Raw genomic sequence first — 52,587 nt, forward strand, 5'->3', positions numbered from 1 at the left:
GCACGAAAGAATTCTTGGAAAATAATGGACAGAAAAATAAAACTTGGCTAGAGCCCAGAGCTGAGGAGGAAGAGAGCGGTAGTAGAGATGACCTGAGAAAAGCTCCCCCTCATTTTCCCCCAGTGCAGGCTGGAATTACCAAGCTATAGAGTAAGCATTGCTTAGCCTTTGCCCTCAGTGTAGGTGTGTCTGTCACCATCTGACATCATCACCCAGCATGGCCGTCTCAGGTGAGGAACCTGATCCCCAATTCCTCTCTTAGTATTCTGGGACAGCTGTATCTCCACCAGAGGGCAAGCAAGGTATAGAAGGCTGTGAGGGAAAGGCACTGCCCAGGTCCTGGCCATGGTCAGAGTGGGAGGTAACATAGAAGTGTGGTGAGACCAACCCTCCCGGTGGGGGGAGTTCCAGCACAGATTTGGCAGCAACCAACCCCAACATCCTGCACTTCCTATGTGCTTTTTTTAAGCTTGGGTTTTCATTCTCATTTAACGGAGTTGAGCCCAAGACTAAGGCACAGAAATCAGTACTTTTTCCCATGGACCACCGTGGATGTGAAAACAGCTGTATCTCCCAACACAGAAGCGATGCTAAACCTAGGGATGAACAACAGCATCGGCGGCAAACAGCCTGAGAGCGCTGTGAGTGAACACGGAGGATGGAGGTGTACGTACAGCTCTGGCGCTACTGATGGTGCGATCAGAGCGCTCAATGGAACCAGGGAGAAACAGCAGTGATTTTGGCAGACCACAGAAGTAGTCGGGACAGGGAGGAGACTCTTCTCTTGGAGCGGCAGAACACAAGAAACAAAGTAGCAGGCGCCTTGTCTTCCACTCCTGAGAACTCACCACCATTCATATTGGCCTGTTTTCCCTCCGAACAACCTACCTACAAGCAGAGTAAACACAACATACTTTAAAACAACTCACAGTTACCAGAATGGGCCACCAGCTGGTGCTGCCATCTTCTTCCTGCAAGGTCAGGACACATAGAAAGTGTGTGTGTGTGTGTGTGTGTGTGTGTGTGTGTGTGTGTGTGTGTGCATACGTGCTTGTGTGAGAGTGTGTGTACACACATGCACGTATGTAATGTGTGTAAAAAGCCCAGGAGAATCCTGTGCTGGTGTTTCACCAAGGCTGGATTATTAGTGAGAGAAGGTGTGCAGTGTTTTTATTGGTCTTTGTTGACAGCTTGGCTGGATTGGTAAGACATCCCTATCCCGTGCCAGTGCGTGCATTTCTAGAAAAGGGGCATGAGAGACAGTGATGGGGGGGAGAGAAAGGTGAGACCTAGGGAGCCATGACCTCGGTCCCCCTGAACCCTCAGTGTGGCAACAGGTCACAGAGAATCCCTGGTAGAGTGGTCCCTGAAGGGAGCCATTGTGGCCACAGCCAGTGCTCCCTCATGCTGTGCTCATGCCTGGCATCATGGAGGTGTCCTCAGGCTGGAGGGGGGGGAGCACTCACCTGCACTCCTCTCCTTCCAGCAGCTTCCTGTAGGTGGCGATCTCCACATCAAAGGCCAGCTTGACATTCATGAGCTCCTGGTACTCCTTCAGCAGCCTGGCCATGTTCTGCTTGGCCTTCTGCAGGGCGTCCTCCAGCCCTTCCAGTTTGTTCTTCTCTAGACCTTGCAGGAAGCTGGGCACAGTAGCACTGCCATTGCAAATGTGTGCCGCTGTGCCCAGCTTCCCATGAATTCTGGGGATCCAAATTCAAATCCTCACACTTCTGTGACACATTCGCTGTCCCCTGTGCTGTCTCTCTAGTCCCAAAGGACTGCTTCTGATGATCACACATGGATTCTGCACTTTCTTATACCATAGCATCCCCGTACTGAGAGAGTGAAGGGCACTCAGAAGATTGCCAGGCCCGTGACTTCCTCCCTTCCAGATACCCTCTGCTCTCAGTTCCCCTGGAATCTCCATCGGTTCTGGCTCATTTCTTCCTTTCCAATCTGTTACCGTGTGAAACTGCAGTCCCTGGTTCTCCCGTCACCAAGTTCAGTCTTATGATCAAAGAGCTCTGAGCAACGGGATTGGCTCTGTTGGGTGATGGGTCCATTGATTATGTTGGAGCTATCTTCCCTAAGTGTGGGGATCACATGGCTTCTTCTCCCCAGTGCTTCCCCCCCACAGCAAGTATTTCCAAGTCAGTTGTAGATACATGCTTAGGACGAGCGGTATTTCCTTCCATATCGCCCTCAACATGTTGCTTCTTGACTTGTTTGATCTCAGATCTCATCTCCTGTGTAATGTGTGTTCTCAGAACTACCTTTCCTGATTCCATACAGGTTACCCCTGTGTCTGTTTTCTGTGAAGGCAAAGGTTCATGCTGTGGTCTACAAAAGAGACAATATGTGGATTTTAGCCGTGGATGTTTTCACTTCTGAATCTAGTATATACTAACCTATGGTTTCTCCTCAAGATTTAGGCAGTTTGGTGTTTTGGATTCTTAACATTCTTAATTAGGAAATAACAGATTGGGTAACTCTTAGAACGTGTCTGTACTGTATCCACAAAGTCAGTGTTGAGAGATGATTAAAGTCAGCCCTGGTCCTCTGTGTTTATTACGGCTTCCAGTTAGTGTTTCTCTGTGTTTTCTGCGTGTGTGAATGAGTGGGTTTCTGATTCTGTGCCATCACTTGGGCTCCTTTCCTTCTGTTATTTGTCTTGTCCAACTCTCATGTGATAGTCTCTGCTTTAGCTTGTTATATTTTATTCTAATATCATAGAACCCTGTTTGTTGTCCAATCAGAGACAGAAAGGGAAGACAGGAGAGTGGAGGAGGGAGTATTTGGGGTTGAGGGAGGGGAAACTGTGATCAGGGCATATTATGTGAGAAAACAATCTATTTTCAGTAAAGGATAAAATATGCTGGGGGGGGGGAGAGAGAGAGAGAGAGGGAGAGAGAGACTTAAGCAAGAGTGTCTACATTCCTATCTGTTGCACTTTTCTTCCTGCCTCTGGGCTCTTGGTGGCTTAGAGCAGGGTCTAGCTCCCAAGTGCAAGTACAGTGCAATTTGCTGCGAGAGAACCCAAGCTTCTTTTCAGAGATTTCTAATTCCCAACGAAGTCAGAAGTCTTCCGCAGTTCAGGGGATGGCTCACTACTCACCCTGGTCTGATATCAGCACTCAGCTCAGCTTGAATCTCCTCTGAGTGACATCATCTTTCCACCTTCATATTTACAAAAAGAAGGGCACAGCTGATTGATCCAGCAAGTGGATGACACGTTCCATAAATTACACACACACATATATATATATATATATTCGTATGTATGTGTGTGTATGTATGTATGTATGTAGTATGTATGTATATGTATATATGGTATAGACGTGTCACTTCTTTCACAAAAGTGTGAAACACAACATTCACCATTACTGAATAGTTCACTTAAAAACAAACCAAAACTCTCTTAGAACCCCCATAACTCTTTCTGGTCTTCTGCTTTTTGTTTGTTTGTTTGTTTTGCCTTCTGGTAACAATTTGTGTTTTATTTGCCAAGGATTAGTGCCCATTTCTCAACCCGGTCCCCAGGCATTCTGAGGTGAGGTTTGAGATGTGGCCATTCTTTTCCTTGGCTCACTCCTTTCTGTAGTCTCCCACCGCATCCTGCAAGGTCCTCAGATGCAAGTCAAGCTGCCCTCTGTGTCCTCTGGGGAGTGCTGGTGCAGCCTGGGCAGCCGACTGTTCTGCTCCTGCAGCAGGGTCCATCTGATGTCTAGATTCTTGTTCTATTGCTCCGGGAACCACACCTGGAGGAGAGACACAGTGGTCCAGTATAGAACAGAGGCAGGGACACATCTGTGTGCCAGGTTCTCAGTGGGTCTGGCTTCCATACTGCACAGCCTGGCACGTACTGAGGCGGAGAGAGCTGCCATTCAAACCCTTCTCTGTGCCATTCTAATCCTCTAGAGGAAGTGCGACAGACCATGATGGCGCTTCCACCCTCTAGGTCGCAACTCTCTAAACCGTGACCCTAGCCCTATCTGTGGCCATGTGACTGCATTTGGGGATTATGAGATATTTGGCAACAGTGAAAGAGTCTGTATGTACTGACTGAAAATTAACTCAAAATTCAAATACATCAAGAATCCTGGGTATTTCTGGCAGTACTCGGTGTTGAATTGTGCGGCTTCAATGCAGCCTTGGCTCTGGACACACGCACACACACAAACGTGCACAGCTCGTGCGTTTTTATCAGGAACACCACCACACAGCACCAAGCAGCCTGCCTGAAGCAGCCTAAGATTGCAGACTGCTGTTTGTTATGGATGTCAGTGTCTCACCATGACTACAAAGCTTTCTGCTCTTACGAAAACGGTTTAATTATGGACAACAGAGACTTGAGCCCTTTCCCACCACCATCCTTCAGCACTGGAGTATCAAATTAGTATATCTTTGGATTATATTGTGAGAGTGTCTGATTTTAAAAGTGGGTGTCTGAGTCACTGGCTTAAATTCTATTAAGAAAATTCAATTATATTTGAGATTAGGACAGAATCTCTAACAATTTCATAAAGTCCCTAAACATGCTTGTGTCATTTTATATATAAATAAACAGTCACGATTTCATTCATGTCAAAGTAAACAAGTACATTTGTCTCACTACACCAATTTGGTTTGTCTTTAATAAATGGTAAAACAATGTGTATGCCACAGAAATGGTTCAGCCTTCCCCCATAACCAGACCGGTGAACACCCAACTGTCAGCATAGAGCCTTCAGCCAGTACCTGCTGGAAGCAGATGCAGATCGACAACCAAGCGCCAGGTCAAGCTCCGGGACTCCCGTTGAAGAGAGCGAAGGGGGAACACATGAGTAAAATAGATTTCTTTATGACTTGATTTCAAATGTTTGACTTGTGTTATGTGTTTTATATATGTTTATACTCAGGGTCATGTAAAACTTTCTTGGGCAAAACATGATCACCATCAGGAAAAATTTATGTCCTGGTTTTCTGTCTTCGTCTCGCTTTCTGATGCCAGCAGAGCCCCGTCCAGGTTTGGGGTCTCAGCTGCCCAACAGCTTTCCCTGAGAACAGCTGACACCTCCATCGGCTTCACAGTGAGCTTGACTGGAAGCACCCACAATGTGCACAGAGGCGCAGGGGCAGGGCTGCTTCCTGACACCCGCCGATGCCCTCTTCCAGGAACAAGCCGTGTGCTTTCCCAGGACGACTAATGAGCAAAGTGCCAGAGAAGCACAGGCAGGCGTGGCTTAGGCTTAAGCTGAACCCTGTTGCCAAAGAGGCTGCAGATGTGGAGGTGAAAAGCTGGGAGCTGTGAGGGTGAAAAGGGTCGGCTCTGAGAACAAATGACTGCCTCTGCGGGGGCCACATCTGGAGACAGACACTGCCGCCTTTGTCCCACTTCCTGACTCCAACTCTCTCCTTCCTTACTTTTTCCTCCTCCTCCTCTCTCTTCTAAAGAGTGTGTGCATGTGTGTGTGTGTGAATGCATGTGTGCGTGCATGTGTGTGTGCCTCTGTATGTGTGTGCATGCACACGCCCTAGAAGGCCAGAGGTTTCAGATTCCCTGGATCTTGAGCTACAGACAGTTGTGAGCTGCCCAATATATTAAGGTGTTAGGATTCAGACTTGGGGCCTCTGAAGGAGCAGTAAGTATTCCTACCCACTGCACCATCTCTCCAGCCCCACGCCAGCTCTTGCCAAGGCCAGCTGCAAGGTTGAGTTATATCCCAAGGAATCTCCAGGGTAGCCTCCTGGGCCCAGAGACAGCCTGCTCTCAGCAACTATTCCCTTCTCTGACCCTGCTGCTCCGCGCTCCACCTCTGGTCTGGGCCCCCATGCAGTGGAACCCTTGGATTTAGACACTGTGTCTGGAGTCCACAGCCTCTGTGCTGGGTCTCAGGAGACTAAGGTCGGGTGGACTGCAGTTCATCCTTCAGCACAAAGTCCTTGGGTTTCAGCGTGTCACTAAAAATCCTTCATTGTCACTTCTGGTCTGAATACTAGAGAAGAGGAGTGGCTAGCCTCCTTTGGAGGACAAGGAAATATCCAACCAGCCTTGCCACCGAGCACCCTTTCGGACCTCACATGTGTCTGTGCCATTGGCAAAGGACTCTTTCTTCTCCTGCGGTCCTCAGTGGGTGGAGGGATGGGGTACAATGTTTCCTCTCAATGGGCCTATAGCTAGTCAGGTTATATAGTGAAACCTTGTCGCAAAAACTAATTTAGAAGGAACACAAATTTTAAAATTTTGCAAGTGAGTTGGGTTTATGCCAACTTGAGATAATTGATATTTTCATGTACACCCTTGAATTCTCACCCTCTCCTTCTCTCTTTTCCGTCCATCTGTCCATCCATCCCTCCTCTCCTGCTCTCTTCTCTTCTTTCAGCACACCTCACTTTCTTGTGTGGTTGTTTTGTAAGTCTGCTTATAAAGTTAGTGCTGGTTAAAAATGCAGAAGCCACTCTGAGGAATCGTCTGAGCTGGTTTTTTTTTAAACCTTAATTTTGAATCAGTTTTAGATACAAAAAGATGAAGTCAGCACAGAGGGCGCTATGTAGTCAAAGCCAGCCTCCTTTCCATCAATAGACTTCACATTGACAAGCTCATTCATTACAGTTAATGAGTAAATATAAATATGCTCTCAAGGAGTCCCTATTTCATGGCCTTAGTGTTTGGCCTTTGTTGGATGCAGGGTTCTCTAGCACACTTCCGTCATCTCTTCTTTCCAAAGACAGCTTGTCAGGTTTTTGATGCTTTGATGGCCTTAATAGTTTTTGGGAGCAGTGGCCCTGTGTTCTATAGAATATTTGAATTGTTCTTTGAAATGGTGGTTTCAACAGTGGTTCTGAGATTCTTGAAGGAGACCCAGAGCTGAGGCTTCTTCTGATTATGTGGTGGTGTCAATAGGTCCCATCCCTATGGATAGAGCGCTGAGGCACCTGGGTAAGGCAGATCCCCAATGTTTCGCTGTAAAATGCCCCTTCACCTCCTTCCCATGCCGCACCTTTGGCAAGAAGTTCTTCATCACAGCCTACACCTGGGAGGAGCTGCACTCTGCCTAGCTGAGCAAGGAATACTTGCACAAACTGTCTGCAATGCCTTTATGTAAAAGTTCCTAATCCTGTGTCTGGTTTCTTTCGCTGTTTTGTGTGTGATTATGTAGGCTCATGAGCACTTCCTTTGTACTTTGGGTCATAATCTGAGATAGTTATTTATCTGACAAATGGCTTAAATCATTCAAATTGAGTCACTGGGGGCTCTGGTCACTGTGAGCGGGTTTTAGGACTGACTCGTTATTTCTTCCTTACTTTCTGTCATGGCCAGATGCACTCAGAGCCTTCCCCAAACCAGCCATTTCTCTGAGGGGCCTTTTCTCCTGGTTGTATCAGTTTGGGTTCTTTAGAAACACAGGGCCAGTAGAACAGCCATGCACGAAGACTTTCACTTTACCTAACTGTGTTGCCTAATTATGAAGCAAGAAAGGCTGAAGGTCAGATGCCTCTGCTTAGCCACGAAGACCCAGAACCCTAGTTTAAAGGCCTTGGGTAGGAAATCTCCCTCGTACTCACAGCAGGGTCAGCCCCTCTACTCACTCTACTCCAGCCTTCTGCTGATGGAATGAATGAAGGCCACCCACAGTGTGGGAGCCATGGGCTTTACTCAGCCTCCTCTCCAAATGTAAACCTCATCGTAAACATTCTCATGGAAACACCCAGAATAATATTCGATTAAGTATCTGGGCACTCTGTGGTCCCTTCACATTGACACGTGAGGCTCATAATGATATTAGGCCACAACATTAAGAATAAAGATCTAGACACTAGATACGTTCAATGATGCTAAAGTGTCACAGTCTCTAGACCCTGTCAGGTAACAGAACTATATATATATATATATATGTATATATATATACACATATGGCATTCATTTATATATGTGATACTCATTTGTACATATAATGTTCATTAGTACGTATGGTGTTCATTTGTACATATGGTGTTCATTTGTACATATAATGTTCATTTGTACATGTGGTGTTCATGTGTACATATGGTACTCATTTGTACATGTGGTGCCCATTTGTACATATGGTGTTTGTACATGTGGCGTTCATTTGTACATATGGTACACATTTGCACATATGGTGTTTGTACATGTGGTACTCATTTGCACATATGGTGTTTGTACATGTGGTACTCATTTGCACATATGGTGTTTGTACATGTGGTACTCATTTGCACATATGGTGTTTGTACATATGGTACTCATTTGTACATATGGTGTTTGTACATGTGGTACTCATTTGCACATATGGTGTTTGTACATATGGTACTCATTTGTACATATGGTGTTTGTACATGTGGCGTTCATTTGTACATATGGTACTCATTTGCACATATGGTGTTTGTACATATGGTACTCATTTGCACATATGGTGTTTGTACATGTGGTACTCATTTGCACATATGGTGTTTGTACATGTGGTACTCATTTGCACATATGGTGTTTGTACATGTGGTACTCATTTGCACATACGGTGTTTGTACATGTGGTACTCATTTGCACATATGGTGTTTGTACATATGGTACTCATTTGCACATATGGTGTTTGTACATATGGTACTCGTTTGCACATACGGTGTTTGTACATGTGGTACTCATTTGCACATATGGTGTTTGTACATGTGGTACTCATTTGCACATATGGTGTTTGTACATATGGTACTCGTTTGTACATATGGTGTTTGTACATGTGGTACTCATTTGCACATATGGTGTTTGTACATGTGGTACCCATTTGCACATATGGTGTTTGTACATGTGGTACCCATTTGCACATATGGTAGTTATTTGTTTCTGAAGTGCTGGAGATTTAAGGCAGGGCCTTGTGTGTGCTGAGCAGCTCTATACCATTAGTGCCGTGTTCTTGGCCCTTCCCGTGCTCACCTGCAGGGAGTCATGAGAAATGTAGCGCCGAGGGTTGTCACCCATTTGCTTAAATGTCCTGTTTCACAATCCACGTTATAATGATTAATTCTCTGTGCCAACTTAGGTGCCCAGGTATTCGGGTGTGACCGTGAATGGATTTCTTTGAGATTAACTCTGCAGTGGTAGAGTGAAGCAAACTGCCCTCAATAATGAGAATAGGTGTGATCAAATTAATTGAAGGAACTAACAGAACAAAGAGGCTGAGTCAGAGGGCATTCCCTTTGCCTGACTACCATTGACGGGGCATTGTTTTATCCAATCAAAGTAAATACTGGCTGTCTCCAGGTTGGTAGGTGTAGATATTGTTACTTGTCAGCCTTCAAAATTACTCCAACCAAATATTTAATAAAGCATTGATAGGATAGATGAACGGTTTCTCTGTAGTTACTGACTCACACACGGGTACAGTGTGTTCAGAGTTCCCAAGCCATGTCCCCATAGGGTCAGTGGTATCACGTAGAATGTGGTGCTCACACAGAGAGCCTTTCCTGTAGCCTCACTCATTCCCAGGGTTCATCGTGTCAGCCTTTGCTCTCCTTCCCACTTCAGAGAGACGTGGAATACAGTTGGATTATTTTATCTCATTGTGCATTCCCTTGTATGTTGTCTCAAACTTGCAAATCATTGTGGGGAGAAGGTTCTGGGGGTGATGGTTTAATCATTAAAGAGCTTGTTACAGTCTTAAGTTTGATGCCCAGCGTTTGCATACAAGCCACATGCTGCAGAACATGCATTAGCCATTCAACTTAGCTGAATTACTGAGCTCCAGGTTGAGAAAGAGACTCTGAAAAATAATGTTTAAATGAATTCATTGGGGATTTCATACATGTCTGAAATGTATTTTGATCTCATTTACCCTTGACTCCCCCACTGCACATTGTCTCTTTATCTCTCTCCCCTTCTCTCATCATGAAGTGTAATTTGTGCTTCCCATATACACAAAGCTGTTAGGCCCTCCACTGGAACATGGCTGACCAATCGGGGCACATCCTTAAAGAAAACCGACTCTCTCCACCTCAAACTTTTAAATCACTGAAAGGAGGGGCTTCTGGGGAATGGCTCAGTCAGTATAGTACTTTTGCACAGGCCTGAGGGCTTGAGTTTGAGCAATTGTCAATAGTCAATCAATAGTCAATAGTTCCTCGTGACACACTCTCATCCACGCTTGAATGCTCTCTGGAAGGTTTTATGCAGCTAACCACAGCCTCTGTAGTCTACACGTGTAGTGGTCCTGTCATGTCAGAGGACACCATTTTCTTCTACTCCTCCCTACCACTGGCTCTTAGAGTCTTTCTTTCTCCTCTTTTGCAATGCTCTCTGAGACCTGGAGGGAGAGGGCATGGTGACATGTGTGCCCCGTTTATGGCCAAGCACTCCATGGGCAAGTTGTGAGTTTTGTTGGATATTCTTCAAGTTCAGGAACTTTCCCTCTACTCCGTATATAGTGAAACTTTTTATTTGCTTTAATTTGCAAGGGTGTTGGGTTGTGTGGTCTGTACCTTTCCTGCATTGCTGATATGGCTTCTTTTTTTTTGGCATTTTAAGATACTCTATTTAGTGATTGATTTTGAATGTTGGACTCGTCTTACATATAGGAATGGACCCTGGTTACTCATGGTGTAGAATTTTTTGTATATGCCACAGCTCTCTAGTTAGTCCCGTTGTGTTGACCCCTTTTGTGTAATGTTTATAAGAGGTATTAGTTATTTATGGTTTTCCTTCTTTCAAGTAACTCTATCTATTGCATTGTTACAACAATATTGGCCCAAACAGGGTGAGTCATAAACCACTCCTTGCGTGTCTGTTTCCTAGAGGTCGTTGCTGGTGCCGTTTCATCTGTTCATGTTGGCATAGTTAGGCAACGAACACATGTCCTAGGTTTGGCTGCTCATTGTTGGTGCATGGCTACCCTGACCATTTTTCCGTGTCTTACTATTTTGCAGCTTTTGCGCACAAGGCAGGGGAAGGGGAGGCGGCAAGCGGTGCACTTACAGATGTTGATGGGTCCAACGCCTTCACCATTCAGCCTAGAATAGGAACAGAGCAGATGAGAAGGTGAGACCTAGGGAGTCATGACCTCGGTCCCCCTGAACCCTCAGTGTGGTGACAAGTCACAGAGAATCCCTGGTAGAGTGGTCCCTGAAGGGAGCCATTGTGACCACAGCCAGTGCTCCCTCATGCTGTGCTCATGCCTGGCATCATGGAGGTGTCCTCAGGCTGGAGGAGGGGGAGCACTCACCTGCACTCCTCTCCTTCCAGCAGCTTCCTGTAGGTGGCGATCTCCACATCAAGGGCCAGCTTGACACTCATGAGCTCCTGGTACTCCTTCAGCAGCCTGGCCATGTCCTGCTTGGCCTTCTGCAGGGCGTCCTCCAGCCCTTCCAACTTGTCCCTGGCATCCTTGAGGGCCATCTCCCCACGCTGCTCAGCTTCAGCAATGGCAGATTGTAGGTTGGCACACTGGGCAGAGATAGAAAGAAAAACAAACTTGCAGTGTGGTTCTCTCAGGAGGGTGAACGGAAGATCTTGCACCTAGTGAGCAAGAGTCTAGAGAACAGAAAATAATGGACAACAACCTCTGACTTTTCTGTCTTTCATACCAACTTTTGGCGTGGTCGATCTTAGATTTCAGCCTTGGAATCATGCGATTGAGATCAGCGATCTCCTGCTTGGTGTTGTGCAGGTCAGCCTCTTGTCTGTCTGCTGTGACCTGCAGCTCCTTGTACTGAGGGTCAACTGAAGAGAGAACATTTATATTAAGATTTACATTCAAAGGCAAATTCACTTTTAACTGGCCTGCATTATAATTGCTGTAATAGCGTTTCCTCAGGAGAAGGTATAGGGCTACATAGATCTCTTGGGACTCTAAATGTTCTGTGTAATCTCATGAGGACCTGTATTTCCAGTACGACAACTTTCCTTTTACCTCTGGGTTCCTTTGATCCTCAGACTACAACTTCATTCTTTAATGCAAATCAAGGTCCATTTGCTCTTACAGCAACCCAGTTCCTTCTTAGTAGATCTCTAACCTCCAATGATGTCTGAGACTTACAAAACTCATTGTGGGTCCCAGTTTTTCTTCTTTAGGCTCCAACTAAATATTCACTTTCGTCTGGTACCAAGACTCAGCTTCAGCACAGCTCCTCTGAACAATCTCCTCATATTGGGCCTTGACCTCAGCAATGATAATGTCCAGATCCAGGCTGCGGTTGTTGTCCATGGAGAGGACCACAGATGTGTCTGAGATGTGAGTTTGCATCTGAGACAGTTCCTACAGAACAGAGAGGAAACACAGCTTTGGATGTAAGGATTACAGATGTTACCAATGCCACACTCTCACTGTGCACAGGGGAAATAAAGTGAATGGGGAAGATTGAAAGAGGGAGGAAGAGAGAAAGACAGAGACAGATAGAGCTAGAGAGAAAGAGACAGAGAGAGATGGGAGAACTTACTGAGTTAATTCTCTGAGTAGAGAAATTCGCAGGAAGTTGATCTCATCTGTCAGACTGTCTGGGCTTGCAGTTCAGCCTTACTCAGGTAGGCAGCATCTACATCCTGAGGAAAGAGCCAACAACATAGAAACAGGTTAATTTTCTTGCCCAGTCTATTTTCCTCCATCTCCCTGGCAACCCTGCTCTGCAATGGACCAGACATGCAAAGTTATTCCTCTCAATCAGCACAGAAACCCATCCCTGTGACTCAGTCAGCTCACCTTCTTCAGGCTCACAGGGAAAATAAAGACACAACATACTCAAACCTATGGGACACAATGCAAGCAGTGCTAAGAGGAAAGTTCATAGCACTAAGTGCCCAATTAAAGAAAATGGAGAAAGCACACATTGGAGACTTAACAGCACACCTGAAAGCTCTAGAAAAAAAAAAGAAGCAGACTCACCCAGGAAGAGTAGAAGACTGGAAATAGTCAAACTGAGGGCTGAAATCAACAAAATAGAAACACAGAAAACAATCCAAAGAATCAATGAAACAAAAAGCTGGTTCTTGGAGAAAATCAACAAGATTGACAAACCCCTAGCCAAACTAATCAAACGGCAGAGAAAGAACACTCAAATTAATAAGATCAGAAATGAAAAGGGGGACATAACCACAGACACAGAGGAAATTCAGAGAATCATTAGATCTTACTACAAAAGCCTGTATGCCACAAAATTGGAAAATGTGGAAGAAATGGACACTTTTTTAGATAAATACAATTTACCAAAATTAAGTCAAGACCAGGTGAGCAGTTTAAATAGACCTGTAAGTCACGAGGAAATAGAAACTGTCATCAGAAACCTCCCTACCAAAAAAAGCCCTGGCCCAGATGGTTTCAATGCAGAATTCTACCAGAACTTCCAAGAAGAGCTAATAGGTACTCCTTAATGTATTTCACAATATAGAAACAGAAGAGTCATTGCCAAACTCTTTTTATGAAGCTACAGTTACCCCGATACCAAAACTATACAAAGACACAACCAAGAAAGAGAACTACAGGCCAATCTCACTCATGAACATCGACACAAAAATTCTCAATAAAATACTGGCAAACTGAATCCAAGAACACATTAGAAAAATTATCCATTTGATTAAGTAGGCTTCATCCCAGAGATCCAGGGCTGGTTCAACATACGCAAATCTATCAATGTAATCCACCATATAAATAAACTGAAGGAAGAAAAAACATATGATCATTTCATTAGATACTGAAAAAGCATTTGACAAAATTCAACACCCCTTTATGATAAAAGTGTTGGAGAGATTAGGGATACAAGGATCATACCTAAATATAATAAAAGCTATTTACAGCAAGCCGACAGCTATCATCAAATTAAATGGAGAGAAACTCAAAGCCATTCCATTGAAATCAGGAACACGACAAGGCTATCCACTCTCTCCATACCTCTTCAATATAGTGCTTGAAGTTCTAGCAATAGCAATAAGACAACATAAGGGGATCAAGGGGAGTCGAATTGGAAAGGAAGAAGTTAAACTTTCATTATTTGCAGACGATATGATAGTGTACATAAGCGACCCCAAAAACTCTACCAAAGAACTCCTACAGCTGATAAACACCTTTAGTAATGTGGCAGGATACAAGATCAACTCCAAAAAATCAGTTGCCCTCCTATACACAAAGGATAAAGAAGCAGAGAGGGAAATCAGAGAAACATCACCTTTCACAATAGCCACAAATAGCATAAAATATCTTGGGGTAACTCTAACCAAGGAAGTGAAAGACCTATGTGACAAGAACTTTAAGTCTTTGAAGAAAGAAATTGAAGAGGATACCAGAAAATGGAAGGATCTCCCTTGCTCTTGGATTAGGAGGATCAACATAGTAAAAATGGCAATTCTACCAAAAGCAATCTATAGATTTAATGCAATCCCCATCAAAATCCCATCAAAATTCTTCACCAACCTTGAGAGAACAATAATCAAGTTTATATGGAAAAACAAAAAACCCAGGATAGCCAAAACAATCTTATACAATAAAGGAACTTCTGGAGGCATTACCATCCCTGACCTCAAACTCTATTACAGAGCTACAGTATTGAAAACAGCTTGGTATTGGCATAAAAACAGAGAAGTCAACCTATGGAATCGAATAGAAGACCCAGATATTAACCCACAAACCTATGAACACCTGATTTTCGACAGGGGAGCTAAAAGTATACAATGGAAGAAAGAAAGCATCTTTAACAAATGGTGCTGGCACAACTGGATGTCAACCTGTAGAAGAATGAAGGTAGATCCATATCTATCAGCATGCACAAAACTCAAATCCAAATGGATTAAAGACCTCAATTTTAATCAGACCACATTGAACCTGATAGAAGAGAAAGTGGGAAGTAGTCTACAAGACATGGGCACAGGAGACCACTTCCTAAGTAGAACCCCAGTAGCACAGACAATAAGAGAAACAATGAATAAATGGGACCTCCTGAAATTGAGAAGCTTCTGTAAAGCAAAGGACACTGTCATTATTATTTATTTTTAATTTGTTTTTCGAGACAGGGTTTCTCTGTGGCTTTTGGAGCCTGTCCTGGAACTAGCTCTTGTAGACCAGGCTAGCCTCGAACTCACAGAGATCCACCTGCCTCTGCCTTCCAAGTGCTGAGATTAAAGATGTGCGCCACCACCACTTGATAACATTAGTATTATTTTTTAAAAATATTTTTATTGTTTAAATTTGTAAATATATTTAGTGTTTTACATGGATCTTTCTTAAATAGTTTTATAAAATTTGTAATTCTTCCATAATATTTTTTTTCTCCTAGTAACTTAAAAAAAAGCAAAATTGATATATCAGAACAGGACAAAAAAAAGCAGAAAAAAAGAGACCAAGAAAAAGCACAAGAAACATATATAAACACAGAGAACTACTCATTCACATATTCGGGAATCCCATAAAAACAGTAAACTGGATTGTAGTGGCATTTCACTTGTATTTTCATAGATAAAACTTGCCTGAGTACCAGAGAGTAAAACAGTCTTACAGGCCAGGCAGTAGTAACATACAACTTTGATCCCAGTAGCCACACTAATTGCCATAGAAACCGGGCGGTACATGCCTTTAATCCAAGTGGCGCAGGCCTTTAATTCCAGCCCTAGAGAGAATTATAAACTGGGAGGAAATAGCTCTCAGGCACAGTCTCATTCTGAGGTTTCCTAGAGGCAGGATCACCAGTTTCGGGCCGAGGTAGAGGTAAGAGCCAATGGCTGGCTGCTTTGCTTTTCTAGTCTTCAGGTTGAAGCCCAATATCTGACTCTGAGTGTTTATTAGTTGTGCTACACCTTGTGTCATAACATATACACAAAGGGTAATCTTTCTGCTCCTCTGAAACAGGGTTCCCTGCGCTCTGAAGGGAAGGATTTGATGGAGACATTCCGTTTAGCTCCGAGTGTCCAAGGTCTCTTGCACTCTGCGTGGCTGTGGGTTTTTATATCGCTCCCATCTGCTGCAGGAGAACGCTTCTCTGATGATGGGCGAGCAAGGTACTGGGGTATGCAGAGAGAAGAATGTCATTAGGAGTCATTTCTTGCTATGCTCTTCTAGTAGAGCAGTAGCATTTGGTTTTGTCCTAGGTCCCTGGGCTATGTAGTCACAGGTTATTGGTCACCCAAGTAGTGTTGGGGATGGAGTGGCCTTCAATCAAATCAGTTGGTTGGTTACTCATACAGCTTTGCACAAGCACATCCTACAGACCAGACACCATCATAGCTCAAGGGTTTGTAGCAGGGTTGGTGTTTGCATTTCTCCTTTGGGAGCATGCAGAGTTTCTTCCTCCACCAAAGACACTAGCACGCAGGGGTGAAAACCCTGTGTAAGCACCAGCTTCACTTGTCCATGTCCAATGAGCTGTGTAGTTGTTGTCTTCAGCGATGGGCCTTGCGGTCAGTTTGTAAACAGCAGGCTGTAGTCCTGGCAACAGCCTGGGTTGCTTGGGGGTTCCCATGGGACCCCTTTGGCCAACTACTAAATTAAATGTGATCTATGCCCAGTACTGGAATCTTCATTTGCTGACAAGAGATGTCCAGTGGGGGCTCTGTCCTCTCCATCATTGGCTGTTTCATATATGATATATTAGGAAGCTTCCATTACATTGACTTTCCACACTGCTTCTCAAACGGCCCTTACATTTAGCTGTTTCTCCCCTATTTCTTACCTTGTCTCCCTCTTCACTCTCTCTCAGCACTTGATCCTCCTATTCCAGGCCCCCAGTGTCCGTCCAGAGCCATCTATTCTATCTTATTTTCCCAGAGAGAGGTATTTGTCCTCTCAGCCCATTACTCTGTACCTAATTTCTGGGGCTCTATGGGTTGTAACTTGGCTGTCATTGACTTAACAGCTAATATCCACATACAAATGAATATATACCACATTTGTCTTTCCGGGTCTGATTAGATCCCTCAGGATAATATTTTTAGTTCCATCCATTTAGCTGTGAATTTCCTGATTTTATTGTTTAAAATGAGTGAGTAACCCATTGTGTAAATGGACCACATTTTCTTCTTCCATTCATCTGTCGAAGAACATCTAGTTTGTTTCTAGTTTCTGGCTATTATGAATAGCCCAGCAATGAACAAGATTGAGCAAGCATCTCTGTGTGGTAAGATGAGTGTCCTTTGGGTATATACCCAGGACAAGTATAGCTGGATCTTGAGGAAGAGCTAGTCCCCTTTTCCCAAGGAACCATTGCACTGATTTCCATAGCGGCTGCACAAGTTTGCACTCCCACCAGCAATGGATGAGTGTCCCCTACTCCACGTCATCACCAGCCTGTGATTTCATTTTTGAAATTGCTCTTAGCCATCTTACAGATGTAAGATGAAATCTCAAAGTAGTTTTGATTTGCATTTTCCTGATGACCAAGGATGGTGAACATTTTTTTAAGCATTTCTCAGCCATTTGGGTCTCCTCTTGAGGATTCTCCTTTTAGATCTATACCACATTTTTAAATTACATAATTTGTTTTCTTGACATCTAGTTTCTTGAATTCTTTGTATATCTTGGATATTAGCTCTCCTTCAAATGTATGGTTGGTAAAACAAAATCTTTTCTCTTTTTATAGGCTACCCCTTTCTCCGAATGATGATCCTGTGTGATGACTAAGCCTTGATGGACCTGAGAGCCAGCGTCCTAGACCAACAGTAAAAGCATGCACAGCCTGGGTTTGTCAGAGACCTTGACAACAGCAGAGAACTTTGACAAAAGATGACATGGACCTGTGAACAGAGACCACAATACTTCAGCAGATGCCAGCTCAGCGGACCTGCCCTTTCGGGAAAAGCGCCGGGTATGTAAGACTTACCCCTTTTCCTGAAAAAAGTGAGCTTGTTTAACCTGTTCCCGGTGCCTATGTCACTGGCTCCGTGCCTTCCTTCCCTTGTCCCCAAGAGACTTGGCCAGGACCCTGTGACAGTGTCCTTTGCCTTACAGAAGCTTTTCAGTTTTGTGAGGTCCCCCTTAGTAATTGTTGATATTAGTGCCTGTGCTAATGGTGTTCTGCTCAGAAAGTCTCTTCATGTGCCAATGGACCGTCTCCGCCTTCTCTTCTATATGTATTTGGTTTTATGTTGAGATCTTTGATCCATTTGGAATTGAATTTTTTTAGGGTGAAAAGTATGAATCTGTTTGTATCATTCTATATACAACCATCCAGCTTGACCAGCACCATTTGTTGAAGATGCTGTCTTTTTTTCTGACTTCATAAGAAGTCAGGTCTCTAAGTGTGTAGATTTATATCTGTGTCTTCAGTTCAATTTCATTGATCAGTGTGTCTTCTTTTGTACCAATACCTGCTTAAAAAACAAAAACAAAGCAAAAATCTAATATTTCTGTAGTTGAATTTGAGGTCAGGGATGGTGATACCTCCGGCACTACTTTCATTATTTAAGTTTCTTATAGCTACCCTAGGGTTTTTGTGCTTCTGTATGAATCTGAAAATTGTACTCTCGAAATATGTGAAGAATTGTGCTTAAATTTTGATAAAGATTGCCTTAGCTCTATAGATCACTTTTGGTAGAACGACCATTTTTACTATATTAGCCGTACTATCCATGATCATGGAAGATCTTCCCATCTTCTGATATCTTCTTCAATTTCTGCAACATCTAAAGTTTTTGTCACACAAGTCTTTTACTTGCTTGAGTAGAGTCACCCCAAGATCTTTCGTATTATTTGAGGCTATTGTGAAAAGTGTTGCTTCTCTGATTGCTCAGTCAGTTTGTCATTTGTACCTAGGACGGGCACTGATTTGTGAGCTAATCTTGGATCCAATCACTTGCTGACAGTGTTTATCAGCTGCAGAAGCTTCCATGTGGACTTTTAGAGTCATACAAGTATGCTCTCACATCACCTGCCTTCTTCCTTCCCATTTGTATCCCCTCGGTCTCTTTCATTTGTCTTATTGCTCTAGCTAAGACTTCAAGTACTATATTGACTAGGTCTGGAGAGAGTGGACACCCTTGTCTTGTCACTAATTTTAATGGAAATGCTTTGATTTGCTCTCCATTTAAGTTGATATTGGCTGTGACCTTGATGTAAACTGTCTTTATTTGTTGAGGTGTGTTCCTTGTATTCATAATATCCCCAGGGCTTTTATCTTAAAAGGGTGTTAGATTTTTGTCAAAGGCCTTTTCTGCATCTAATGAGATTATCATGTGGTTTTTTATCTTTCGATTTATTTATATGGGGATTACATTAATTGATTTCTATGTGCTGAACCATCTCTGCGTGTCTGTGAAGTCTACTTGGTCATGATGGATGATCTTTTTAATGTTCTTTGATCCAACTTGGAAATAATTTATTGAGAATTTTTGTATCTATGTTCACATGGGAAATTGGTCTTCAATTCTTTCTTTGTTGGGCCTTAGTATAGTACAGTTTTGGTGTCAGTGTAACTGCGTCCTCATAAATGAATTGGACAATGTCCCTTCTGTTTTTATTTTATGGAATAATTTGAGGAGTATAGTCATTAACTCTTTGAAAGTCTGGTAGAATTCTGCTGCTGAACCCATCAGGGACTAGGCTTTGTTTTGGTTGGGAGACCTAATGACTGCTTCTAATTAACTTGGTGTTATAGTCAGTTTAAATAGTATATGAGATCTTATTTTAAGTTTGATAAGTGGAATGTATTGAGAAAATTATCAATTTCTTTTACATTTTCCAATTTGATAGAGTACAGATTTTTAAGTGTGTCCTTGGATTTTCCTGGTTCCCTTGGTGAATGTTTTTCCTTACGTCTACCTTTTCATACCTAGTTTTGTAGGTTTGGATATTCTCATCATACCTTTAAGTAAATTTTCATAAGGGTTTGCAAATTGTGTTGATCATCTCAAAGAACTACTCTTTATTTCATTGATTCTTTGTACTGTTTTTTTCTACTTCATTGGTTGCATCCCTGTGTTTGGTTGTTTCTTGCGGTGTACTCCTTTTGGGCGTGTGCTTCTCTTTGCTCTAGAGCTGTCAAGTGTGCTTTTAGGTTTCTATTATGATATTTCTCCGATTTTATCATATGGGTCTTTAGTGTTATAAACTTGCCTTCATTATGTTCCACAGGTTGGAACATGTTGTACTTTCACTTTTATTCTATTCTAGAAAATTTTTAATTTCTCTATTAACTAGTTTTTTGTTCAGTAGTGAGTTTTTCAGGTTTCAGTGAATTTGTAAGCATTGTTTCTGTTGAGACTTGCTTTGTGTTCAAGTATGTGGCCAATTTTGTTGAAAGTTCTATAAGGTACTGAGAACGTATTATTTTATGTCTGAGTGAACTGTTAAGTATCTGTTGCTTATAACAACAGTGATCCCCAGCATTTGTCTGTTTAGGTATTGTCTGGATGGCCTGTCTATTGGTAAGAATCATGTAAGGAAGTCTCCCATTATCAGGGTGTGAGGGTCAATACGTGATTTAAGTTATGATAGTGGTTCTTTCATGAACTTGGGGGCCCTTGGCTTTGTGAAGAGATGTTAGGAATTGCAATGGCCATTTGGTAGAGTCTTCCTTTGATGTGTATGTATTGTCCTATCTCTTATGATTAATCTTGGTTTGAAGTCTATTTTGCAAGATATTTAAATGGCTATACCAGATTTATTCTTAGGTTCATTTGCTATGAATATCTCATTGCATCCCATTACTCTAGGTGATGTCTATCCTTGATGTTAAAGTAGGTTTATTAGACACGCCAGAAGGATACAGCCTGTTTTTAACACCCATTCTGGGACTTTATATTGGGAAATTGAAACCACTGATGTTCAGAGTTATCAATAAGCAGTAGTTTTGTATTCATGTTATTTGACTGTGTGTGTTATTTGTAGAATGTGTGTGTTTCCCCTCTTTAAGCTGGCTGGTCTGAGATTATTTATTCCTTGTGTTTTCTGGTATATACTTAACCTCTTTAGATTGGAGTTTGCCTTCTAGTGCCTTCTGTAGGGCTGGATTTCTACATAGATATTGCTTCAATTTGGTTTCATCATGAAATACCCTGCTTTGTCCATCTGTTGTGATTTATTGGATATAACAGTCTGTGGTCTCTTAGAGGTGTAGAACATTTATTCAGGCCCTTATGGCTTTAGAGTCTCCTTTGAAAAGGCAGGTGTAATTATGATAGGTCTGTCTTTCTATGTTACTTTTCCTTGCAGCTTTTAATATTCTTTCTTTGTTCTGTATGCTTAGTGTTTTGATTATTATCTGTGAAGAATAATTTCTTTTCTGATCCATTCTATTTGGCGTTCTGTATACTTCTTCTGGAAGACTTCTTCTTCTTCTTCTTCTTCTTCTTCTTCTTCTTCTTCTTCTTCTTCTTCTTCTTCTTCTTCTTCTTCTTCTCCTTCTCCTTCTCCTTCTCCTTCTCCTTCTCCTTCTCCTTCTCCTTCTCCTTCTCCTTCTCCTTCTCCTTCTCCTTCTCCTTCTCCTTCTTCTTCTTCTTCTTCTTCAGGTTAGATAAATTTCCTTCTATGATTTTGTTGAAATATTTTCTTTTTTTCTTTTTACTGATTTTTATTGAGTTCTACTTTTTTTTCTTCTTTCCTCCCTGCTTCTCCCCTCCCCTTCAACCCTCTCCCAAGGTCCCCATTCTCCCAATTTACTCAGTAGACCTTGTCTTTTTTCTATTACCCGTGTAGATCTATGTATGTCTCTCTTAGGGTCCTCATTGTTGTCTAGGTTCCCTAGAATTATGATTTGTGGGCTGGTTTTCTTGCTTTATTTTTAAAAACCAGTTATGAGTGAGTACATGTGATAATTGTCTTCCTGTGTCTGGGTTACCTCACTCAAAATGATGTTTTGTAGCTCTATCCATTTTTCTGCAAAATTCAAGATGTTATTATTTTCTGCTGTGTAGTACTCCATTGTGTAAATGTACCACATTTTCCTTATTTATTTTTCAGTTGAGGGGCATTTAGGTTGTTTTCAAGTACTGGATATGACAAACAATGCTGCTATGAACATAGTTGATCACATGTCATTGTGGCACAATTGAGCATCTTTTGGATATATACCCAAAAGTGGTATTACTGGGTTTTGAGGAAGGTTGTTTCCTAATTTTCTGAGACATTGCCACACTGACATCCAAAGGGCTGTACCAGCTTATATTCCCACCAGCAATGCAGAAGTGTTCTTTTTACCTCACAACCTCTCCAACATAAGTTGTCATCAGTGTTTTTGATCTTGGCCATTCTTACAGGTGTAAAATGGAAACCCAGAATTGTTTTGATTTGCATTTTTCTGATGACTAAGGATGTTGAACATTTTCTTAAGTGTCTTTCAGCCATTTTAGATTTCTCTGTTGGGAGTTCTCTGTTTAGGTCTGTACTCCATTTTTTATTGGATTATTTGTTCTTTTGATGACCATTTTTTTGAGTTCTTTATATATTTTGGAACTCAGACCTCTGTCTAATATGGGGTTAGTGAGGATCTTTTCCCATTCTGTAGGTTGTTATTTTATCTTGTTGACCACATCCTTTACTTTACAGAAGATTTTCAGTTTCAGAAGGCCCTATTAATTAATTGTTTCTGTCAGTGTCTGTGCTGCTGGGGTTATATTTAGGAAGTGGTCTCCTGTGCCAATGCATTCAAGTGTATTTCCCACTTTCTCTTCTATGAGGTTCAGTGTGGCTGGCTTTATGTTGAGGTCTTTGATCCATTTGGACTTGAGTTTTATGCTTGGTGATAGATATGAATCTATTTTCATTCTTCTACATGCTGACATCCAGTTATGCCAGGATCATTTGTCAAATATCCTTTCTTTTTCATTTTATTTTATTTTTTTGCTTCTTTGGCAAAAATCAGGTGTTCAAAGGTGTGTGGTCTTTGATTCAGTTCCATTGTTCCTCCTGTTTGTTTTTATGCCAATACTACACTGTTTTCAGTTCTGTAGCTCTGTAGTAGAGTTTGAAGTCAGGGATTGTGATGCCTCCAGAAGTTCTTTTATTGTACAGGATTGTTTGGGCTATCCTGGTTTTTTTTACTTTTCCATATAAAGTTGATTATTGTTATTTCGAGGTCTGTGAAGAATTTTTCTGGGATTTTTATGGACATTGCATTGAATTTGTAGATTGACTTTTGATAAGATTGCCATTGTTACTATGTTAATTCTACCTACCCAAGAGAATGGGAGATCTTTTCACTTTCTGATGTTTTCTTCAAATTTCTTTTTTCAAAGATTTAAAGTTCTTGTCATACAGGTCTTCCACTTGTTTGGTCAGAGTTACTCTGAGATATATTTTATGCTGTTGTAGTTATTGTGAAGGGTGTTGATTCTCTGATTTATTTCTCAGCTCATTTATCACCTGTGTATAGGAGGGCTACTGATTTTTTTTGAGTTAACGTTGTATCCTGCTACATTACTGAAAGTGTTTATGAGTTGTAGAAGTTCCTGGTAGAATTTTTGGGGTCACTTATGTAAACTATCATATCATCAGCAAATAGTGAATGTTTGACTTTTTCTTTCTGATTTGTATCCACTTGATCTCCTTTGGTTGACTTATTGCTCTAGCTAGTACCTCAAGAACTATATTAAATAGATATGGAGAGAGTGGACAACCTTGTCTTATTCCTTATTTCAGTGGGATGGCTGGGAGTTTCTCTCTATTTAGTTTGATGTTGGCTGTTGGCTTGCTGTATATTGCCTTTATTATGTTTAGGTATGTTCCTTGTATCCCTGCTCTCTCCAAGACCTTTATCATGAAGAGATATTTTATTTTGGCAAAAGCTTTTCAGCCTCTAATGAGATAATCAAGTAGTTTTTATTTTCCACTTTGTTTATATGGTGGATTACGTTGACAGATTTTCATATGTTGAACAATCTCTAAGCTGACCTAATCATGGTGGATGATGTTTTTGATGTGTTCTTGAATTCGATTTACCAGTATTTTATTTAGTACCTTTGCATTGATGTTTATGAGCGAGATTGGTGTGTAATTCTCTTTCTTAGTAATGTCTTTCTGTGGTTTGGTTATTAGGGTAATTGTAGCCTCAAAAAAAGAGTTTGAGGAGTATTGGTATTATTTCTTCTTTGAAAATCTTGTAGAATTCTGAGCTGAAACCATCTGGTCCTGGGCTTTTTTATGATTGGGAGACTTTTAATGACTGTTTTTATTTCTTCAGCAGCTATAGATCTATTTAATTTGCTTATCTGGACTTGATTTAATTTTGGTAAGTGATATTTATCCAGAAAGTTGTCCATTTCCTTTAAGTTTCCCAGTTTTATGAAGTACAGGTTTTCAAAATATGACCTGATGATTCTCTGTGTTTCCTCCGTGTCTGTTTTTATGTGCCCCTTTTCATTTCTGATTTTGCTAATTTGGGTATTCTCTCTCTGCATTTGGTTAGTTTGGATAAAGGTTCGTCTATCTTGTTGATTTTTTCCAAGAAACAACTCTTTGTCTCATTGATTCTTTGTATTGTTTTCTTTGTTTCTATTTTGTTGATTTCAGCTCTCAATTTGATTATTTTCTGCCTTCTTGTTCTCTTGGGTGAGTTTGCTTCTTTTAGTTCTAAAGTTTTCAAATGTTCGGTTAATTCACTAGTGTGAGATTTTTGCCAGCTTCTTTATGTAGGCGTTTAGTGCTATGAACTTTCCTCTTAACACTGCTTTCATTGTGTCCCATAAATTTGGGTATGTTGTGTGGTCATTTTCATTGAATTTTAGAAAGTCTTTAATTTCTCTCTTTATTTCTTCCTTGACCCATTGATGATTCAGGTGAGCATTGTTTAATTTCCATGTGTTTGTGGAATTTCTGGCATTAGTATTGCTGTTAACTTCTTGTTTGAAACCATGGTGATCTGCTAAGATACATGGCATTATTCCAATGTTTTTGCATTTAGTGAGGTTTGTTTTTGTTACTGAGTATGTGATCAATTTTTGAGAAGTTTCCATGAGGTTCTATAAAGAAGGTATATTCTTTTATGTTTGGATGGAGTATTCTATAGATGTCTGTTAAGTCCATTTTAGTTCTAACATCTGTTATTTCCCTTACTTCTCTGTTTATTTTTTATCTGACTGACTTGTCCAGTGGTGAGAGTATACTGTTGAAGTCTCCCACAATTAGTGTGTGGGGTTTAATATATGATTTAAGCTTTAAAAGTGTTTCTTTTACATATAAGGGTGCCCTTGTATTTGGGGCATAGATGTTCAGTATTGAGATTTTCTCTTGATGAATTTTTTTCCTGTGACTAATATGAAATCTCATTCTTTGTCTCTTTTGATTGATTTTAGTTTGAAGTCTATTTTGTTAGATATTAGGAGAGCTACACCAACTTGGTTCTTAGGTCCATTTGATTGGAATATTTTTTCCCAACCCTTTAATCTGAGATGATGTCTGTCTTTGGGGTTGAGGTGTGTTTCTTGTATGCAGAAACAGGATGGATTCTGTTTTCATATCCAATGTTAACCTGTGCCTTTTTATAGGTGAGTTGAGTCCATTTATATATATTAAGGGATATTAATGACCAGTGATTGCTATCTCCTGTTAATTTAGTTTTCATTGTTGGTGTTGTTAATTTGTGTATTTTTCCCTTCTTTGGGATTTGCTGCCATGAGACCATCTCTGTGTTTTTGTTGATGTAGCCAACTTCCTTTGGTTGGAGTTTTCCTTCTGGTATTTTGTGTAGTGCTGGGTTTGTGGCTAGGTATTGGTTAAATCTGGTTTTGTCATGATTCCATGAATATCTTGTTTTGTTCTTCTATGCTGATTGAAAGTTTTGCTGAGTATAGTATTCTGTGCTGGCATCTGTGGTCTCTTAATGTCTGCATAATGCTTGACCTTCTGGCTTTTATTGTCTCCAATAAAAAGTCAGGTGAAATTCTGATAGGTCTGCCTTTATATGTTACTTGGCTCTTTTCCTTTTACAGCTCTTAAAATTATTTATTTACGCTGTATGTTTAGTGTTTTGACTATTATGTGGTGAGAGAACTTTTTTCTTTTGATCCAGTCTATTTGGTGTTCTGTAAAATTCTTGTATCTTCACAGGTATATCTTTTTTTAGGTTAGGAATGTTTTCTTCTATGATTTTGTTAAATATATTTTCTGTGCTTTTGAGTTAAACTTCTCCTTCTTCTAGACTCACTATTCTTAGATTTGGTCTTTTCATGGTGTCCCATATTTCCTGGATATTTTGGGTTAAGCTTTTGTTAGATTTAATGTTTTCTTTGACTGATGAGTCTATTTCCTCTATTGTATCTTCAGAGCTTGAGATTCTCTCTTCCGTCTTTTGTATTCTGCTGTTTATGCTTGCTTTAGTGGTTCCTGTTCGCTTTCTCATGATTCCTGTTTCTATAATTTTCTAGGCTTGTGTTTTTTTTTATTGTCTCTATTTCAATTTTCAAGTCTTGAATAGTTTCTTTCACATGTTTGATTTCTTTTTCTTTGTTTTCTTTAAGGAATTTGCTGTGTCTTCCAATTTTTTGTTTGTCTTTTCCTCTATTTCTTTGAGGGAATTTCTCATTTCCTCCTTAAGAGTTTCAAACATTCCCTTGAAGTTATTTTTAGGTCATTTTCTTCTGCTTCATCCATATTTGGTTGTTCAGGTCCTGCTATTATAGGGTCTTTAGGTTGTACTGGTGCCGTGTTGCTCTTTGTGGTGTTGCGTGTGTTTTTACCTTGTCTACTCATCTTTTCCTCTAATAGGTGTGGTGGGGGGCTGTCTATAATTCTCTTAATAAATATTCTAGGTGCCAGTAAGTCCATAGCTCACATGGTTTTTCCTCATGGTACAGTCAGTGCCACGGTCCTAGTTACCCCGTTGGTCACTCCATGTTCCTGAAGGTCACTCAGCGCTCCTGGGCTTTGCTCCACTCCCTTGAAGTTTGCTGTCTCAGGCCTTCTCTAGTCTAGGTTGTCGGCTCAGACCTGTTTCTGTAAATGTCCCTGGTCTGGATATCTACCTGCAGAGGTCCCTACTTGGTCCTGTAAAGAACTCTGGCTCTGATGTACTCCTTCGGAGTTCCCAGACTGGAGTGCGCCCAGACCTGCAGAGGACCTGGCTCAGGCTTACTCCCTCAGAGATCCCAGACTCAGGCTCTGATCCGCAGAAGTTTCTGGTTCCTTTCAATTTCTTTTGATGTCTCAGAGGTACTAGCTCAGGCCTACTCCCTCTGAGGTCCCAGACTCAGGCCTGAACCCACAGAGATCTATGGTTCCTGCCTACACCTTCGGAGGTTCCAGATTCATGCCCAGACTGGCAGAGGTCCTGGCTCAGGCCTAGTTCCCGGGAGGTCCTATACTCACACCCAGACACACAGGTGTCCTAGCTCAGGTCTACTCCCTTGAAGATCCCAGATTCACATCCGGACCACAATGGTCTCTGGCTCTGACTCACTTGCTCGGTGGTTTCTCCCCTGTAGCTGTTCCTGTGGAGTTCACTTTCTCAGGCCCACTCCAGCCTAGATAGCTGACTCAGTCCTGCTTCCAGAAATGACCCTGGTATGGATCCACTCCTACTCTTGTGGAGTTCATTGTCCGAGGCCTGCTCTGGCGCAGGTTGCTGGTTCAGTCCTGTTGAAATATTTTCTGTGCCTTTGACCTGGGTATCATCTCCTACCTCTACTACAATTATTCACAGATTTGATCTTTTCATAGTGTCCCAGATTTCTGGAATGTTTTGTACCAGGATATTTTAATATTTAACACTTTCTTTTATCAAGATATCTGTTTCCTTTGTCATGTCTTCAATGACTGAGTTTCTCTCTTCCATCTTTGTATTCTGTTGGTGAGGCTTGCCTCTGAGGTTACTCTCTGATTTCCAAAATTTTTCATTTCCAGATTTACTCAGTTTGAGTTTTCTTCATTGATTCCATTTTCCCTATTAGGTCTTGAGCTGTTTTATTGATCTCCTTCCCCTGTTTGTTTGTGTTCCTATAGCTTTCTATAAGGGGTTGAGTCGTGTCCTCTTTAAGGACCTCTGCCGTAGCCACAAAGGCTATTTTAAGATATCTGTCCTGCGCTTCAGCTATGTTTCCGCTCTCAGGACCTGCTGGGGTGGGGTTCCTGAACTCTTGAGGAGACATGCTGTCATGGCTGTTATTGACTGAGCTTTTGTGCTAGCATCTAGGCATCTTGGTTTGGAATGATTCTAATTCTAGGTAATGATATCTTGTCTTACTTTTATTGATAGGGTTTGTTGCTCTTTGGTTTCTGTCACCCTCTCTGGACCTTAGGAGGACATGATGGCTGTGTGTTGCCTTTTAGGCAGTTCTTCTTGGGTTCTTCTAGGTGAGACCACTGGGGATTCCAAGAAAATGTGTTTCTAGGTATTCGGCACTGATACTTAGGAACAGAGATGTCCTGGAGAGGATGTGGGTCCACAAGAGGGGGAAATGAAGCAGAGTTACACTAGGATCTGCTCAGTCCCTTGGAGATGGGGGCAGAGTGAGGCAGGGGCACAGCAGGTCATCTGTCACAGCTGCCCCCTCCGATGGAGATCCACTTGGAGCTCCCCACACCATAGAGGCTTCTGCTGCCAAAGCCAGCTCCTCCACACACAGCCCCAGAGCCGCCGCTACCCCGGGAGCGGCACACAGACACACTGCTGAAGCCAGAGCGGTTGAGCCCAGGAGCTCTGGCTGAGCTGGCACTGAAGCCACGGTGGCTGCTTTGACTCCTGATGGTGGTTTTGGTAGACATGGTTCCTGGAGTTAGAAGTCTGTGAAGGGGAGAGAGTACAGGGCAGAGCTGAGAGAGGGGCGGGGTATGCTCTGGGCAGCCGCGTATGTTTAGCATAGATGAACTGGGATCAGTCCTAAAGGTCATGTTGCAAACTGGGAAAGTAAGGAATTGACACACAGTGAGGTTACACCTACATTATTCAGTGATGTTATGAAACACCGAGGTGCACTTTTGGCTTCCTTTATTCAGGGAAAATGTTCCAGCCTCTCATTTTGACTTCATCTGAGTACAATAAATCAGTTCTTCATCCACTGTATCCCAGTTAGTCACCAACTCCCTGTGTCTGCAGGTCCTGCTGAATGTGCTGACAGCCATCTTCTCTGGCTGCTCCTCTCTCCCACAGGGATTCAGGAGACCAACTATCATCTTATACCATCGGAACAAGATTTATGCCAAGAGAAAGATTATCACTGACTTTCAGAGATTAGGACTATGAACTATAACCTGTTGCCCTTTAGATTTCATTTCAAACAGAGAAAAGTCAACCACATATTTGGCACACAGTCCTCTCACCAGCTCTATTAATAAAAGTTCACAGCCAGGCTTATTGCTTTACTATTGCTTTCTTTTTCCCTCAGTTCACCTACCAATCCTGTATTTGTTAGTACATCTCCTACTATACGATTTCTTCAGTAATTAATTCAATATTGTATCTAAAGGTTGGTCTTTGGTACATTTGTAGAAATTGATCATATGTCATATATACGTATGTTTGTATATTATTCAAGGCTCTGTAAAGACGTCTCCCCATGAATGGCACTTGCTACTCCTCTATAAGACCCGACTCTATGCCCCAGCATCCACGTGGTGGGATACAACCATTCATAACCATCCATAACTCAGTCCTAGAATTATGCCATCTTCTGACCTCTGCGGGTACCAGACACACACGTGTTACATGTACTTACATTCAAGAAAATAGTCCTATTCAAAAGTAAGACAAATATAACACAGAAATAATTGATTTTACTAATACCCCTCCTAGTATGATTTTTTAAGCTATTTTGATTGTTCAAATTTGTAAATACATTTAACTCAGGTTTTATATAGTTCAAGGATCTTAAATAGTTTCAGAGAATTTATCATTATCCCATATTTTTCCCCTAATAACTTAAAAAGGAATGTGCATTGGCATTTTTCCTGAAGGAATATCTGTGAACCCCCTTGTGTGCCTGCTTCCCCTGGAGGCCAGAAGAGTGAGTCAGTCCCCAGAAGATTATAATCTGTGAGCCACCATATGTGACTTGAACCCAAGTCCCTGAACTTGATTATTTCTTGATGTTTTGTTGTGTAATTTCTTCTTTCTGTCCTAGAGCTATGAGATGTGCTGCTAAGATCTCTCCAGTTTGTATTTAGGCACTTAGTATTATGAACTTGCCTCTAAGAACTGTCTTCTGAGAAACTGCCATGCCGATTTCCAAAGCTGCTGTGCAAGTTTGCACTCCCACCGGCAATAGAAGAGTGTTCCACTTACCCCACATCCTATCCAGCATAAGCTGTCATCAGCGTTTTTATCTTGACAATTCTGACATTTATAAATGGAATCTCAGAGTTGTTTTGATTTGTATTTCTCTGATGGCTAAGAAGACTGAGCATTTTCTTAGTTATCTTTCAGCCATTTGAGATTAGTCTGTTGAGAGTTCTTTGTTTAGGTCTGTACTCCTTTTTTTAAAAATTTTTTTCAAAGTTTATTAAATTATGAAAGTTTCCATTTCCGCCCCTCCTCCCACACCCTCCCACTCCCCCCTCCCCCTCCTCCTCCCTCTCCATCCCTAAGAGGAGTCTTGAACTAAGGGAAGTTCAAGTTTCTCCCCCCTCCCTCCAGGTCCAGGAAGGTGAGTATCCAAACAGACTGGATCCCAAAAATCCAGTATATGCAGAGGAAACAAGTCCCAGTGTCATTGTCAATGGCTTTTCAGAAAGGCTCCGGCCACATTCAGAAAATCTGGTTGGATCACATGCTCGTTCAGTCCCAGTCCAACTGGCCTTGGTGAACTCTCATTAGATCAGTCCCCTTGTATCAGTGGGTGATCGCACCCCTCGCGGTCCTGAGTTTTTTTTTCATGTTCTTCCTCCTTCTGCTCCTCATTTGGACCATGGGGGGCTCAGTCCGGTGCTCCAATGTGGGTTTCCGTTTGTATCGCCATCCATCGTCGGATGAAGGATCTATGGTGATAAGCAAAATCTTCATCAGTATGGTTATAGGCCAAGGCTGGTTCAGGCACCCTCTCCTCTGTCCAGAGAACAATCTGGGGATCTCTCCTTGGACCTGGGATCCCATTTATAATCAAGTCTCTTGTAAACCCTAAAATGACTCCCTTAGTTGAGATATATTCTTCCCTGATCCCATATCCATCCTTCCTCCCTCCCCCCATCTCAGTCCCCCGAGTTTTCCCCATTCCTCCCCTACTCCCTTCTCTCTAACCCTCTCCCCTTCCAACAACTCTCCCACCCCCCCCCCATGCACCCGAGGTTACCTGGGACTCATGTCTATTTCCAATCTCCAGGAGGATAAGTACATGATTTTCTTCAGGTTCATCTTCTTATTTAGCTTCTCTAGGATCTCGAATAATAGGCTCAAAGACCTTTAATTATGGCTAGAATCCACTTATGAGTGAATACATATCATATTCCTCTTTTTGGGTCTGGCTTACCTCACTCAGTAAAGCGTTTTCTATGTCCATCCATTTGCATGCAAGATTCAAGATGTCATTGTTTTTTACCGCTGAATAAAACTCTAGTGTATATATGTTCCACACCTTTTTTAACCATTCTTCTATTGAGGGGCACCTAGGTTGTTTCCAGGTTCTGGCTATTACAAATAGTGCTGCTATGAACATAGTTGAACAAATGCTTTTGTGGTATGATAGGGCATCTCTTGGGTATATTCCCAAGAGTGGAATTGCTGGGTCTTGAGGGAGATTGACTCCCAGTTTCCTGAGAAACCGCCACACTGATTTCCACAGTGGCTGCACAAGTTTGCATTCCCACCAACAATGGATGAGAGTTCCCCTCTCTCCACATCCTCTCCAGCATAGGCTATCATTGGTGTTTTTGACTTTAGCTAATCTGACCGATGTAAAATGGTATCTCATAGTTGTTTTGATTTGCATTTCCCTGATCGCTAAGGATGTTGAGCATGACCTTAAGTGTCTTTTGGCCATTCGGAGTTCTTCTGTTGAGAATTCTCTGTTCAGATCAGCACCCCATTTTTTAATTGGGTTAATTAGAGTTTTAGTGTCTAGTTTCTTGAGTTCTTTGTATATTTTGGAGATCATGCCTTTATCTGATGAGGGGTTGGTGAAGATCTTCTCCCAGTCAGAAGGCAGCCTTTTTGTCTTACTGACAGTGTCCTTTGCTTTACAGAAACTTCTCAGTTTTAGGAGGTCCCATTTATTCATTGATTCTCTTATTGTCTGTGCTACTGGGGTTCTACTTAGGAAGTGGCCTCCTGTGCCTATATCTTGTAGACTATTTCCCACTTTCTCTTCTATCTGGTTCAAAGTGGTCCAATTAATGTTGAGGTCTTTAACCCATTTGAACTTGATTTTTGTGCATGGTGATAGATATGGATCTACTTTCATTCTTCTACAGGTTGACATCCAGTTGTGCCAGCACCATTTGTTAAAGATGTTTTCCTTCTTCCATTGCATACCTTTAGCCCCCTTGTTGAAAATCAAGTGTTCATAGGTTTGTGGGTTAATATCTGGGTCTTCTATTCGATTCCATAGATCGACTTCTCTGTTCTTATGCCAGTACCAAGCTATTTTCAATACTGTAGCTGTGTAATAGAGTTTGAAGTCAGGGATGGTTATACCTCCAGAAGTTCCTTTATTATATAAGATTGTTTTGGCTATCCTGGGTTTTTTGTTTTTCCATATAAACTTGATTATTGTTCTCTCAAGGCCTGTGAAGAAGTTTGATGGGATTTTAATGGGGATTGCATTGAATCTATAGATTGCTTTTGGTAGAATTGCCATTTTTACTATGTTGATCCTCCCAATCCAAGAGCAAGGGAGATCTTTCCATTTTCTGGTATCCTCCTCTATTTCTTTCTTCAAAGACTTAAAGTTCTTGTCAAATAGGTCTTTCACTTCCTTGGTCAGAGTTATCCCAAGATATCTTATGCTATTTGTGGCTATCGTGAAAGGTGAAGTTTCACTGATTTCCCTCCCTGCTTCTTTATCCTTTGTGTATAGGAGGGCAACTGATTTTTTGGAGTTGATCTTGTATCCTGCCACATTACTAAAGGTGTTTATCAGCTGTAGGAGTTCTTTGGTAGAGTTTTTGGGGTCGCTCATGTATACTATCATATCGTCTGCAAATAACGAGAGTTTAACTTCTTCTTTTCCAATTTGAATCCCCTTGATCCCCTTATGTTGTCGTATTGCTATTGCTAGAACTTCTAGCACTATATTGAAGAGGTATGGGGAGAGTGGACAGCCTTGTCGTGTTCCTGATTTTAGTGGAATGGCTTTGAGTTTCTCTCCATTCAGTTTGATGTTAGCTGTTGGCTTGCTGTAAATAGCTTTTATTATATTTAGGTATGATCCTTGTATCCCCAATATCTTCAACACCTTTATCATAAAGGGATGTTGGATTTTGTCAAATGCTTTTTCAGCATCTAATGAAATGATCATAGGGCTTTTTTCTTTCAGTTTATTTATATGATGGATTACATTGATAGATTTGCGTATGTTGAACCAGCCCTGCATCTCTGGAATGAAGCCTACTTGATCATAATGGATAATTTTTCTAATGTGTTCTTGGAATCAGTTTGCCAGGATTTTGTTGAGAATTTTTGCATCAATGTTCATGAGTGAGATTAGCCTGTAATTCTCTTTCTTGGTTGTGACTTTATGTGGTTTTGGTATCAGGGTAACTGTAGCTTCATAAAAAGAGTTTGGCAATGACTCTTCTGTTTCTATATTGTGAAATACCTTAAGGAGTATAGGTATCAGCTCTTCTTGGAAGTTCTGGTAGAATTCTGCATTGAAACCATCTGGCCCTGGGCTTTTTTTGGTCAGGAGGTTTTTGATAACAGCTTCTAATTCTTCGCGACTAACAAGTCTATTTAGATTGTTCACCTGGTCTTGATTTAACTTTGGCAAATGGTATTTATCTAAAAACCAATCCATTTCTTGTACATTTTCCAACTTTGTGGCATATAAACTTTCGTAGTAAGATCTAATGATTCTCTGAAATTCCTCTGTGTCTGTTGTTATGTCCCCCTTTTCATTTCTGATCTTATTAATTTGAGTGTTCTCTCTCTGCCTTTTGATTAGTTTGGCTAGGGGTTTGTCAATCTTGTTGATTTTCTCCAAGAACCAACTTTTTGTTTCGTTGATTTTTTGGATTGTTTTCTGTGTTTCTATTTTGTTGATTTCAGCCCTCAGTTTGATTATTTCCAGTCTTCTACTCCTCCTGGGAGAGTCTGCTTCTCTTTTTTCCAGAGTTTTCAGGTGTGCTGTTAAGACTCCAATATGTGCTTTCTCTGTTTTCTTTAATTGGGCCCTTAGTGCTATGAACTTTCCTCTTAGCACTGCTTTCATTGTGTCCCATAGGTTTGAGTATGTTGTGTCTTTATTTTCATTAAATTCAAGGAAGACTTTAATTTCTTTCTTTATTTCTTCCTTGACCCAGGGATGATTCAGTAGTTGACTGTTCAACTTCCACGCGTTTGTAGGCTTTCTGGTGTTTGAATTGTTATTGAATTCTAACTTTATAGCGTGGTGATCCGACAAGACACAGGTGGTTACTAAAATTTTTTTGTATCTGTGGAAGTTTGCTTTGTTACCCAGTATGTGGTCAATTTTCGAGAAGGTTCCATGAGCTGCAGAGAAGAAGGTATATTCTTTCCTATTTGGGTGGAATGTTCTATAGATATCTGTTAAGTCCATTTGATTCATTACCTCTAGTAATTCTCTTATTTCTCTGTTGAGTTTCTGTTTGATTGACCTGTCCATTGGTGAGAGGTGTGTTGAAGTCTCCTACTATTAGTGTGTGTGGTTTGATGACTGCCTTGAGTTCTAAAGGTTTTTCTTTTACATAAGTGGGTGCTTTTATATTAGGGGCATAGATATTCAGGATCGAGTCTTCCTCCTGATGAATTGTTCCTGTTATGAGTATAAAATGTCCATCTCCATCTCTTCTGATTGATTTTAGCTTGAAGTCAATTTTGTTAGATATTAGAATGGCCACACCCGCTTGTTTCTTAGGTCCGTTTGCTTGGAAAACCCTTTCCCAACCTTTTACTCTGAGTAGATATCTATCTTTGTGTTTGAGGTGTGTTTCTTGTAAACAGCAGAATGTTGGATCCTGTTTTCTTATCCGGTCTCTACGTCTGTGCCTTTTTATAGGTGAGTTGAGTCCATTAATATTAAGTGATATTAATGACCAGTGGTTGTTGATTCCGGTTATTACTTTTTGTGTGTGTGTGTGTGTGTGTGTGTGTAGTAGAGTTTGTGTGTTTCTCTTCTTTGAGTTGTGGTTGTGAAGGGTCGCTAGATGTCTGGGTTATTGTAGGTAGTGATGGCAATGTTGGATTCCTTGGGTTGCGATTTTCCTTCTATTACTTTCTGTAAGGCTGGATTTGTGACTACGAATTGTTTAAATTTATTTTTATCCTGGAATATTTTGTTTTCTCCGTTGATAGTGAATGATAGCTTGGCTTGGTATAGTAGTCTGGGCTTGCATCCATGGTCTCTTAGTTTCTGCAGATCTCTATCCAGGATCTTCTGTCTTTCATGGTTTCCATAGAGAAGTCCGGTGTAAGCCTGATAGGTTTACCTTTATAAGTTACTTGACCTTTTTCCTTTGCAGCTCTTAATATTCTTTCTTTAATCTGTATGTTTTGTGTTTTGATTATTATATGGCGAGGGGATGTTTTTTTCTGATCCAGTCTATTCGGTGTTCTGTATGCTTCTTGAACCTTCATAGGAATATCATTTTTTAGATTGGGGAAGTTTTCTTCTATAATTTTGTTGAATATATTTTCTGGGCCTTTGATCTGCCGTTTTTCTCCTTCTTCAATCCCTATTATTCTTAGATTTGGTTTTTTTATTGTGTCCCACAATTCCTGAATGTTTTGTGATGAGAATTTGTTGGATTTGCTGTTTTCTTTGGTCAGAGCATTTAATTTCTCTATGGTGTCCTCAGAGTCTGAGATTCTTTCTTCTATCTCTTGTATTCTGTTGGTTATGCTTGTTTCTGAAGTCTCTGTTTGTTTACCCAGATTTTCCATAGCCAGCCGGCCCTCGGTTTGTGATTTCTTCATTGACTCCATTTCAGTTTTCAAATCTTGAACTGTTTCCATTACCTGTTTGATTGTTTTTTCTTGGTTTCCCAGAATTTCATTTACGGATTTACTCATTTCTTCAAACTTTTTGGTATATTTCTCTTCCATTTCTTTACTCATTTCCTCAATCTTTTTGGTATACTTATCTTCCATTTCTTTACGCCAGGTTTTCACCTCCTGTTTAAGTTCCTCTTTTATTTTCATAAAGATCTGCTTAGAGTCGATTTCTTCTATTTCTTCTGGAGTAGGGTGTTCAATTCTTCTCATTTCGTGCTCCCTGGATTCTGGAGATGTCATGTTGCCTTTCAGGTTGTTGGAGGAATTCTTTCATTGGTGCCTGCCCATCTCCACCTCTCTGGATGAAACTCCTCCGCAATCTCTGGATAGAACTCCTCAGCACTCTCTGGATAGAACTCCTCAGCACTCTCTGGATAGAGCTCCTCAGCACTGCAGCTGGGATAGCTGGCCTTCCCAGGGCCCAGGAGACCAGAGTGCAGTGGCAGTGGGGGCAGGGAGTGGTCAGGTGAAACAAGGAAGACCCTGCTGCAGAAGCTGAGGGGGGAGGGGCTGTGCTCTCTTCCCGGGCTGGCCGCCCAGGCTAGCACCCACTCACCTCTCCGGGTAGAACTCCTCGGCACTGCTACAGGGGTAGCCGGTCTTCCCAGGGCCCAGGAGACAAGAGTGCCTGTACTCCTTTTTTATTGGATTATTTCTTCTTTTGATGTTATGTTTCTTGGATTCTTTGTCTACTTTGGAGATTAGTCCTCTGTCCGATGTGGAGTTAGTGAAGATCTTTTTCCATTCTGCAGTCTGTCCTTTTGTCTTGTTGACTGTGTCCTTTGCTTTACAGAAGCTTCTCAGTTTCAGGAGGTCCCATTTATTAAATGTTGCTCTCAGTGTCTATGCTTGGGGTTATATTTAGGAAGTGTTCTCCTGTGCCAATGTGTTTAAGTGTACTTCCCACTTTCTCTTCTATGAGGTTCAGTAATGTTAGTTTTATGTTGAGATCTTTGATCCATTTGGACTTGAGTTTTGTGCATGATGATAGATATGAATCTATTTTCATTCTTCTACATGCTGACATCCAGTTATGCCAGGACTGTTTGTCAAATATGCTTTCTTTTTTATTTTATATTTTTACTTCTTTGTCAAAACAAGGTGTTTGTTGCTGTGTGGATTGATATCTGGGTCTTCAGTTCAGTTCAATTGGTCATCCTGTCTGTTCTTATGCCAATACCAGGCTGTTTTCAGTACTGTATCTCTGCAGTAGAGTTTGAAGTCAGTGATTGTCACGCCTTCAGAAGTTCCTTTATTTTCCAGGAATTCTTTGGATAGCCTGGGATTTTTGTTTTCCATATGAAGTTGAGTACCATTCTTTTGAGGTCTGTGAAGAATTTTGCTGGGATATTGATGGGAATTGCATTGAATCTATAGATTGCTTTTGATAAGATTGCCATTGTTACTATGTTAATTCTACCTACCCAAGAGCATAGGAGTTTTTTTCATTTTCTGGTGTCTTCTTCTATTTCTTTCTTCAATGATTTAATGTTCTTATGATACAATTCTTCTAGTTGTTTATTTAGAGTTGCTCCAAGATATTTTATGTTATTTGTGTCTATTGTGAAGAGTGATGTTTCTCTGATTTATTTTTTTTACTTTTCTTTAAAGATTTATTTATTTTTATTATGTATACAACATGCTCTCTTCATTTATGCCCGTGTGCCAGAAGAGGGCCCAGATCTCATTTCAGATGGTTGTGAACCACCATGTGGTTGCTGGGAATTGAACTCAGGACCTCTGGAAGAGCAGCCCGTGCTTTTAACCACTGGGCCATCTCTCCAGCCCCTCTCTGATTCATTTTTCAGCCCATTTATTATCTGTTTAAAGGATGACTACTGATTTTTTTGGTATTAGTTTTGTATTCTGCTACATTACTGAAGGTGTTTATGAGTTGTAGAAGTTTCTTGGTAGAATTTTTGGGGTCACTTAGGTAAACAATCTTCTTTTTTAATTTGCATCCTCTTGATCTCCTTTGTAGTCTTATTTCTCTAGCTAGGGCCTCAAGAACTATATTGAATAGATATGGAGAGAATGGAAACCTTGTCTTGTTCCTGATTTCAGTAGGATCTCTGGGAGTTTCTCTCCATTTAGTTTGATGTTGGCTGTTGGCTTGCTGTATATTGCCTTTGTTATGTTTAGGTATGTTCCTTGTATCAGAGCTCTCTCCAAGACCTTTATCATGAAAGGATGATGTATTTTGTCAAAGGCTTTTCAGCATCTAATGAGATGATCATGTGGGTTATTTTAAGCTTGTTTATATGGTGGATTACATTGACAGATTTTTGTATGTTAAACTATCTCTGCACCTGTAGGATGAAGCCTACTTGGTCATGGTGGCTGATTTTTCTGTCATATTTTTGGTTTTGGTTTGCCAGTATTTTAGCACCTATGTTCATAAGTGAAATTGGTCTGCAATTCTCTTTCTTAGTAATGTCTTTGTGTGTTTTAGATATCAGGATAATTATAGTCTCATAAAAAGATTTTGACAGTGTTTCTTCTCTTTATATTGTGAGGAACAATTTGAGGAGAGTTGGTATTAATTCTTCTTTGAAAATCTTGTAGAATTCTGAGCTGAAACCAATTGGTCCTGGAATTTTTTTGCCTAGGAGATTTTTGATGACTTTTTGGTGTGGTAAGTCCTTCTGTATAGGTCTTTGAAAATCTTGTAGAATTCTGAGCTGAAACCAATTGGTCCTGGGATTTTTTTGTTTTAGGAGATTTTTGATGACTTTTTGGTGTGGTAAGTCCTTCTGTATATGTGTTGTTTTCATTTGTTAATGGATAAAGAAGCTTCTTCGGCCTATGACAGGGCAGAATATAGCAAGGCAGGAGTTCCAAACAGAGATAGAGAAGAAAAGAAAGTGGAGTCAGAGAGAAGCCATGTCACTGTCGAGGGAGAAAGACGCCCGCCCCAGAACCTTACTGGTAAACCACAAGCTTCTTGGTAAAATACAAAATAATAGGAATGTGTTAACTTAAGATGTAAGAGTTAGTTAATAGGAATACGGAGCTAATAGGCTGAGCAGTGTTTCAATTAATACAGTTTCTGTGTGATTATTTCAGGTATGCATCACCAGGAAAGAAACATGCAGCCTCCGTCTACAGAATTGGCCCAACATGAGGCAATTATGTCCACATTAAACCTGAGAGACCTTAAAAAGGAATTCTAGACACAAAAGAACAGAGTTTAGTGCAGCTTCTTGGTAGCTGCCTTTTTTTTTCAGATGGGCTCTGTTTGATAGCAGTGAGAAGGAGTACAGCAACTCCTTTAAGAGAGGACTTCCTGACTCAGTATTGGCAATGAAGATTGTGTGGCTTCTTTAGGGGACGGCCCCCTAGCTTGTGTTAGTTGTACAAAATGCCCTGGCTCTTTCAGGAGCACTTAAATGGAGTCTGTGAGCAGTGTGTTACAAATTGCTTAGTGGTGACATAGACCAGCTGAGGACCTGGAGTTGGGGCAGTATGCGTAACTCTCAGAGGCAGTGAACATGCCTCTGCCATGTGGACTGTGTGGAGCCAACAGGCAAGACCATGGAGTTTGTTCTAGCCATTCCCAAGTAACATGTAACATTTAAAAGAAAAAACCATTCTTGGTCAGAACATAATTACAGATATGCACACAATAAAGATAGATTCTGATTTAAAAAAAGACCTCTAGATGTGTCCATGTTGGAGGAATGTATGTAGGTTTAGGAAAGAGAGAGGGAAAAAAAGTGTAGATGGTTACAATATAAAAGAGTACAGACAGTCATAGATTAATGGAGTAAAGATAATAAAATAAATATTAAACTTGTAGAAAAGGTAATAAAGTAAGAAAAATAAGCCACGTAAAGATGGAATATACACAGAGAGTCTGGATTGTGTATATTATTGTGTTTCTTTGAATTTTTTACAGTGAAGGAGCTAAGTACAGAGAGACATTTCATTGTATGAGCTGCTAAGCTAAACCACCATATGTATTTTACAGTTATCTTGACTTCAGAATTTGCATCTAATGATATGTTTGCTTTGGAAAAGAGGATCTATTTTTGTTTCCATAGAGGATGAGAACCTGCGGATTTTTCCCAGACTAATGTGGTTTGATGAACTAAGACCCCCCCCCAAAAGGTCTCCATGAACCCCCCAAAATACTTTGCCCAACAAAAATCAAGAAGCAGTTTGGAGAGAACTAAGCCCAAATTCCCAAATATTGTTTATAAATGTCTATTTTTATTTAAAGGGGTATATGATATAGAGATGAATACTTTGCATTGGTATGGATCTTGGTCTATTGATACAAATTTAAGGTCAATTTTGCTATATGTATATTTCTACTCTTGATTAAAGTATTGTGCTTGTGCAGCTTATTAAAAATATAATGTATACTTTAAAATACAGTTTAATAGACAGTCATCTATAATAGTCAAGCTTGTAGTCATGTTAGTTAGGTTTTTTAGATATACAGAGATGTATTTCAGATGGATAGGCATTTTTCAAAGCTTTCAAAAACTTTCAGAATATGGCAATTACAATGTTTTAAGGACTTAGGACTTTTCATGACAATTAGACACATCTGTTCCTGGCAGCACCAATCTACTTCAAGAGGGTGATGGATATCGAAGAGGCTCCTTATGGAGTTTGTTAGCCCTTTGGGCAAGAAACTGCTCTTGCCTGGACTGCTTGATGGTATGTTGTATGAACTGGACATGTAGGACCCAAAGAAAAATGACTGCTAAACTTTCTAAAGGTATGACAGTCCTTCAGGGTTCCTGCTATGTGAAAGAATCTGTCAGACATTTTTTCAGGACACAGAAGAAAGTGACTGACAAACTTCCAATATAGGCAGAACTGTCTTTGAAATTTCTTGCTTCATGGAAAAATCTTCCACAGACTATAGGCTGAAGATGGCTGCCCTAATGTCACAGAAGAACTTCGGGTGACTGTCAGGGAGCGAGACGTCTATCAATTCTAGAGTTTTTGAAGTTACTTAGAATGCAATTCCTGTTTACTTGGATAATATTATATCCTTCTGGACTCTTTGATGCAGTTGAACAATAGATAGTTAAAAGTATAGTTTTCCTTAATTATGATAAAAGATAAAGTAGACATAAATATTGTAACTGTAATTCTCACTTGTATCTGTTGTGTATATGTAATTTTACTGTGTTGAAGTTAAAACCTTCCTTTTTAATTGGACAGAAAAGGGGAAATGGGGGCTGGAGAGATGGCTCAGAGGTTAGGAGAACTGACTGCTGTTCCGGAGGTCCTGAGTTCAATTCCCAGCAACCACATGATGGCTCACACCCATCTGTAATGAGATCTGGTGCCCAGAACACTATATCCGTAATAAATAAATTTTTAAAAAAGCAAAACATTTTTTTAAAAAAAAAGAAAAGGGGAAATGGTCAGTATATGTGTTGCTTTTATTGGTTAATGAATAAAGAAGCTGCTTGGGTCTATAACAGAGCAGAATAGAACAAGGCAGGAATTCCTAGCAGAGAAAGAGGAGAAAAAAGACAGAGTGAGACACTAGGTAGCTACCAAAGGAGACAGACACCAAGGAAGCTTACTGGTAAACAACAACCCTCATAGTAAACATAAAATAATAGGAATTGGTTAATTTTAAATGTATGAGTTAGTTAATAAGAAGCCTAACCTAATAGACTATGCACTGTTTTAATTAACATAATTTCTGTGTGATTATTCGGATCTGAGCTGACAGGAAACAAAAGAGCATTACCCGCCTACAACTGTTTCTATTTCTTTAGCAGTTATAGGTCTGTTTAATTTGTTTATTTGGCCTTGATTTAATTTTGGTAAGTGATATTCATCCCCAAAATTGTCCATTGCCTTTAAGTTTTCCATTTTTGTGGAGTACAGGTTTTCCAAGTATGACCTAATGATTCTCTGTGTCTGTTGTTATGTCTTCATTTTCATTTCTGATTTTGCTAATTTGGATATTCTTTCTCTCTCTCTCTGCTTTTTGGTTAGTTTGGATAAAGGTTTGTCTATTTTGCTGATTTTCTCAAAGTACCAACTCTTCGTCTCATTGGATTTTTTTGTATTGTTTTCTTTGTTTCTATTTTGTTGATTTCAGCTCTCAATTTGATTATTTTCCTACCTTCTGGGTGAGTTTATTTCTTTTTGTTCTAGAGTTTTCAGGTGTTCTGTTAATTCACTAGTGAGATTTTTTCCAGCTTTTTTATGTAGGCATTTAGTGCTATGAACTTTCCTCTTAACAGTGCTTTCATTGTGTCCCATAAATTTGGATATGTTGTGTAGTCATTTTTTTTAATTTTAGAAAGTCTTTAATTTCTTCCTTATTTCTTCCTTGACCCATTGATGATTCAGGTGAGCATTTTTTAATTTCCATGTGATTGTGGGATTTTTGAAATTAGTGTTGCTGTTGAATTCTTATTTTAAGGCATGTTGATCCGATAAGATACATGGGGTTGTATCTGTTGAGATTTGCTTTGTTACCTAATATGTCATCAATTTTAGAAGGTTCCATGAAGTGCTGAGAAGAAGGTATATTCTTTTATGCTTGGATGGAACATTTTATAGGTGTCTGTTTAGTCCATTTGAATCATGGCATCTGTTAGTTCCCTTTTTTTCTGTTAATTTTCTGTCTGGCAGACCTGAAGAGTGGTTTGAGTGTAGTGTTGAAGTCTTCTACTATTAGTGAGTAGGGTTTAATTGTGATTTAATCTTTAGTAGTGCTTCTTTTATATATGAAGGTGCCCATGTATTTGGGGCATAGAAGTTCAATACTAAGATTTCCTCTTGATGGATTTTTCCTCTGATTAATATAAAATGTCCTTCTTTGTCTCTTTTGATTGATTGTTGTTTGAAGTCTATTTTGTTAGATATTAGGATAGCCATACCTGCTTGATTCTTAGATCTATTTGATTAGAAAAAAATTTTCCAACCTTTTACACTGAGGCTATGTCTGTCTTTGAGGTTGAGGTGTGTTTCTTGTATGTAGGAGAAGAATGGATTCTATTTTCATATCCAATCAGTTAGCCTGTGTCTTTTTACAGTGAGTTGGATCCAGTTATATTAAGGAATATTAATGACCGTGATTGCTAATTCTGGGTATTTTACTTTTCATTGTTGGTGATGTTAATTCGTGCATTTTTTCCTTCTTTGGGATTAGCTGCTGTGAGATCATCAATTATTTCTATTTTTGTTGATATATCCAGCTTCCTTGTGTTGGAGTTTTCCTTCTCATACTTTGTGTAGGGTTGGGGTTTTGGCTACACATTGATTAAATCTTGTTCTGTCATGGAATATCTTGCTTTGTCCATCTATGGTGATTGAAAGTCTTGCTGGGTATAACAGTCCGGGCTGAAATCCATAGTCTCTTAATGTCTGCATAATACTTGACCAGGATCTTCTGGCTTTCATTCTTTTGGTTGAGAAGTCAGGTGTAATTCTGATAAGTCTGCTTTTAAAGGTTACTTGGCCTTTTTCCTTGCAGTTCTTATATTCTTTCTTTATTCTGTATATTTAGCATTTTGTTTATTATGTGGCAAGGGAACTTTTCTTTTTGGTCCAGTCCATTTTTGTGTTCTGTAAGCTTCTTGCATCTTTCTAAGTTTTTCTTCCTTTAGGTTGGAAAGTTTTCTTCTATGATTTTCTGTGCTTTTGAGTTGGACTTCAACTTCTTCCCATATTTTCTGGATACCTTGGGTTAAGCTTTTGTTAGATTTAACGTTTTCTCTGACTGATGAGTCTATTTCCTGTATCATATCTCTAACACCTGAGATTCTCTTCCATCTCTTTTGTTCTGCTGTCTATGCTTGCATTTGTGGCTCCTGATTGTTTTCCCTTGTTTTCTGTTCCCAGAATTTCCTCAGTTTGGTTTTATTTATTGTCTCTCTTTTGGTTTTCAAGTTTTGATTTGTTTCTTTCACCTGTTCGATTGCTTTTCCTTGACTTTCTTTAAGGGATTTGTTGATTTCTTCCAATTTTTTGTTTGTCTTTTCCTCCATTTCTTTGAGAGAATTTTTCATATCCTCTTTAAGAGCCTTAAACATTCTCCTGAAATTATTTTTAGGTCATTTTCTTCTGCTTCATCTGTATTGGGGTGTTTAAAGTTTGTTGTTTTAGAGCCACTAGTTTTTGTTGGTGTTGTGTTGCTCTTTGTGGTGTTGAGTGTGCTTTTACCTCGTCTTTCCATTCTTTCTTCTGATTGGTGTAGTTGGGGCCGTGTCTCTCATGATCACACTTCCAGGTGCCAGTGGATCCAAGGTTCAGAGGGTTGTTTCTTGAGGCAGAGTCAGGGCCGTGATTCCTGTAACCCCAGAGGTCACTTGGCATTCCCAGAATACTCAGTGCTACTGGAACTTGCTCTGAAATCCCAGAAGTTGTTCAGTCCTGCTCCCACTTAGGTTGCTTGTATCTAAACATAATAAAGGCAAGATACAGCAAGCCAACAGCCAACATCAAACTAAATGGAGAGAAACTACCAGAGATCCCACTGAAATCAGAAGATAAGGTTTCCACTCTCTCCATATCTATTCAATATACTTCTTGAGGTACTAGCTAGAGCAATAAGAAAATAAAAGGAGATCAAGGGGTTAACAATCAGAAAAGAAAAGGTCAAACTCTCACTATTTGCTGATGATATTATAGTTTACATAAGTGATCCCAAAAATTCTACCAAGGAACTTCTACAACTCATAAACACCTGCAGTAATGTAGCAGGATACAATTATTAATACCAAAAAAATCAGTAGCCCTCCTTTAAACAGATAATAAATGGGCTGAAAAATAAATCATAGGAACATCACTCTTAACAATAGACACAAATAACATAAAACATCTTGGAGTAACTCTAAATAAACAATTGGAAGAATTGTATAATAAGAACGTTTAATCTTGGAAGAAAGAAATAGAAGAAGACACCAGAAAATGGAAAGATCGCCCATGTTTTTGGGTGGGCAGAATTAACATAGTAACAGTAGCAATCTTATCAAAAGCAATCTATAGATTCAATGCAATTCCCATCAATATCCCAGCAAAATTCTTCACAGATTGTGACAGGAAAACTTTTGGCTTCGTATGGAACCAGGAAAAACCCAGGATTTCTAAAACAATCCTGGGGGGAAAAAACCCACAAGATCTGCGGGAGGAAGGAGCATCACTGCAGACTTGAGCAGATCTCCTTGATATTCCTGATTTGAGTGATATCAGTCTGCAGAAGATGGGGCAGACACGGTGACCTGGTAGAGGCAGTGCCAGGAGCAATCGGGGAGAAAAGCAGCAGCTGAGGCACTAGGAAGGACAGTAGTCTGAAGTCCTTAACAAGCTAGTGGTTAGGAGAGGGGCCACAGCGACTGCTCAGCAGGAAAGAGCGCTGTCTGCTCTTGCAGAGGGCTTGGGTTCAAGTCCCAGCTCCCACACAGTGGCTCACAGCTCACAACCTTCTGGGGACTGACTCACTCTTCTGAGCTCCAGGGGAAACAGGCACACAAGGGGTTCACAGACATTCCTTCAGAAAAAAATATTGAATTAATTACTGAAGAAATCATTTATTTTTGCAATCTGCTATCAAATGTAGTGTTGTTGGGTGAACTGAGGAAACCAAGAAAGCCATAAGCCTTGCTGTAAGCTGTTTGTCAAAGAGCTGGTGACAGAAATAGGTGCCGAATATGTGGTTGACTTTTCTCTGTTTGAAATGGGATCTAAAGGACAACAGGTTATAGTTCATAGTCCTAATCCCTGAAAGTCAGTGACGATCTTTCTGTTGCCATGAGACTCTTTCTGTTGCCATAAGACATGAGTTGGTTTCAGGTATCGCCGTGGGAGAGAGGAGCAGCCAGAGAAGACTTTGGCTGTCAGCACATTCAGCAGGACCTGAAGACACATGGAGTCGGTGACTAACTGAGATACAGTGAATGAAGAACCGATTTACTGTACTCAGATGGAGTCAAAACGGGAGGCTGGAGCATTTTCCCTGACTAAAGGAAGCCAAAAAACGCAACCTCGATATTTCATAATATCTTTGAATGATTTAGGTGTGACCTCACTGCAAGTAAAGCCCTGCCCTTCCCACTGTACAAGCTCGCCTTCGGGACCCAGCCCAGCCCAGCCACACTGTATATAAGCAGCTGCCCGGAGACCATCACGCTCATCCGCTCAGCTCTGCCCTGTACTCTCTCCCCTTCACAGACTTCTAACTCCAGGAACCATGTCTACCAAAACCACCATCAGGAGTCAAACCAGCCACCGTGGCTTCAGTGCCAACTCAGCCAGAGCGCCTGGGCTCAACCGCTCTGGCTTCAGCAGTGTGTCTGTGTGCCGCTCCCGGGGTAGCGGCGGCTCTGGGGCTGTGTGTGGAGGAGCTGGCTTTGGCAGCAGAAGCCTCTATGGTGTGGGGAGCTCCAAGAGAATCTCCATCGGAGGGGGCAGCTGTGGCATTGGAGGAGGCTATGGCAGCCGAGTTGGAGGAGGCTTCGGCTTTGGAGGAGGAGCCGGCAGTGGCTTTGGTTTCGGTGGTGGAGCCGGCAGTGGCTTTGGCTTTGGTGGTGGAGCTGGCTTTGGTGGAGGCTACGGGGGCGCTGGTTTCCCCGTGTGCCCCCCTGGAGGCATCCAAGAGGTCACCATCAACCAGAGCCTCCTCACTCCTCTCAACATACAAGTCGACCAAACCATTCAGCGGGTGAGGACTGAGGAGCGGGAACAGATCAAGACCCTCAACAACAAGTTTGCCTCCTTCATCGATAAGGTGAGACATGGTTCTGTCAGGAGAGATAAGCGGGTGTGGGCTTTGGAGTGAATGCCAAAGACAACGGGGGAGGGAAGATGCTCTAGGCTTTGCTCAGTCACTGCCATTGCCTCTAGGTGACTCTGTTCTGACTTTGTTCCCCCCTTAGATAGCAGCTGACAATCAGGGTCAGAGTTTCTCTCCTCCAGAGGGTACCCCATAAGGGTGTCTGATTACAGTGCACTGAGATGAGTTCAGGCCTCACATCACAGAAGACTGAACTGAGGGAGGAGTCTCTACAGGGCAGTTTGGAGTCATCACAGCCACACTAAACTGCACCACACTCCAGCATGTCACTGCCAGGCTGCCTGTATCCTGCCTGAGAGCTCTGTCTTTCTTAGAGGGATGGTGTTGGGAGCTCTGCTCCCGATTGTGCCTGTGAGACCCAGGGCCAGGAAGGTCCACTCTGGATTGTTCCTGTAGGTCCAGAGCCAGAGTCTACACTGAATGGGTTGAGGCAGACAGCCTGAGGCAGGAGTCACACTCATGAGGGGATCACAGCAGAACAAAATCCAAACTTCTCACACTTGGTGCCTTCAGGTGCGCTTCCTGGAGCAGCAGAACAAGGTCCTGGAAACCAAGTGGGCCCTGCTGCAGGAGCAGGGCACCAAGACCGTGAGACAGAACCTGGAGCCTTTGTTTGAGCAGTACATCAGCAACCTTAGGAGGCAGCTGGACAGCATCACTGGGGAGAGGGGCCGCCTGGACTCAGAGCTGAGGAGCATGCAGGAGACAGTGGAGGACTACAAGAACAAGTGAGTTTAAAACGGAATGCAGTTTGCTGAGTTCATGGCAATGAAGACCCATACCCAGATATGGACTCCATGAATTAAAATAGTTAGGCCATGAAGATGAAATGAGCAAGTGTTGTCAACAGCTAAAGGCAAGCACCATGGAGGGCAATAGGAGCCTAGGGAGAGAAAAGGAGTAAAATATTCAATCACACAAAATATTCATCAGTGATGTGATTTGGTTATATTGCATTTGTGGTAATTGGGGGGTGGGTCACAGATTAGCTTTGAGGCCATCTACCTGCTGACTGCAATATGCGGACCCCTCCCTCCTGTAGATATGAGGACGAAATCAACAAGCGCACAGCAGCAGAGAACGAATTTGTGACCCTGAAGAAGGTGAGCTGACTGAGTTTCTCTGCTGCTGGGATTCTCTACTGATGGAGAGGAATGCTTTGCATGTCTGGTCCATTGAAGAGTATGGTTGCCAGGGAGACAGAGCAGACATTGCTGTGCAAGAGAAATAACCCAATTCCATGTTGTTGACTCTTTTGTCAGGATGTTGATGCTGCCTTCATGAGTAAGGTTGAACTGCAAGCCAAGACAGACAGTCTGACAGATGAGATCAACTTCCTGAGAGTTCTCTACGATGCAGTAAGTCACTTCTCTATCTATCTATCTATCTATCTATCTATCTATCTATCTATCTATCTATCTATCTGTCTATACCAGTTTCTCTATCTCTTTGTCTTCCCTCTTCCAGTCTGCAACATTCACTTTATTGCTTTATTGCCACTATCCACAGTGAGAGTGTGGCATTGGTAACATCTGTAGTCCTTACATCCAAAGCTGTGTTTCCTCTCTGTTCTGTAGGAACTGTCTCAGATGCAAACTCACATCTCAGACACATCTGTGGTCCTCTCCATGGACAACAACCGCAGCCTGGATCTGGACAGCATCATTGCTGAGGTCAAGGCCCAATACGAGGAGATTGCTCAGAGGAGCCGTGCTGAAGCTGAGTCTTGGTACCAGACGAAAGTGAGTATTTAGGTGGAGCCTGAAGAAGAAAAACTGGGATCCAATGAGTTCCATAAGACTGCAGTTCCCTCCGAGGCTAGAGATCTACTAAGGAGAACCTGGGATCTTGTGAGAGCAAATGGACCTTGCACTTGCATTGTGCAGTGAAGTTGTAGTCCAGGGATCAACAGAAGCCAGAAGAAGAGGGAAAGTTGCCATGGGTCCACAGGCCCTTAGCTTGAGCTCTTCTGGGATGACAGGACCACATGAGGTCCCACAGAACATTGTCAGTGCCCAAAAGAAGTATGTAGTCCATGCTCTCCCGCAGCTTCTCCTGAGGAAAAGTCATAGCACCATGGATAATACAGTCCAGTTAGAAGTGAATTAGGTTTTGCTGGTTGAAACTCACATAAATCTCCTGTTTTCTATTGGTCTTCAGTACGAGGAGCTGCAGGTCACAGCGGGCAGACACGGGGACGACCTGCGCAACACCAAGCAGGAGATCGCTGAGATCAACCGCATGATCCAGAGGCTGAGATCTGAGATCGACCACGTCAAGAAGCAGGTAGCACAGACCAAGATGCTCCCTTCATTTCCTGTTCTCTAGCCTCCTGCTCACTGGGAGAAAAGATCTCCGGCTCGCCGGGTGGTAGTTACACGTGCCTTTAATCCTAGGATTAGTTTGGAGACAGAGGAATGTTGATCTCTGTGAGTTCGAGGCCAGCCTGGTCTAGTTCCAGAACACCTGGTCTTGAAACACAAACAAACAAACAAACAGACCAAGAAGATGTTGGGATCACCCTCTGGAAAGAAGCACAGTACAAGTTTGTTTTTCTCTCTTTCTGTGTCCAGTGTGCCAACCTTCAGGCTGCCATTGCTGAAGCTGAGCAGCGTGGGGAGATGGCCCTCAAGGATGCCAGGGGCAAGTTGGAAGGGCTGGAGGACGCCCTGCAGAAGGCCAAGCAGGACATGGCCAGGCTGCTGAAGGAGTACCAGGAGCTCATGAATGTCAAGCTGGCCCTTGATGTGGAGATCGCCACCTACAGGAAGCTGCTTGAAGGAGAGGAGTGCAGGTGAGTGCTCCCCTCCTCCAGCCTGAGGACACCTCCATGATGCCAGGCATGAGCAAAGCATGAGGGAGCACTGGCTGTGTTCACAATGGCTCCCTTCAGGGACCACTCTACCAGGGATTCTCTGTGACCTGTCACCATACTGAGGGTTCAGGGGGACCGAGGTCATGACTCCCTAGGTCTCACCTTCTCATCTGCTCTGTTCCTATTCTAGGCTGAACGGTGAAGGCGTTGGACCCGTCAACATCTGTAAGTACACCGCTTGCCGCCTCCCCTTCCCCTGCCTGGTGCCTGACTCGCTGGACAGAGCGAGCTCACAGTGTCCCCGTCCCCTCTTCCCTCTTCACAGCTGTGGTGCAGTCCACCATGTCCAGCGGCTATGGCAGTGCAGGTGGTGCCAGCAGCAGCCTGGGCCTGGGAGGAGGCAGCAGCTACTCCTACAGCAGCAGCCATGGCCTTGGAGGTGGCTTCAGTTCTGGCAGTGGCAGAGGCATCAGCGGGGGCCTCAGCTCCTCTGGTGGCAGCTCTTCCACCATCAAGTACACCACCACCTCCTCCAGCAGGAAGAGCTACAGGCACTGAAGTCCCTGTCGCCTGAGCTTGTCTGCTCCCCAGACGCTCTGGTGCTGTCCCTGCTTCCCCCCTCCCTCAGCTCTCTCGTTAGGGCTGAGAAGCTGAGTCCTCTGCTCCCCTCTGTCCCCTCCCTGGGTCCCCAATACTCTCTTCTGATTGTCATCCTCTGACCTCACATCACGGGTCACTCACGTTTGGTGCTGCAAGCTTTATTTAGGTTTCCAAGCTCTGCCTCCTGACTCTGTCTCTGAGGCTGCCTGAGAAAGGGTCTCTCTGCCCCTTTCCTTCTGGAAATCGTTGTCTGGCTCCTACTCACCTAAACAGGAGTTTCCCTTTAGCTTCCAGTGGCCTGAGAAAACCCCAACTTCTATGTCGTGAACCTCCCTGGCAGTAACTGTGATCACACACGTCAATAGTCCTGTGATGTACAGAGTCTGTGCTCATGTGATGTTTCTCTGTTCTTTGCTTTCTTGTAATAAAACTTTATAAAGCAGGTTTATAACATAATGGCTTCTCCCACGTGTATTTTTGTAGCACATTGTTTTCTCTAGAGACTCACAACTTTGTTAAATAAGGCATACAAATCTTTCTTTCTTATTCTTTGGGGATCTTATGTGAGCATAGAGTGTTAATGAGAAAATCCACTCCTCATGTCTACCTCACCCATTCCTCCTCTATCCCTTCCCAGTTTTCCTCCCCATCCTCTTGTGCTAACTCCTGCTTTCTTTGTTTTCCCCAATGAGTTCATTGGTGCTGCCTGGAGGTGCAGGGTATATTAGAGTCTGATGGACACAACACCTTTCAGGGGCCACATTCCTAAGAAAATTACCCTTTCCCATAGTAGTCATCAATAGCCAACACCTCTCAGCAAGATGTCACTATGAGGGAGCTCTTCCCTGGTCCATGCTGGGATTTTCACTGGCTCCATCCTGTGTGAGTTTTCTGCATGTATTTCCAGTCACTGTGATGTTTGTGTACAGAGGTCCTGTGATGTCCAGCAAACACTCTTTCACTGTTGGTATTCACCACCCTGGCTCTACAATCTTCCTTTTCTGTTTTGCAATGATCCCTGAGCCTTGGCCTGTGTGCAGGTGTGATACATCTGTGCATTGAGAGCTGAATATTTCACGGTCTTATCTCTGCCCGATGAGCAGTTGTGGGTATCTCTGCTAATCATCATCTACTGTAGAAAGAAGTTTTTCTAACTCAGCTTGAAATATACACTAATAATTGGTATAAAGATGTGATCTGAATGGATATCTTATTACTGTGTGCAATTAACAAAATAACTATATTAGTCTCTTCCCTGGGGCCTAAGACTAAGGCACCTGGTTTGAGTTCATTTAAGCACCAGGGCTTAGTTCTGCCTTGTGGAGTGGGCCTTAGATGCAATCAGATCATGGACGGTTATTTCCATAACATTAGTGCCGCTGTTGCCCCATTGGCCAGCTCAAGATAAGGGTATTGAATACTTTCCCTCTTTATAGACTAGAACTTTCTAGCGCTATGAAAGCTATCCAGGAGGGATAAAGTTTCTGGATCCAAGCAAGTTTTATTCCCCAGTGTTTTATATTCTGTGGGGTTATCTTCACATAGTATTACCAGAAAGTTTTGCAGGATAGCCAAGAGCAAAATTATTAGTCTATAATATTTCAGAGGGCACATTGAACAATAAGTTTAAAAAATAAGCAATACTTCTGTCCAATAACCTGTGGATTCTGAGTGTGGTTTTGTCCTTCTTTATAGGGTACACCATTTAATTCCTTTTATACTTGCGTATGGATGTATTTCAGGAGGATTTAACAATAGAAGGCTTCCATATGTCATTTTCAAGATCTTTACTGTTAGTTGTCTCTTTCCATAGGACTCCTGTTTCCTACCCTCAAATCCTCTGCCCCCTTTAACCCTTCCTGTTCCATTGCTCTCTATTCCCAAACCATATGACCTGAATTCTGTCCCTGCTTTGCTTGAAGTCCTTCCGTGTCTCCTCTCTGTCTTTCTTCATTCTATGCAAACTCTAATTTAAATATCCACATCTAAAGTTTCATCTCTAGAAGACAGACAGGTTGCAGATGTCTTCCTGGGTCTGCATTACTTTATAAAAAGTTTGTTACAAAGTCTTCAATGTCAGAATGTATTATTTAGATTAAAGTAACAAAATTCTAGAAATCACAAAACATCAATATTCAGGATTCTTGGAACCCTGTAAAAGAAATAGAGTCACCAAGACACATGCTTCAAAAGGAATGGTCAACAGCAGCTTTGAAACATCTGTGAGAAGAGTCAGGGCTTAAAGGAAAGAATTTATTCTCCATGTATACAAGGATGAAGAATGTGGGCACTTGCAAAAGAGATGACAGGATCCTGACAAGTTTGGCCAACAGGAAATCCAATCCAAGAAAAGTAGAAAACAGCCCAGGGCTCCAGCCCTGGCTCCCCACGCAGGAGCAGCCAAACTCAT

At 41.6% G+C, this 52,587-nt stretch overlaps 2 protein-coding genes across 2 annotated transcripts; one reads left to right on the forward strand and one right to left on the reverse strand.

Moving 5' to 3' along the window:
• Nucleotides 1-3,548: 3,548 nt before the first annotated feature.
• On the reverse strand, nucleotides 3,549-28,586 carry LOC148119035 (keratin, type II cytoskeletal 6A-like). Its single transcript, XM_087898697.1, has 5 exons — nucleotides 28,404-28,586; nucleotides 12,072-12,236; nucleotides 11,205-11,425; nucleotides 10,958-10,992; nucleotides 3,549-3,758 (listed from the first exon to the last, which is right to left on the reverse strand). The coding sequence occupies exons 1-5, from the start codon at nucleotides 28,584-28,586 to the stop codon at nucleotides 3,586-3,588; spliced, it is 777 nt and encodes a 258-aa protein (XP_087754823.1). The 3' UTR covers nucleotides 3,549-3,585.
• A 17,523-nt stretch (nucleotides 28,587-46,109) lies between these two features.
• Nucleotides 46,110-50,633, forward strand: LOC148119036 (keratin, type II cytoskeletal 6A-like). Its single transcript, XM_087899326.1, has 9 exons — nucleotides 46,110-46,696; nucleotides 47,276-47,490; nucleotides 47,805-47,865; nucleotides 48,025-48,120; nucleotides 48,340-48,504; nucleotides 48,923-49,048; nucleotides 49,336-49,556; nucleotides 49,768-49,802; nucleotides 49,903-50,633. Exons 1-9 carry the CDS (start codon nucleotides 46,160-46,162, stop codon nucleotides 50,133-50,135), a joined length of 1,689 nt encoding a protein of 562 aa, XP_087755452.1. The 5' UTR covers nucleotides 46,110-46,159; the 3' UTR covers nucleotides 50,136-50,633.
• Nucleotides 50,634-52,587: the final 1,954 nt, after the last annotated feature.

Source organism: Myodes glareolus, chromosome 19 (genome assembly GCF_982192425.1).
Source record: "Myodes glareolus chromosome 19, mMyoGla1.1, whole genome shotgun sequence".
NCBI classification, from domain to species: Eukaryota; Metazoa; Chordata; class Mammalia; order Rodentia; family Cricetidae; genus Myodes; species Myodes glareolus.

What these genes read in the sequence shown, in the direction of transcription:
- LOC148119035 (XM_087898697.1), bottom strand. Translation starts at nt 28,586, where the DNA reads ATGTCTACCAAAACCACCATCAGGAGTCAAAGCAGCCACCGTGGCTTC. An exon ending in AGTCTTGGTACCAGACGAAA is followed by an intron (nt 11,426 to 12,071) that starts GTGAATATTTAG and finishes ATCTCTGCCCAG; the next exon opens with TGTGCCAACCTACAATCTGC. An exon ending in CGTTGGACCCATCAACATCT is followed by an intron (nt 3,759 to 10,957) that starts GTAAGTGCACCG and finishes TCTCTCCTCCAG; the next exon opens with GTGTGGTTCCCGGAGCAATA.
- LOC148119036 (XM_087899326.1), top strand. Translation starts at nt 46,160, where the DNA reads ATGTCTACCAAAACCACCATCAGGAGTCAAACCAGCCACCGTGGCTTC. An exon ending in TGAGAGTTCTCTACGATGCA is followed by an intron (nt 48,121 to 48,339) that starts GTAAGTCACTTC and finishes TCTGTTCTGTAG; the next exon opens with GAACTGTCTCAGATGCAAAC. An exon ending in TCGACCACGTCAAGAAGCAG is followed by an intron (nt 49,049 to 49,335) that starts GTAGCACAGACC and finishes TTCTGTGTCCAG; the next exon opens with TGTGCCAACCTTCAGGCTGC.